General features: G+C 32.7%; 1 protein-coding gene and 1 long non-coding RNA gene across 9 annotated transcripts; one reads left to right on the top strand and one right to left on the bottom strand.

The window, feature by feature from the left end:
• Nucleotides 1-38,337: 38,337 nt before the first annotated feature.
• Nucleotides 38,338-43,890, top strand: LOC127257846 (uncharacterized). 8 transcript variants are annotated; one of them, XR_007840165.1, is made up of 11 exons: nucleotides 38,338-38,516; nucleotides 39,021-39,094; nucleotides 39,195-39,204; nucleotides 39,375-39,425; nucleotides 39,528-39,566; nucleotides 39,866-39,928; nucleotides 40,848-40,892; nucleotides 41,817-42,662; nucleotides 42,864-42,994; nucleotides 43,209-43,348; nucleotides 43,439-43,890. It is a non-coding gene; the product is annotated as an uncharacterized LOC127257846 (long non-coding RNA). The 8 variants fall into 8 exon arrangements; XR_007840162.1 differs by having other exon boundaries at nucleotides 39,512-39,566; XR_007840164.1 differs by having other exon boundaries at nucleotides 39,371-39,425; nucleotides 39,512-39,566.
• An 18,038-nt stretch (nucleotides 43,891-61,928) lies between these two features.
• LOC127258593 (eukaryotic translation initiation factor 3 subunit I-like) lies at nucleotides 61,929-65,358 on the bottom strand. Its single transcript, XM_051285500.1, has 8 exons — nucleotides 65,086-65,358; nucleotides 64,691-64,906; nucleotides 64,031-64,158; nucleotides 63,749-63,868; nucleotides 63,566-63,655; nucleotides 62,776-62,862; nucleotides 62,530-62,609; nucleotides 61,929-62,169 (listed from the first exon to the last, which is right to left on the bottom strand). Exons 1-8 carry the CDS (start codon nucleotides 65,267-65,269, stop codon nucleotides 62,094-62,096), a joined length of 981 nt encoding a protein of 326 aa, XP_051141457.1. The 5' UTR covers nucleotides 65,270-65,358; the 3' UTR covers nucleotides 61,929-62,093.
• Nucleotides 65,359-72,089: the final 6,731 nt, after the last annotated feature.

The raw sequence follows: 72,089 nt of genomic DNA, 5'->3' as shown, positions 1-72,089 counted from the left end.
AAAGATTGAACTTGTCTTTGATGTTCAAGCGTTGTCCGAGCTGCGTAAACTACAGCTTACGGTAATGGAATTTTCAAAATATGCACTAACATGGTGGGACCAACTGAGCCAATCTAGAAGACGAAATGGAGAGCCAACCATACACACATGGACTGAATTGAATAGGTTGATGCGCAAGCGATTTGTGCCATCATATTATCATCGAGATCTATTGTGTAGGCTTTAAAGCCTTACTTAAGGATCCCAAATTGTGGAAGATTATCACAAAGAGATGGAAATGCTCTTAATGCAGGCGGATGTGCAAGAAAATCCGGAGAGCACCATTAAGAGATTTCTCAATGGATTACACTGGGACATTGCTGATGAAGTTGATAGATATCCTTGTCTTGACTTGGAAGAAATGGTAAATTTGGCCATTAAGGTGGAGCGGCAACTACGGCGGAAAAAAAAATTGGGAGCTCTATCCACAAGAACTTCAACCCATCCACCTATCCGAAGAATGATGAAGATAAGACACCTCTTGCACCACGACATGACAAAGGCAAGGCGATCATGGGAGCTGACGTGGCCAAAGCGAGTGCTTCAAAATAACCCAAATCTCAAGGTAACCAAAGTCATGATATTTTTTGTTTTAAATGTCCAGGTCGAGGGTATTTCGCTAACCAATGTCCAAAAAAGCGAACAATGATTCTAAATGCAAGTGGGGAATAAGAATCCGATGCGAATAAGAATAATTAGGATGTTGGAAATGAATGTGAAGAAGAGGCCAACTATGATCATGAAGCTGGTTTAACCTTCGTCACATTGAGGGCGTTGAGTGTGTTGCCTAAGGAGATAAACAATGATGAACAGCGGGACAACATTTTCCATTGTAGATGAAATATAGCAACAAGGTTTGTAGTATGATCATAGATGGACGAAGTTGTGCTAACGTGGTAAGTGATCTTGTGGTTCGGAAATTAGGGCTGAAAACTGAAGCCCACCCAAAGCCATATAAGCTTCAATGGCTTAATAATTGTGGTGAGGTCAAGGTTACGAAACATGTATGTGTTGATTTCAACATCAAGGACTATAAGGACCAAGTATTGTGTGATGTGGTCCCTATGCAAGCATGCCATATCTTGCTTGGGAGACCATGACAATTTGACAAAAGGACAATGCATGATGGACACCTAAATTGGTATACATTTTTTCATGATGGCAAGAAGATTACACTCAAACCATTGAGTCCCAATGAAGTGAATGCCGACCAAAAGTACTTGTACAAACAATTTGTTAAGGAAATGAAAGAGAGAAAAGCGCGAGAGAAAAGTGAAGAAAGAGTTGTTGAAAAGAGTGAAAATACTTTGAGTGCTCAAAATTTGAGTGGAAAGATAAACCTACGGTTCCGAGAGGAGAGAAAAAGAGCGAAAAAGAAAAAAAAGAGAGCATACACCCCCAAAATTGTTCTTGAGATTGAGACAAGTTGAGCATTTGAACGACGGTGAGACTAACTTCTTTATTATAATATGTAAACCAAACTATCTATCTGTGCAGGATATGAGCAAGCTTCCCCTAAGCTTTGCTACCCTCCTTGAAGAATACCAAGATGTGTTCCCCGAGTATGTTCCTGGTGGTTTACCTCCAATTCGAGACATTGAGCATCAAATCGATTTCATTCATGGAGCTTCAATTTCAAACCATCCAGCTTATCATGTTAATCTGGTTTAGGTCAAGGAGATTAGAAAGCAAGTTGAAGAGTTGTTGAGCAAGGGGTAGGTTCGGGAGAGCCTTAGCTCATGTGCCGTTTTGGTTTTGCTTGTACCCAAGAAGGATGCATCATGGAGGATGTGTGTCGACTGCCGAGCTGTCAACGCCATTGTGGTAAAGTATCGACACCCTATACCTCGCTTGGATGATATGTTAGATGAATTAAATGATTCTACTATTTTTTAGCAAGATTGATTTAAAGAATGGATACCATCAAATTCGCATGAAAGAGTGAGATGAATGGAAAATGGCATTCAAGACCACTTTTGGTCTCTATGAATGGCTTGTTATCTCATTTGGTTTAACAAATGCCCTAAGTACATTTATGCGGCAGTGAACCTTGTGCTTCGAAATTTCATTGGCAAATTTATGGTAGTTTATTTTGATGATATTATAATTAATGGTAAATCATTTGATGAACATACTAAGCATGTGTAGGCTGTTTTGAGCGTGTTGCGTGATGAGAAATTGTATGCTAATCTGAAAAAATGCAACATTTGTGTCGACAAGTGCAATTTTTTTGGTTTCATTGTAGGCAAAGAAGGAGTGAGTGTGGATGAAGCAAAGATCAAAACCATCCAAGAATGGGCAACTCCTACTACTATTCGAGATGTATGAAGCTTCCATGGGCTTGCAAGTTTTTATAGGTGTTCCGTACGAGACTTCGGTACTATTGCAACACCTCTCACAACAATCACCAAGAAGAATGACAAGTTTGATTGGGGAGTAGAGCAACAACAAACTTTTGATTCACTGAAGCATAAACTTACACATGCGCCCGTACTTGCACTTCTTGATTTTTCTAAGGCTTTTGAAATTGATTGTGATGCGTCTAGTGTAAGGATTGGAGTTGTGTTTTCCTAAGAACGTCTAGTGGCCTATTTCAGCGAAAAGCTACACGGGGCTGCATTGAACTACTCAACGTACGACAAATAGTTGTACTTGGTTAAAACCTTTCAAACGTGGCAACACTATCTTCGGCCCTGATAATTTGTGGTGCATACCGACCACGAGTCACTAAAACACATTAAATCCCAAGCGAAGTTGAGTGCACGGCATGTATTCTGGATTGCCTTCATTGAAACCTTCCCATACATTGTCAAGTACAAAGAAAGTAAGGAGAATGTGGTCGGCGATGCTCTATCTCGAAGGTACGCACTTGTTACATTACATGAGTCCAAGTTGAAGGGTTATTATCATGTGAAAGATCTTTATGAATTTGATTCTGATTTTGGTGACATCTATACAACATGTGTTACGCATGGTCATGACAAGTATCATTTACATGATAGTTATTTGTTGTATGAGAATCGTTTATGCATTCCTAGATGCTCACTTGGGAATCTTCTTGTGCATAAACACATTCTGGAGGTTTGATGGATCATTTTGGTAGGTCTAAGCTTTGAACATATTGCAAGAAAATTTTTACTGGCCACACATGAAGTCTGATGTTGAACAATTTATAAATAAATGCATTGTGTGTAAAACAGCCAAGTCCACCATCCAACCTCATGGGTTGTATACTCCTCTATCTATACCCAAATTACCTTCGATTGACATTTCTATGGACTTTGTTTTGGGATTACCTAGGAGTTGGGGATGGAAATATTCAATATTGGTTATTGTTGATAGGTTTTTAAAAATGGCGCACTTCATTCCATGTACGAAAACCACTGATGCCACATATGTTTCTAACTTATTGTTTAGAGATGTTTTGAAATTGCATGGTGTACCGAGGACAATTGTTTCTGATCGGGACACAAGATTTTTAAGTCATTTTTGAAAAAATTTGGGCACTAAATTGTTATTCTCTACTTCACACCACCCTCAAACGGATGGTCAAACTGAATATGTGAATAGGACTTTAGGGATTTTACTGTGTACCTTAGTCCGTGAGAATGTAAAATCTTGGGAAGAATGTTTGCCTCACGCAAAATTTTCTTATAATTGAACTATTCATAGGCTACTACTTGTTCTCCTTTTGAAATTGTTTATGGATTTAATCCATCGACTTATTTAGATCTTTTTCCATTGACATGCAATGAGCACAAAAGTCTCGATGGTAGGAAAAGTGCTGAATTTGTGCAGCAATTACATAGCCGAGTGAAGGAAAATCTACAACGGGCTGCTCACACTTATGCGAATCATGCAAACAAAGGCCGGAAAAAGGTTATGTTCCAACCTGGCGATTGGGTTTGGTTACATTTGCGTAAGGAGAGATTTTCGGAACAAAGAAAGTCTAAGCTAACACCACAAGGAAATGGTCCATTTAAAATACTTGCGTGTATCAATGATAATGCTTACCGCATTGAGTTACCTGGTGAGTATCAAGTTCATGGAATATTCAATGTTGCTGATCTATCTCTTTTTGATACAAGAGACGAACATCTCAACACAGAGAACTCGAATCTTAAAGAGGGGGGAATGACGAGGCCGTCTCAAGCAAGACAATACAAATAGCTCAACTATCCCCGGGACCAACAACCCGGAGCAAAGTACGGAAATTTCAAGATCAAGTTTTAGCCTTGGCAAATCAATTGGACAAAGAAAATAAATTCAATACACAGGCATGGAGGCCTCTTTCGCCCATGCTGATATTAATCCAGCTGAGTCGAGATCAAGATGAACTTTCGAAAAGTGCATTTTTGTTGGCCTCACGAGAGGAGTTCAATCAATGATTTATTTAATGCTACTTGAATTTCCTATGTGACTAGTAGAAGTTTCAAGAAGAATTAAATATTGTTGAATTTTCAAAAAAACATAAATGGTTGTGGATTTCCAAGACGACAAAAATAAGGGTGTATTTTTCAAGGTGACATCAATGAGAAAGAATTCCCAAGATGAAATCTATGAGAGTGGATTTCCAATATGACATTAATGAGAGTGAAGTTCTAAGATGTGAATGCATTGAATCTAGCATGTTTCTTAGGTTGATTGCATTAAATTGTTTCATCTATTTCCTAAATAGAATGTAATAGTTTGCAACTTTTGTATTTATTTTCCCTTGTCTATAAAAGGGAAAATTAGATGTAATTTGAGATCATCTTTCTTTTGAATATATTTGATCATTAGTTTTTTCCTTAAACTAGGTGTTTGAGAGTGATTCCTTGCACTTTGATTTATCCATCAAATTGTAAAATGATTTTGTAAAATAAAAAAAAGACACAAAAATGGAGCCTGTATTGTAAAATGATTTTGTAAAATAAAAAAGTGCAAAAAACCGTGCCTACTATAAATTATTTTTTAAAATAAAAAAATAGGCATGGTAGTTAGCATCCGTATGTAACACCCCAAAAATTCTATAGGAATGTCACATGCCGACACCGAAATAACAACGCATATGGACGTACCGTGTTTCGATGCCAAGGCTAAATTATAATAAAAATAAGTATAAATATTTTTTTTTTACGGAAGTCATCAATATTTTTACCAACACCCACAATTACATTAAAATACCTAATTCTAGAAGGTCATGCATGCTTGATAATAGTCCATGCCTATGATGCATCAAGCCGATGAAGGTCTAAATTTGAACTCTGCATGGAAGAAAGTAGTAACATCAGGAAGAGCTGAGTAAGGAATTAAATATACAATGCATGAAATAAATTATCAACCAGTAGTGTTAGCTAAGCAACAACAACTATCCAAAATTCATGGCTCACTTATTGATCAACCAACTTGCCAAGTAACCGCTAATTCTAACTAAATCTACTGCTCACACAATTATTAATTAATTTGCCAAAATTGCTGAATCTAACTAAATCTATGGCTACACAATTTAACAATCGACTTGCCAATCAATAGCTAAGTCTAGCCAAATCTATGGCTTATACAATTTATTAATCGACTTGTCAATCAACGGCTAAGTCTAGCCAAATTCACGGCTTATACAATTTACCAATCGAATTCTAATCAATGGCTAAGTCAAGAGAAATTCATAGCTAATACCATTTACAATCGGCTAGCCAATCAACGACTAAGTCTAGCCAAATCCACGGCTTATACAATTTACCAATCGACTTGTCAATCAACAGCTAAGTCTAGCCAAATCTATGGCTTACAATCAATTGACTTGCTAACCAATGACTAAGTCTAGTAAAATCCATAGCTAATACAATTCACCAATCGACTTGCCAATCAACAGTTAGGCTTAGCCAAATCCATGACTACAATTTACCAATTGACTTGCCAATCAATGGTTAAGTATTGTCATATCCATGGCTTATAAAATTTACCAATCGACTTGCCAATCAACGACTAAGTCTAGAAAAATCTATGGCTAATATAATTTACCTATCGACTTGCCAACCAACGGCTAAGTCTTGCCCAATCCACGGCTAATTCAATTAACCAATCAACTTGCCAATCAACGACTAAGGCTAGCCATATCCACGGCTTATACAATTTACCAATCGACTTGCCAATCAATGTTTAAGTCTAGCCAAATCCAAGTCTTATACAATTTACCATCGACTTGCCAATCAACGACTTAATCTAGCCAAATCCACAGCTATTACAATTTACCAATTGACTTTCCAATCAATGACTAAGTCTAGCCAAATCTACGGCTTATACATTTTATCAATCGACTTGCCAATCAAAGTCTAAGTCTAGCCAAATATACTTCTTATATAATTTATCAATCGAATTGTCAATCAACAGCTAAATCTAGCCAAATTCATAGCTTATATTATTTACCAATCGACTTTCCAATCAACGGCTAAGTCTAGCCAAATCCATGACTTATACTATTTACCAATCGACTTGTCAATCAACGGCTAAATCTAGCTAAATGCACGACAAATACAATTTACCATCAACTTGGCAATCAATGGCTAAGTCAAGCTAATCTACTATTTATACAATTTATCAATTGACTTGCCAATCAACGGCTTAGTCTAGCCAAATCTATGGCTAATATAATTTACCAATAAATGTTTGGCCACAACAACATCAATAACCCAATGAACAATTTATCATATATACTATATACCACATCAACTTCATTTAGCAATTAGTATTATCATATCACAACAAGTTCATCACATATTATGAAGATATAATAATAACAATCTATTTATTTCAAACGTGCATAATTTAACACCTTACCTTAGTTTTATACTTATCTCGCTTAATGGAAATATGGCATAACCCTAAGCCGGCAGGGACCTTTGGACAAATCTAAACCACAATAAAGACACGAACATCAAACTACAATAATGCACAAAACTCGGTAACTCGAAAAAAAATACACACACGGCTCCTAAATGATCCCAACCCAATCCTAGAACTACCAAAATCATTCACAAGGCTTTAGAGTACCTTTATAAATTATTTTCAAGCCAGGGCACGGGTAAAACAATGTCGATTCTATAATTTAAATATCCTAATTTAGAAATCAATAAATCAATTATGGGAAAATTGCACTTAAGCTCAATTTCTCAAAATTGACATCAAATTCAATCGTTAAACAGAAAAAGAGGTTCAAATACATCATTTACTAATAAAAAACAAGACCAATTCGAAATGACCTCAAAACATCCATTTCCAAATTGAAATTACACCATTAAAAGAGGAACAAAGGTTAGATAATACTTTAGAAAGTAAAGAAGATCCAAAAATATAAATTAGTTGAAAGGTCTATCGTAAAAATTGACTTGGAATGGAATGGAGTGATTCAATACCTTCCATAAACCTTATCCACTATTGAAGGATAAAATGGAGAAGAAAAAAGGATTGGAGGGGTTTTTAATTCGTCAAAATATGCAAAACACGCTTTTTAAAATTTTATGACCGTACGGTCTGGATATTAAGACACTGTTTGGGTTGTAACTCACTCGTTCGACCTTCGATTGACCTCTCGTTTGCGGAAATGGATAGCTAACTGAAATTACTATCTATCAGTAAAATTTCAGATCAATTATAATTTCACACAATTTATGGTGAATTTTGGAATTTAACAGTTGTGGCGTAAACTCTTTTGTCCAATATTCAACCAACTCTCTGTCAGTGACATTAGAAAGATAACTTGAAGACATATCTAATGAGATCAAATTTATCTGCAACAAATACAAACTCAAAAATCTGTATCCGACCAAAATGAACATATTGACAAGGGTTGAAATAATTAAATTCATCAAATATCTAATGAGATGATTTTGTTACGAGTTGCATATTACACCGTAAGTATAAAATTGTTTTTTAAAATAAAAAATTATTTAAATATGTGATGAGTTTGTGCATAGTTCATTTCCAAATTCAGATTAGTATTGTAGCATCAACAAAATTATTTAAATTATTAAAATTGTTTTGAGACTAACAATCGTTCGTCAATTATAAAATTATTATTATTTGAAATAGAAAAAGAAGACGCAAATAACAGCGCATAAACTATAAATTTATTTTTAATATAAAAAAGGAGGCATGGTTATTGGGAGAAAATTAAAATAAGTATCCCGTACCTATGGTCAATTATCAATTTTGTCCTTTAATGGTCGTTCTGACAAAATATATCTCATACGTGCCACTTCTTTGAGATTTTTGTCCTCTAGGTGCGTGTCAAGTTCACGACAGATACAATCTCCCCCGCGCAAAGTGAGATTAAGCTATGGAGGACAAAAATTGGGAAAAATGATACTTGTGAGACGTATTTTGCCAGTGTGACAATTAAAAGGTAAGAATGATGATTGCTCGGACTTACACCAATTTTTAGATTTAGAATTACATGAAATTCACAGGGTTAATGATAGCTAGAAATCGCATGCGTTTTATGTTCATATCATATGCAATATTTGATTGATTTTGAGTGGATTCTACCTAATTTCTATGAGTATTGTTTATTTCCGACATGCATAAGAGAAAAAGCAAACTTGGAGAAAAATAAAAGAAAAAATCAGCATTGGACAATCAAGTTAGTCATGACCATGACTAACCACATCCTCCTGACATAGAAATTTAATTAAAAGCCCAAAAGCCCAGCTACAAAATAATTAAGGCAAAAATTAAATAAAAATAGAGAATCACACGCAGAAAGGAAGGAGAAGACGGCAAGAAGCATATACGCACAAGAGTATGAGACTGACAGACTCATAGATCGCAGAGGAACAAATCGACAGAGAAGATTTCCCCTTTCATTATGACTCTATCTTTCCGTTTTGTTCTTTTCTATTTAATTATGGAGTAGTTACTTTTCTGGTTTGAGGGATGATAATGTTTTGGTTCTTATATTTTGAAGATTCTTGACTTTCTTTATAAAAGTTCTTTTTAATTATCAACATTTGTCTAATTCTGAAAATAACATTTGTGATTGTTAGATTGATTGGATATTTTGGTACTTATATTTAAATTAGTATGATTATCTAAAGTCAATTCAGGTAGACTATCCGTAATTGTATTCGCATTTGAATATGTGACAACTGGGTTGAATAGTTCCTTCCCGGGGGGTTAGGCAATCAAACTTAATTGCTCCTCTTAGATAGTAATTGTTTTGAATTGGGTTTTTCTAGATTAGAATACAATTAGGCAATATTTCTTATGGGTGCACCTAGATTTATTAGCTTTATTAGGGATAGTTAACGGTCGTACCTTAATTACCTATCAATTGCATACTTCAACGAGAAGCTAGGTGGCGCAGCCTTGAACTACCCAACTTACGACAATGAATTATATGTCTTTGTTTGTGTACTTCAGGTATCGTAACATTATCTTTTGTTAAAGGAATTTGTTATCCACTCAGATCACGAGCCCCTTAAGCATATAAAAAGTCAGGCTAAATTAAATAAGAGGCTCGCTAGATGGATTTCTTTTGTTGATACATTCCCCTATGTGATAAAATATAAGAAGGGAAAGAATAATGTCGTAGCTGAGACACTCTCTAGGTGCACTAACATTCTTACTTTTTTTATTTCTCAATTGCTAGGGTTTTCACATGTAAAATCCTTGTATGAAAATGATAAAGATTTTTATGCATCTTCAGTAAGTGTGCCAACTCTGGTTTTAAAAGATTTCTATTTGCATGAAGGCTATTTGTATAAGGCTGACCGGTTGTGTCTTTTACAAGGTTCTATTCGAACTGTCAACTCACGAAATCCATGAAGCTGGACTCATGGGCATTTTGGAGCCACCAAAACTCTTAAACTTATGCAGAAAAAATTTTATTGGCCAAGCATGCGCGCGAATATGGAACAACACATTACACATTGCATTACTTGTAGACAAGCCAAATCCACACTACTCTCGCATGGTTTATATACGCCCCTGCGTACACCCGACATACCTTGGGTAGATTTGAGTATGGACTTTATTTCGGGGCTACCTCATACAAAGGGAGGTAAGGACTCTCTCATGGTTTTTTTTATATAGGTTTTCAAAAATTTCCCACTTTATTCCGTGAAATAAGACGAATAACGCAATGCATATTACTAATTTGTTTTTTTAAAGTACTTAGAATGCATGGAATTCACCTTGAAATTGTATCTGATAGGGAGGGACACTAAATTCTTGAGCTTTTTCTAGGAAAACGTTAAGGGAAAATTCGGGACGAAATTTCTTATTTCTACCCCATATCACCCACAAACGGATGGTCAGACTGAAGCAACAAATTGCACCCTAGGCACCCTCCTTAGTTATATTATCAAAAAGAATTTGTGTAGTTGGACAATTTTTCTTCCTCATATTCAGTTTGCATATAATCGTGTTATTTATAGTGCTACTAACATTTCCCGTTTTGAAGTAGTGTACCGCTTCAATCCTCTTTCCCTTATTGACGTATTGCCACTACCATGTAGTGAGCAAAAAAATGTTAATTTCAGGGATCGAGCACAAAAAAATCAAGAGTTTCATAAGACAGTAGAAAAAGAAATCGACACAACCAATGCACGGAATGCCAAAATTGTTAACCATCACCACAAGAAGGTTGTCTTCCAACCCGGTGATTAGGTGTGGCTCTACTTATGGAAAGATAGATTTTTGGCATAACGCAAGACTAAGTTGTCTCCATGAGGCGATGGTCCTTTTCAAGTTGTTGCATGCGTCAACGATAATGCCTACCAACTAGACCTCCCATGTGAATATAATGTCCATGCTACGTTTAATGTTGTTGATCTATCTATTTTTTATGTAGGTGACAAGAGGTTGATGGAAAAACCTTTTCAAGAGAGGGGGGATGATGTGACCATCATGACATAATCGGATCCAAACATAATTCTTCCTTGACCAAATACAAGGATTCAAGCCCATAAATTTCAAGTTTGCAATTACAAAACGTACCAAACTTCAAATGAATGACACTGCTGAATTCTACACCGATGATGAATACAAGTTATGCATTCTTTTAGAATTGGACCACAAGTCCCAAAGACCATTAGACCAGGAGCATTCTACAAGGCATTGGATTTCTCATAAATAACTACTCCTAATTGAAGAGATTTCATGAATCAATATCTCCTAATTGAAGGAATTTCATAGATTATAGGATTATCAAGAATCATGGGATTGCCAACAATTATGGGTCAATAATACTATAATAAGGTTGATTAGAGTCTATATGATTTATTTCCTTTAGGAGTACACTTTCTTATTTATTTTCCATGTGTCATCTATAAAATGTCTCATGATTATCATTATAAGGATTCATTCAACAAAGATATTTTATAAACTTATTTTTATTTTAAGAGTGATTCTTATGCATTTTTTTTAATTGTAATTTTGAATGATTTTGTTACATCTTCATATTCCCAAATCAAATTGTTTCGAGTGAATTGAAATAAGTCGTGGCCTATCAAATAGTACTGGAACTATTCTTGTCTTACCTTGTATAGTCAGTTTGTTTAAAGGATTGTGAGATCTTTCATGTTGCCTTCCTGACTACCCTCCAATTCAAGAGAGTCCAGGTCTTCATTAATATATATTATACATATGTACATCCATCCCTGTTGCTACCAAACTCTGGCCAATATTATTATTACTTTTTCCTATGAAATTCGATCCGAATTTTCATACTTGCAAGTTTGCATCAATATCATATCAATTCTTCGATATATTAATTTACCATAAATAGATATACCGTACCAAAAATTAATATACCAAAATTAACAGTATAATGTGAAATTACCGATTGAGAATACCAAACTATAAAAAAAATAATAATAATAACTAAAAGTACCAAAAATTATCAAAATTAAAAGAAAAAACATAAATACATTAATTCTTTTATTTTATTTGGTATACAGGTAAATATTTAATAGCGATATATACCACCCTTTTATATATATTAAGATGGTATATAGCCAATTTTGGTATACCAAAATTTTATGATACGAGTATTGTATCATATCTAAAATTTTGATATAATAATTTTCATATCGATATCGTATAATTTTTTGATTTATTAGTTTAAAAATATATTGTATCAAAAGTTAATATACTGAAATTAACAATTACTGTGAAATTACAAATATGTCAAAAATACCATAATATCATCAAAAAAATAACTCGAAATATAAAGAATTATCAAAATGAAACATAACAATATATAAATACATTAATTTTTTTATTTAATTATTTTCCTTTATTTGATATAGCAGTATATATTTAATACTAATATATACTAATATTCATATATGCCATTATTGTATTGTAATTTTATGGCACGGTAATATACTAAACTGGAAATAACAATATGTCGAATATTCAATGTTTTATGATACCATATTTTCGGTATATCTTTTTCATCCTAATTTCTACAGTTGCGATGTGTATTTCTATTTTTACTCCATATGTCATACAAAATTTGCCCTACTTTCTTTTTTAATCTTCACATGTGTTTTTTTTCTAACAAGAAATTATACTGCTTCTAACACTGTTTTAATACATTTTTTTATTAAAAATAAGAAAATATATATCATATTAAAATCAGTGTCAAAAGTAAATGAGTTTATTTTTCAATGTCGGAGTGAATACTATTTTCTAGTTTTCAGTTTAAATTTATTTTATTAAATATTTTTCCTGTCTCAACTTAATTACGCCGACACAGTTATTTAGGTGTGGATTAGATAATTAATTATTTTTAGTTTAGTTGATTTAATAGTTGTAATAGAGTGATTTATTTTTTATTTTTATCTATTTAATGAGTTAGGAGTGAATTAGATATTAATTAATTTTAGTTGCAAATCTGTTTGTATTTGAACAAATTATTAATATAATTTATTTCTAACAGTACAAAGGGTGTGTTTGTTTGTGAATTTGAATTTTTGGTTTTGATTTTTGAACGGTAAAAACTTAAATTTAAATAATTATTTGATATAATATAAATAAATATCGATATGATATTTTAAATTAATATAAAATAATTTTTAGAGTAATATAAAAAATAAAATTATTATGAGAAATCTACAAGAGAACACATAAAAATTTAAAAGATAAAAAATTAAATTTAAAATTAAAGATTTTTCTATTGGTTGGATTTTTCAAAATTTTTACCATCTACTAATTTTCTCCTAAAAAAATCAAATCAAATAAACGAGGACAAGAATTCAAACACATGTAAGAGTTTATTCACATTTTTTTTTTCTCCTTAACAATATCAAATCAAAATTCTATTTTATTTTATAATTATATTAAAAATCAATTACATATTTAAACACCATATCAATATATATTTATATTATCTTAAACAACTATTTAAATTAAAAATATTTATTATTCAAAACTTAAATTCAAACTCCAAACTCCAACAAAAAACACCATTAGTGTTTATTTTAATTTTTTAAAAATTCCAGCTAGGTCCGGCCTTAGTTTGGCCTTTTGTATCGAGTCCAAGTCTGATTTTCAAAATTTTTGACCTTGTTCATTTTTTTCGGTTCTAAAAACATATAATTAAAAATAAATTATTGAAATAATTATGCGTAAAATAACTAAAAAGATTAATTTGAATTAGTTAAGATTTAATTATTATTAAAATTTATTAATATTTGCCTTTTATAGAAAGTTTGTGACATATTTTGAAAAGACAACTAAAATATATGATATATTATGGTAGCATGGATGGAATAATTTTATTAAAAATAATGTTTTTTTTATTAATGTAAATAACTTGATTACTTTTTAATTATAATTATTAAATATGTTTTGAATGGATGTCACAGAAATTATTTTGCAACCAGAATTTATTTTTTATCTTCAACATATTTTAATAAAATAAAAATATATATGACTACTTTTATAAAAATTTCAATTATGTACTTATAAAATATATATATATATATATATTATGATATATTTTAAGATAGGTGTCATATATTTATTACACGTGTTTCTATTTGATGATGCCATGTTAAAATTGATGACTAATCATTTAACTTCTTACATATAAATAGGCATTTGTACTCAATTGGAGATGGAATAATGGTGGCTGGAATGATGTTGAGCATGCAATAAGTTCAACACCATGCTTAATTAATAAAAGTCGTTGGATCGATTTATTTTTCATCTTGCGGTTCATAATGATCAGAGTAATTTATGTATTGTATAAAAATTAATTTTATGACTTTCTAATTAAAAAAAAAAATCAATAACATATATTTTATATATTATATTTGGAAATAAGAATCAATCCAAAATATGAAAACTTAATATATTAAATTTTACCCGAAAAATTTACAACGAAAGCAATATGTATTGGTAACAAGAAAATATACTCCCAACAAGACAATAATATGAAATATTATTTAAAATTACATATAAATAAGGATTTTGAGGAATATCCAAAAATATTATATTATTAGTAACACAAGATGATGATATATTTTTTACCAATAAATTATTTAGAGTTTTTTATTTCTTAAAATAATATGACTGACTACAAAAATGAAGCCTCAATTTAATGATATATTTTTAGTAAAATAAATTACAATTATTTATGAAAATATATGTTATATAGCCCACCAAAAATAATATTTTTAACGTAATCTCCAAATTTTAAAATTTCCTTCAACAATTAAAATAATAAAACAAAATAAAAACAAATAAAAATAACCTAATTTAATTCTCCCCCCTCACCATCTACCCACAGCCCCAAATTCTCTCGCAAGTTTTTTGTCCGAAAACCCTTCTGACGCTCCGTCAGCAAGAAGTCGCCGGATTCGACCTCCCCTACGATGCGTCGTTGATTCAAACACTGCCGTCGTGACTACTTTTATTTCTGACCCGATTTGTCACTTATTTCTTCCATCTCTCTCATTGTTTCTAATCTCCGCAACATATCATCAATGGCGGAAAAAATGGTAGATCCTGAGGTGTCAAAATCCTTCTTAATTGTTGTCGGCAAGACATCTCTTGAATTGCCAGCCCCCACGCCATCAACTGTTGATTCGAACTGAGCCGATGTATACCATCCTATTTTCGATTCGATTCACCTCTCCATTTGAAGTCGAGCTTCAACTCCGCCATTCCTCTCATTATATTTAATCCGCGCAACAAAGCATCAATGGTGGAACCAAAGATAGGCGACTAAGCCAAAGGTCACGAAAGCAATTGCATCCAATTCTCATGTGTGCCGAAGAGGGTTGTTAGACATCAACCACGAGAAATATTTTAGTACTTCTTTGAGGTACTTTATGTGACAAACCTGTTTTAAAGTCTTTTTACATGTAAAATTCACGGCGATGGATGCAGAACCAATTCTAAACAACCAAGTGAGGTATCATGCAAGGTAGACATAGGAGGAGAGGAAAAGCTCGGTGATAGATATAACTCTTGGATTGTTGTTTCTTAGGTCTAGATCAATTATGTAATTAATATCTTTTAAACATAGATGGTTGTATTTGATTATATCGTGGTTAAAAAATATTTGAGACACTTTAATTTAAAAATATGATAAATTTATTATTATTATACTCGGCAATATATGTTGTGCACTTTAAATAGATATACTAATTGTCTTATACAGAAACTATGGAGGTAACATCTCTTTTTTTTTGAAAATGTAATAACTTTTTTGTTGTACTAGTCAACAATATATGCTACATGTATATATTAGATAGGCTAATTGCCGTATGCAAAGATGATGTCTGATTTTTTTTATTCTTTTTTGCAAAATATAATAGATGTATCAACCAACAATATATATTACACTTTAGATAGATATGAAAATTGTTCTACGCAAAAATGATGTTTGGAACATTTTTTTTATATAATTAGTTTTCTGTGAGTGTAAATTTGTATTCATCATTGGCGGCGTAAAAAGTTGCAGTCATTCAGTCATGATAGTCTATGATGGTAGATTTGTATGCATCGTCGAAACTCGAAAAAATTTTGATCGTCCAGTAGTCTACACGAGTAAATAAAGTGGATTATTACAAAAGATATTGTAGTCAACAATTTAATATGGTTTCTATAATATTGCAATATAATATATTTATTACTTTCTCCGTCATGCAAATGTGTGCTCATTTGACCGGGCACGGATTTTAATAAAAGTGAGTAATAATGGTTACTTTTTCCTTTTATAGTAAAAAAAAATTCAAAAATATAATAATTTTTTACTTAAAAAGAAAACGAGAATATTTTTCAATGACAACCAAAAAAGGAAAGTGAGCATAGATTTAAATGACGAAGGGAGTACATGATAACAATATTATTCGTCATGACTATGTTACAATTTATTAATTTTATTTCAAACTAATATTTCAGAAGAATAATATTATTCGATTTATTGGGCTTACTTTTTTGAAAATAAAAATTATATGTATAAATTAGTTTCATAATTAATGTCCTATAGTTTAGATGGATATATAAAATAGGGCGGCGGCTACCGTGTTGAATGTAAAATTCAGCACTGTGCTGGATAGCACACCGTGTGCTACAAGAAAACACACGTTGTTACCATAAATAACACATAATATACTTTAATATAATACAAATACAACCCATAACCTAACAGCACATGATATAGTCTCACACAACACTTGATTTCAGCACATAATATACTCTCATACAACACACACTATAATTATGAACTAATAGCACATGCTTTTATTACAAACAACACATGCTATATATAATAAAGACGTGTGTTGTTTCTATATTTTACGTGTGTTGATTTGGAGAATCAGTATGGTGCTGATTTTCCAAATTCAGCACCCTAATATTTCCCATAAAATAGATTACAAATGTAATCAATTATAGGTCAATTTTATGACATTATAATCAACAAATGTAATATTTGCTATAATATGAATATATTTTAATTTTATGTTAATTTATTTTATTAAGTTTGACTAAATTTTAAATTTATAAAACTACCAAAACAGATTTGTATATAACTTATGTAAATTCAATTTAGTGTGCAAAATTTATGAAAATTTAAAAAAGTATATAAAAAATATTTAAAAAAATAATTTCAATTATTATTTTTTTAAGATGATGTATGAGAATTAAAAAGTTTATAATATTAAAAAATAAAATATTACTACGTATATATTTCAAAAATAGTCATGACTAAAAATAATATATTTGTTCGTAAAAAAACACAAATGATGAAATGATGACCGTCTATTATATAAATGCTTTCTTACTCCTTCAATGTTGATGTTTATAGAATAAATATATGATGTGGTAAAGAAAAATATATAAGAACTTACTCTCGACATGAAAATTTACGATGATTCAAAATTAAATGAATGTAATCTTTATTCCAAATATTTTGAACTATATCAGTTTCTTTTTCAAATTGATCCATATCATTTCACAATTTTATTTCATTTTATATTTTGGACGATTTTATACTTTGAACAAGTGATATTGAAAAAATTATTAATTATTTTTCATATGAAAAGATCTTTCCGACCAAATAAAAAATAATTTATATAATTTTATGTTGTGACGGGTTAGGGTTAATGAGCAAATAACAAACATAAAATATAAAGAAGACACAAATTTACATGGTTCACCAACAACGTATTGGCTACGTCCACGGGCAGGAACGGAGAACATATTTATTCACAATGGCAAGGTTACAGATTATAGATTTCGTATATGTAAGTCTATTCAAATAAACTAAGAGAATGCATCAGACGTGCTCAGCCTAATACGAACTCAAACGCCCAAACTCAGCGAGACCCCCATGAAAATTGAACGAAGTGGCAAACTAGATTCAAGGCGTATCAACAAATCTCCACCTTGATTTGAATCCCACTTACAGATGCATCATTACAAGCCAGATGAACAGGCTCCTCTATTATGCCTTAGATTTGCCCCTCTTGGGAACCTACCAGCTTGTGATATTTAGCAAGTCCAAACAATATCGGAACCTGCTATGAGGGACCATTTTGGTGAACATATCAATAGGATTATTAGCAATCCCTACTTTCACACCTTGACTCTCTTCTCATTCCTCATAAAATGATACCTCACATCAATATGTTTGGTCCTCTCGTGATGGACCTGATCCTTGGCTAAATAGATTGCACTCAAGCTATTACAATACACAATAGCTTAATCATGATGTAGACCAAGATCACCAACTAGTCCTTTTAACCAGATTCCCTCCTTAGCAGCTTTTTTCAACGCCATATACTCTGCTTCAATAGTAGACAAAGTCACTGTAGCTTGCAAAGTTGTCTTCCAACTATCAACAGAACCACCAAGAGTGAAAACATAACTAGTCATAGATCTTCTACTGACGATATCTTCAGCATAATCAGAATCTGAATAACATGTAATAGAACAACAAGTATCACCTCCATAAATGAGACCAACATCATATGTACTACTAAGATACCAGAAAATCCTCTTCACAGCCTGCCAATGCTCCTTTCCAAGTTGTCCCATGAACCTGTTGACAATACTAACAGCATGTCCGAGATCTGATCTAGTACAGACCATAACATACATCAGACTCCCTACTGTATTAGAGTATGTAACTCGAGAGATGTACTCATGCTCAGCTACAGACTATGGTGCATAATTAGATGACAGATGAATATTTGCAGCGCTTGGAGTATTAATAGGCTTAGTTGTAGACATGACAAATCTAGACAAAGACTTCTAAATATAGCTCTTTTGTGACAAAAAAAAGCTTCTTCTGTTCTCTTTGCTTGTATGTCTCTATGCCCAAAATTTTCTTGGCAGCACCCAAATCCTTCATATCGAACTTAGAACTGAGAAGATCCTTTAGCTTATGAATATCAAATGTGGACTTCGCAGGTAAGAACATATCATCCATGTATAGAACAAGATAGATCCTGGAACCATCATCAACTTTGTTGTGATACAAACAACAATCATACGGACTTTTATTATAACCTAACTGGATCATGTAACTGTCAAACCTCTTCTACCATTGCCTTGGAGACTGCTATAGTCTATATAAGGAGTTCTTCAACTTGCAAACATAATCTTGCTTCCAAGGAACAACGAACTCCTCTGGTTGTTCCATAGATATCATCTTCTAATATTTCGTGTAGGAAAGCAGTCTTCACATCCAGTTGCTCAAGTTCTAAATTCTGATGTGCAACCATTGCTAGTAAAACTCTGATAGAAGTGTGTCTGACCACTTATGAGAAAATCTTATTATAGTCAACCCCCTCCTTCTATGAGAATCCTCTTGCAACTAGCCGAGCTTTGTATATGATACCCTCACTCGGTGTGGTTTCTTTTTTCTTCTTGAAGATCTATTTACAAGAATCAGTCTTTCTATCCTTAGGCCATTTGACCAGCTCCCAAGTCCCATTCTTGAGAAGTGATTCCATCTCTTCTCTTATTACAACGAGCTAGTGAGCGAACTTATTACATGAAACAACTTCTTTATATGTGGATAGTTGCTCTTCCACCTCACCAACAACTTCTAAGGCATAATTCACCATATCCTCAAAGCCATATCTCAAAGGACCCTTCATGCCTGTACTCCTTGCTCTATCATCAGCTATGCTCGTCTAACAAGTTCCCAGAACATCTAAACTAATTTTTTCAGACGTAGTATTTTCAGCAATAGGAGCATCTGGAACATCTGAACTAAGAGCATCCATAACATCTGAACTAGTGTTTTCAGATGTAGTATTTTCAGTAGTAGTATGTTGATCTTCTCCACTTTGGAGTTGTGATGCACTCTTCTTGAGAATGACTTCCAGCTCCGCATGTTCATCAATAATACTACAATTCTCTGCACTAATGGAATCGTAAGGTGTCTTGCAGTCAATGCTAGTGTGAGGTCCATGGTTGATCAGATAGCACACCGTATTTATAGCTTCTGCCCAGAACCTTCTAGCCAAAATAGCATGAGAGAGCATGCATCTCGCTCTCTAGTAATGTCTGATTTATGTGTTCTGCTACACCATTCTGCTGCGGTGAATCTCTAATGGTGTGATGTTAAGCAATCCCTTCATTTTTATAGAACTCATTGAACTCAAACGAACATAATTCCAGACCATTATCAGTTCGCAGCCTCTTGATCTTCTTCCCAATCTAATTTTCTACCAAGGCCTTCCACTGTTTGAACTTCTTGAATGCTTCACTTTCATGCTTCATCATAATTACCTAAGTCATCCTTGAGTAGTCATCAATCATAGACACAAAATATATGTGACCTCCAATAGACTCAACACGTGACGGACCCCAACAATCCATATGGATGTAGTCAAGAGTCCCCTTGGTCTAATGAATACCTATTTTGTGAACTTGCTATTGATTGAGCTTCCTAAAAATACAATGTTCGCAGAATTCAAGATTATACACTTTGTGCTTAGAAAGAAAATCCTGCTTTGACAAAATCTGAATCCCTCTTTCTCCCATATGGCCAAGCCTCATATGCCATAGTCTAGTCATATTCTTAGTCTACATCTCAGATGATGCAACACAAGTAGAACCTATAACGATAGAACCTCGCATAAAATACAAAGTACCACGTTTCAAGCATTTCAGAACCACCTTTGAACCTTGACAAACATACATAACTCCACCCTCACCTCCGAAACTGAAACCCTTGTTGTCAGAAGACTCAATGATATCAGAATCTTCATCATCTATGAAACATGTCTGACTTCATTCAAGGTGCAGAATACCCCATCATGTGTCCGTATCTTGATTGAGCCAATTCCAACCAACTTGCATACAACATTGTTGGCCATGCAAACATTGTCTCCATATATCTGCTCATAGGTCGAGAAAGACTCCTTGTTAGGAGAAATGTGGTATGATGCCCCGGAATAAAGAACCCACACATCATTACATTGTTATTGTTCATCAGCAACCAAGGCCAAATCTTCTTCAGAATTCGTATCAGTTTCTCCCACGGCTGCAGAACCACCGTTACATGTTTTCTTCTCCTGCTGCATTTTTTAGGATAATCATTCTTCCAGTGCCCCGATTCTTTACAGTAATTGCAGATGTCTCCGAGTTTAGGACCTTTTGAACCTTTATGGTTCGGCTTCTTCTTTCCAGATTTCTTATGCCCCTTACCCGTAATAGACAACCCTGATGCCTGATTTTCTATTGCCGAACCAGACGCCTGTTGACGATCTTCTCTGCTGTGGAGAGAAGATCGAACATCTTCCAGAGGCAAATTATCTTTCTCAGTAAGAAAGATTCAACAAAATTCTCATATAACTCAAGGCAATGATACTAACAGGATGAAAATAGCATCGTCATCATCTACTTTAATATCAATATTTCGCAAATCAAGTAGAATTTTTTTCAACTTATCCAAATGGTCCCAAAGATAGGTACCTTCCTGCATTCGTAGCCTGAGCAGACGTTACTTCAAAACCAACTTATTGGTTAGAAATTTTCATCATGTAAAAACTCTCAAACTTCTTCCAGAGGCCAACAGTAGTTTCCTAATCGGAAACTTCGATGATTACATCATCGGACAAACAACATGATTGTCGAGTGGGCCTTTTCCTCTATGGTATACCAGTCTTCATCATCTACTTCTTTACCTCTCGGTTTTTCCGATAGCGGCGCCCACAAACCCTGTTGATTCAGCAAAGATCGTATCTTGATTTGCCATAAGCTAAAACTATTTCTTCCAGTGAATTTGTCAACCTTTATGTTAAAATCAGGCATTGTTGATCGACTCACAAAACCCTAGCAGTGAGGAAATAAACAAAACCCTGATCAAAATGACCAGGCTCTGATATCAGTTTTTTGTGACGGATTACGGTTAATGATCGAATAACAAATAGAAAATTTAAAGAAGACACAAATTTACGTGGTTCACCAATAACGTGTTGGCTATGTCCACCAGCAGGAATGAAGAACATATTTATTCATGATGGAAAGGTTACATATTACATATTCAAGGCATATGGCATACATGATGAAAACTCAGCGAAGTGACAAACTAGATTCAAGGTATATCAACATTTTATATTTTCCATATTTGCAATGCTTAAATCAAGTTCATACACGATGAAATCAATACCATAATTAACAATTAACATTAATTAAAAATTTTATTTTTATACATTAAATTAATATGGACCGCTGATCAATTTTAAAATCTAGAGGATATGATTTATTTAGTATGGTGCTGAACCTATAATTCAACACCATACCCGGACGGGGTGATAATAATATACCACTATTACTTTCAAATTCCCTTTCTCTCTCTCTCTTCCTTCTTTCTCTCTCACTCTCTCTTACCCCACTACAAGAAAAAATCATTTTTGTAACAAAATTTTTTTGTCTTTAAATATACTTTTTCCGTTACTAATAACATTAGAGACGGAATTAGTAATAGAATTACGTTAACTACGTGAACTTTAGGGACGGAATTCCATTACAAATATATTTTTTTTGTAGTGCCCTTCCTTTCTTTAAAACATACAAACACATATACACGTTCCGTTTTATACATATATATATTTATATATTATACTTTGTATACTTCTATATTATTATATTGTATTATTATTATATCTATATTTTATAACACATTATTAGCACGAGATTTTTTCAAGGAAGTGCTAATATAAAGATAACGTATTTCTTTTTTGTGTTTTTTTAAAGTTATTTAAATATGTTGCAAAATTTTTGTTTGAAGAAAAATAAATTTCATCCCAAATTTCTACTCGAATATAACAAAGAAAATTTTCAAAACATTGCAAAAGCTCTATTGAAATTTCAAGATATTTATTTAATTATTTTCTTTCAATAAAATTATTACTAACATATAAATTTTCAAAATTTTCCACTAGATATGTAAAAGACACCTAAAATGCCAGTAAATAAATTTATCTAGAAAGAATTCTAGTGATTGTGATCATTTTATTATTAACACAGAATTATATGTATGATTTTTTTAATGTACCCAGAAGATACATATTTTAATAATCATGAAGATTTATATTTTAAGAACCCTGAAAGTTATTTTGAAAACCCCAATAATGTATACTGAGCACCCTGAAGAGGCATATTGTGAAACCCCCAATATTATATTGCATACTCTGAATGTACATATTTAAAATTCCCAATAATTTGTATATAATTATTTTTACTCTCGTATTTGATAATAATATGACAACTATGAATTTTGTTTAGATTTTTTATTTATTTATTTTGTGATATTTCTTCGAGAAGAAGAAAAAATATAAATGTTGAATGCGCTATAGTGAATAATATGAAAGATAATTTATGTCTCATTAATAGTGCATCAACGACACCATCCTAAAATATAAAAAATATTTTATCAACCTGAAGTTGAAAAAAAATTAAGGTGAATACAATAGTTGGTTGTGTGAAATTGATTGAAGGCTCTGAAAGAGCAATAATATTTCTCTCCTAATGAATAAAACTTGATATCGAACATGCACTATATTCTAAAAAATCTCAAAGAAATTTGCGAAGTTTTAATGATATTCACATAAAGTGAGTATGTTTATATTCTGTTTTGAAGTTTTGCAACCTCAAATTTTGTCATTTGTTGCGAACTTTGGCAACACGATCAACTATAGGTGATCGTATGTTTATTTAATTTATTCCACAAGTCAAGATGATTTTTGACAAAAAGATATTTTAATTTCAGTCTTTCATCAATATGATGTCGGAGGAATATCATTATCTTAATTTGGGTTTGATTGGTGGCATTATAGTCTTGTTTACTTTGCAAAATGTAGCGTGAGCGGAGAATCGCTCGTACTAATAACATGTTACAAATATTATATCGAAATAATAAATATATATATATATTAATTATCGCTGTGGTAGTCACTATTTTGTATATATATACAGATATAATATATATTGTGTGCAAAGTAGGTATATTAATATATATCTATAAATTTAATATATGAAGTATGGTGTATTATGTATACAATATATATATGTGTAAGATGTGTGCAATATTTTTTTTTATTATTTTTTTTTTTTGAGAATATGGGAATTGTTACTCGTCGAGTGCACTATGGGGAAAGGCCCGGCCGAACCTAATACCTTGCAATCTAAGTCCGACAAAATAGTCGCACTAAGCGAACTATGTGTGCAATGTTTATACATATAATATATAATATATGGGGGAGAGAGAAGGGAGTAAATGCAAAAGGCCATTCCAAAAAATGGAGTATTTGTAGCGGACATACCGTCCGTAAATATAAGTCTGTTACAAAAAGACGTTTTTGTGACGAAAATTGTTGAAACATTTGTCAACTTTTTTTTTATTTGTTTCAATAAAATATATGTAACAAACAACTACATATAGGACAAGATGTCGTTATATATATTTGTTATGAAATTCAAGTTGTAATAAAAAGATCAATATTATAATTTTAATAAATAAAATCTATACAATTTTTTTAAAAATAAATAAAATAAAATAAAAAACTTATTAGTTTCGGTACGTTATTCGTAACAACTACATAAAAGACAAGACTTTGTCCTCTATATATTTGTTATGCAATTCAAGTTGTAACAAAAGATCAATATTTTAATTTTAATAATAAATAAAATTATAAAATTTGTTTTAAAATTAAAAAAAAAATAATAGTTTCGATACTTTATTCGTAACAACTACATACAAGACAAGATGTTGTCCTCTATATATTTGTTACGCAATTCAAGCCGTAATAAAAAAATGCCAATATTAAATTTTCTTTAATAATTAAGAATCTGTATAATTTTATTTTACAATTAAAAAATATATATTTATTTCGATAATTTATCTCTAACAACTACATATATATCTACTTGTTACGTAATTCAAGTTATAAAAAATATATATTAATTATATAATTACAAATATAATACTAAAAATATTATATAAAATTATTTTAAAATTAAAAAGATAAAAAAACACATTTACGCTTCACGAATATACATATAGATTTTTCGAAACGGTTTAAACAATCGGTTATAGTTTGAAAAAGTCGGTTTCGGTTTTTCAAAAGATCGAATCGAAACCGAACCTTCCGAATCATTATTACAATTTCAGTTTGACTATTTCGATTACGGTTTCGAAACTGACGGTTCCGGTTTAAAAACGGTCAGTTTTGGTTTGAACGTTGACTTATATTTATTTATTTTTTATACTTTATATTTATATTTTTTGAAAATTTTAAGTTATTCAAATAAAATTTATTTCAATTTTGATTTTATTTAGATATATATATTACTTATATATTGTGTAAAAATTATATAAATACTAAATTATTAGATTTCTATATTATAATACATAATTTAAATAATAATAAGCTTAATTAATACACTGTTAATTTAAATATTGAATAAAAATAAATTATAAAAATATTGATGCATTAATAATAATAATTTAATTTAAATATATAAAAATTATAAAATTTAAAATACAAATTTAAAAATAGTAATTATTTATTTATATTAATGTTGATACTATTTTTATTTTTATAGAATAATATATAATATTTTTTATTATAAATATTGATTATTAAAAATATACCCTTTATCTCAAATTTTTACCCTAATTAAAACATATACATAGGGTGGCAAATGAATTAGGTCGGGTCAGGTTCGGGTTTGGGTCGAGTCAGGTATAAATGGGTTTAAAAATTACCAACCTGAACCTGACCCATTTAATTAAATGGGGTTAATGCGTTCAACCTAGAAGAGGATTGCTGATAGTGTAAATGTGATTACATATAATTACATTTACACTATTAGCATGGGTGCTGATTTTTTAGAATCAACACCCAATCCCTTCCCGTTCATATTAAAATCACAATTTTCACTAACAAAAATTTTCAAATGAATAATATATGATTAAATATATACTAAAAAAAATTATTCATACTATGAAACAGATTTTCGAAAATCTAATTAACAAACACCGAACAAAATACTAAAACTGGAAGTATTTATCTCATATTATAAAGTCATAAGGTAACAACAAACCAACAATACAAAATTTTCTACTGTCATCCCCACTACTAAAGAAAATGATTATTTCTAGCAGGTTTGAATTCGCTATAAATGCTCATTTTTCGTAATAAAAAACTATTTGTGACGATTTTGTTGCGGATTTTTTTCGGTATGTTTACTCGAGTAACAAAAAGTCTGTCTCGCAACAAATGTCGTAACAAAAAAATGATGGTCTACACGTGTGAGGAGACTTTTTGTTGCGGTTTTTTGTACGTGACAAAAAATAGAATTCTTTTTATAACGAAAAATAGGCGTAACAAATAATGTGGTGCAAATATTTTCTGACAATCACATTATCTTTTTGTAAAGATATTTTTTATGGTTTCTTGTTTGAGAAAAAAAAAATTCTATTTGTAACGAAACATAACCGTAAAAAATGATGCGGTGCAAATATTTTCTGACATTCACAATTTTTTTTTTATTGTAACGATATTTGTAACATCTTTCAGCAACAAAAAATATATTGCATGTTAGTTAAAATAATAATTTGTTACAACATCTATTTCATGATAATTAATATACAACTTATTTTTCTATATTCTCTTCGAAAATCATTATTAAACCTATAAGACGAGAATGATCCAACCACATTTGATGATATCTCATAATCAGTTACACTAACAATCGTGTCAACTACATATAGAACTACATAAAATGCAAACAAGGCAAAACTTACTTATACGCAAAATGATTAATCTAGTAAGCCCAAAAGACGTAGTATAGAAAATATGCAAGGCATCAATCCATGTCCAAACATATACTTCATGTGCGGATGCTTATGCAGCAATAAAAGTACGGGAGAGGAACTCGGGTATGGCGAACCAGCTGCAATTAATAAATAAGTTCTATAAGAATTTAATTATGAAATAAATATTACGAACATATAAACAAGAAAATCTTAGAAAGCAAGAATAAAATAAACACACAAATAAAGGGTAACGGAAAAAATCTAAATACAATAGATAAATATGTGTTATGCCCCACAATTATACAAACAACAATACACATTAAGCATTATGCACAAACTTAAAATTTCATGGCTATTACGTATTAAAATTGCAAATGAATCTAGGCTGGGACGAAAAGCATGATTCCTCACCAACATATTTTTTCAAGCCACGAGACCCAATCTACATAATAGTATTTGCAACTATTAACAACATTCTTATGGGCTAACAAAGCATAAGCAAAAGACAATGCTAATTTACAGAAATTTAGGTATTACTTTAAAACCCATCACATATTCATGTAAACTAATAATAAGTGGTTCATGGACCTTAGTCCTCCGCATCTCTAGCCTTCTTTCGGTGCGGTTAATTCCCTACAATGCATGGAAAAATTAATTTCATAAAGTACAGCAGCAGACAACATGACAATTAGAGTATAGATTAAACAGATAGCTAAGCTAGGCTAAGGATTAAAACTAAAGCTAAAATGATAAAGTTGAATCTTAATATACTAAGACAACAACAGGTAAGCTAATCTAAACTAAACTTATCTTTAACATTTACCATAGTAATCTAATCCCGTATTACAATGCTAGCGCTAGCAGGAATTCACATTACACTAAGAAAAGCAGCCCAGAAACAAATTAACTTAAATAGAATTAATGATGAAATCACAACAAACTTCCCTTTACATGTTTGTTCATCCTCGAACAACTTTGCCCAAGATCAAGGAGGAGCTACAATTAACCCAAACAACAAATCATTACTACATTTTAGTTCTTCCCGAAGAAAAACGCAACCAGCAACAGCCAAAATGCCATTTAACCGAAAGAGAGAAAAAATCAGCGCAAGATAGTAGCTAAAGCTAATTCCAACATCAACCTAAGTAAAGCACATCTCAATCGTTAGGCCTAGACAATCTACACTAATCGCAAATAAGAACGGGCTGACAACCAATATATTACACAAAAATTCAAAATGCATGTCAAAAATTTCAAAGACTCATTAGGATAATTGTTAAGAATACAAACCGACAAGATATCAAGTTAAGGAATCAAGCAATTCAAAATGGCGAACTTCCTTGGCTCCATAACAACGACCATATTGATAGCATCTTAGGCTCCTGAAAAATTCTCAAGTTAGCAACAAAATTTGGAATAGCAAAGATCTCTTCTGACACTTAGTAACAAATTAACAAAGCATATATACTATGAACATGCAATCAAATTGTATCAAAGTGCAACAACAGCTACAACAATTAAGCTTCTTTCATGTCAAGCAACCAAACAAGAGCAAATTTATAGATCAATCAAGACTTTACCAAGCAAGGAGTTGAAACCACAAGGTATTCTATCAAAGGCAAGCACTATACATAACTGGAATATAAGCCAAATGATCTAACTAGGCGCTGCTCACTACTTCGATAAAAGCTAAAGCAAAGCTGGCATCGTTAATCACTGGCTCGATCTCAGAGATTGCGGCACAACTTAGAAGAAAAAGGAGAAGGAAGACGGAAAGGATAAGAAGAAAATTAGAAAAGAAAGAAGAAGAAAAAAATGACATAAATTTTAAAAATAAAACCAAGATGTAGTAAGAAAAGGATATTCCTTCCAACATCCTTAATCACTGGCTTGATCTCGGAGATGGCTTAACTGCAAGTCTCTGATTCCAGCCACTACATAGTGCCATAGGAAAAAAAAAGACAATGAGATGAAAAAAATATTCATTGATTAATTTTGGTCCCAAGATGAAGGAGAAAAGTGAAAATTTAAATTACAAGATTGTAATATTTAATTATGACAGCATAATAGATCATGAAGATTACTTCAAAAGAGAAGTTACACAAAATTATCTTTAGATTTCTATTACAATCAAACCTTAAATAGGAGTAAAAAACCACGATGATATCTAATTACAATCATCCACAATATGACAAGAAACAACTTCCTGTGTTAGATGATTTTGAGGAGTAATCACAGTCAATATCTATATATAGTTGTTGTGTGCGAAAACAAATTAGTCATGTTATTCAGGCAATTCACTGCACTTCTCTATACATCATAATGAAACTCAGAGCTTCCATATTAGAGCAATGAAGAGTTTATCTTAAGTAATTACTAAGCTGACTTGTTCAACGATGTAACCATATGAAATGAGTTCACCATTGGAAAAAGTTAAAATTGCATACCACACTATACAACCAGCGGTGCCCGGGTGAACTATTAAAAGTTTATTCCAAGAATATGATTATGTAATCACCACTGCATAGATTTGGTAAACATGCACCAGTTACATATTGATTTGAAAACTACGCTCAAGTTTAATTAAGAAAATATAATTCTTGATTAACAATTTAGATTTGGTAGACATAAACTAGTTCACTGGACAATTTATATTCTTGGTTTACCATCAGACATCCTTAGTAATACAATTATCATAATTTAGATAAGAAAACTCGTCACACAAGCTTACATCATTTCAAACTTGAATAACATCCTCACTTACAACTAGAAGAGGCATATCATTGAACATACATTAGTTTTAAAACTTTAGCACAGTGATTGAAACAAAAAAATATGTGCTAATATGACAATGAGTAAAGTTCCCATCCAGCTACAACTATACTTAGACATTTGATACTATCGTCTTAATTGAAAGTGCAACATGTTGAACTAGAATCCCCAAAATATCTCTTACATATAAATCTAATTGTGGGTAGAATAACTAATTTTGCATCTTAAACATCCAACACATATAAATATATATATATAAACGCGAATCTATAAGGTGCTTGGAAAAGCAATTTCTAATGAATTTCAAATGACTATTATCATGTTAAAAAATATATGTTTCGAAGTAAGAGTCTTGCCCAGTTTTCCTACATTCCTATGAATAGTCATATTGATTTACTAAAGTAAAGTGTCACATAAAAAAAAAAAGTTGCTATCCTAAGTATGGTGCTCAACCATTATAATTGTCTCATGGTCATGAGCATCAATAAACCCCTTTAGAGGAAAAGATGAGGAATGCATCGCTTACCGTACTTATTAGTGAAAAACAGGCAAAGGTGAAGGTATGGTCCTCTCAAGTAAGTGATCTCAAAGATATTATGGGCCCCTATGCATCTTCAATAATAAATTTTGATTCCGCGGTGGACCATTCCTATAGGAAAATAGGAAAAATAGTGTGAATGCACGACCAAGTAAATATCTGCAAATCACAGTAAACTCATGAGCTATATTTCAAATAAAAAAAAAAACTCAAATCAACAAGCTCTAACTGATTGAGTAAATCGTGAGACAATTAGTTCAAACTTTTGTAGATTTTTCAACTGAATTATTTTGAATCAAATCTGAATGTTTTCCAGCATTCTCTCACACCTAGACATCCTAAGATTTTAATGAAGAATTCATTGTGAAAAAATAGTTAGTCTAAAAACCAAATGTTATTTTAGAATACAGCTACACTTTATGCTCACAATGTAAAGCTTTCAAGAACACATAGGAGATTTGAATCCACCCAAACATAATATCTAAGATCTTAGAAACTAGAATTTCAAAACCAAAAACAAATCCACCCAGGTATTGGTATTTTTTGTTTTCAAATACCAAACTAACATGAGAAATATGACCATAAGAAAATTAATAATTTTTCTTCTTGCTCACCGAATAGGTATAAAAATGATAGTAACAAAATCACCTAGGTCATGTAAAAATTTATTCTTTAAAACTTTTAAAAATGTTAAGAGACAAATAAGGAATACCAAAAGTAACACACAATATATATTCTTAAACGTCAATAACATACACAATAAAAGGAAAATCAAAATTATTATGAGATCTTCCTAATTAAATTTTTAGAATACAATCATCTTTACAAAACCTTATCTGCTCACCAACAAATTAAGCATATCTTGATAATAAGAAAATCATTTACCAAATTTCAATGAATATCATTCTTATTCTTATAATTGAATTAATTCCAATATTTATTAAAAAAAACTAATTTATGTATATAATTAGCTAAATCACCGCACATGCCTATCTTCATTTTAAGTAACAAAATTCAATGTAATATTCGAACATCAATTATACCTCTAGAAATTATTAAACTTTAATTAGTATATTTGAGGCTTTCTATAATGTTTGATCCTGTAGTCAGGTATTGGTACATACAAGAACCTTTTCCACTAAATTACAAGGTTCTTGTATGTACCAATACCTGACTACAGGATTAAACATTATAGAAAGCCTCAAATATAGATTGTGACTAGGTTCAAAGCACATAATCAAGCTCACTGGATTGATAAACATATGAAATAAAAATAGTTGTTAACTATAATCAAAATCATAAAATATAATACTCCAATGCCACTTTTAATGCTTCAAATTATTGGTACAAAGCTAAATCAAACGAACAACATGCACCAAAGTATATAATCCTTTAGTTGAAATGACATAAATTTACACTCCAAATGTTTGAAATAAATCCCAAGTTTCAATATTTCCAACCGTTAAAGACGTTTGCTCTCTTATTTAGTTGGTTCGATCATTCAATCAATTACAACTCAAATATACAATTTTAGAAAATAAATGAATTGTCAAAATATAGTAAAATACAAGATTTACAATCATTGTGTTGAGTCCATCAATTATTTATGTAATTTAACTATACCAGCACACCAAAATAACTAAATAAATAAATTAGTATTCCTAAATTGTAATGTCTCTTTTAAATCCTTTGGCAATCATTGAAATAGTAATTTGTAAATTCAAGTATCTAACAAATATCACTGCAATCTTACCTAGGCGGTTAAGATACATATATTTTTTCAGCACAAGAAACACATCCGACCACCAACCCCAACATTTCGAAGGGCGGCTCAATAAGCAAAAGTAAAAATAAAAATTTGGAATAGAAATAACTACAAATGAAAGCTCTCTGTACAGATTCAATAATTTGTTTCCACAACATCAAAATTAAAAACTATTAAGAAAACCAAAACAATTTTCATTGTCAGAGGCGGGGGCCACAGTTGAACCTAAATCCAAACAAAATTTCACAAATTAATTATTTTCTACTCCTATTGTCTTTTTCCCCCAACCAGGGCAAGAACACCAATTAAATATTAGGGAAAAAATTATTTTTGGTCCCAGTATAACCAAAATTCATCAATTTTGATCCCAATATAAAAATCTTATCAATTTTGGTCCCAATATAAACAAAAACTCATCATATTTTTGTCCCAATATAATCAAAACTCATCATTTTTGGTCCCAATATAAAATTATTTTCAATTTTTGTCCCAATATAACCAAAACTCGTCATTTTTTGTCCCAATATAATCAAACCTTATCTTTTTTTTGGTCCCACCGTCAACAAACCGACGGAAAATATTGATACCAGAAGAGGACAAAGTAGGAGCATTTCAGCGGATCATTTTCCTAGAGCTCCATACTTTGGTGAAAATTTTTCTTGTAGTAATGCATTCCGAATGATATTCAAAACTTTTCCGTACTCTGATACAGGAGATTCATACCAATGTTGGGAAGAGGCACATAATGAAAATAAAGAAACTTTGAAGGACAGATGCCAGGGAATTCATTGCATCTCAGCAGGAAAAATGATTTCTGAAGATTACACTGGAATTCCTTTTGTCAAAGTGCATGTAAATGGAGAAATACAGGATGTAGAATCTGCATCGTCTGGTTCCTCTCCAAATGAGAGCTGCATGTCATCTCCTTTTCCGTCGGTTTGTTGACGGTGGGACCAAAAAAGATAAAATTTTATTATATTGGGACCAAAAATGATGAGTTTTGGTTATATTGGAACTAAAATTGATTAAAAAAAAATATTGGGACAAAAAATGATTAGTTTTAGTCATATTGAGACCATTGATAAGATTTTTATATTGGGACCAAAATTGATAAATTTTGGTTATATTGGGACCAAAAATGATTTTTTCCCTAAATATTATATCTATATTCCAAACCCAGGCCTTGCAGAAGACAAAACTACAAGCAATGGTTCAAGGAAAGCTTCACGCAATTGGTCCAAACTCGTATACCCATTAAATATATAAAATAATGTGTTCCAAAAGATTATTCAAAAATCCAAAACACGAAAGAACTTAAAAATTGATTTTTATAGCTACGCAATAAAATTCCTAGTTTTTAAGTTACCGTTTGATAAAGCGATAAAGTGAGAACAACAGCGTGGCTAGGAAGATTCACATCACCAATAACTCAGACAACCACAAGTTTCAAACAGGCGACGGTAGAGCAGAGGACAGAGTAAAGTTTCAACGAGGTCATCCTCGTGGATTGTAAATCGATTTGGGAAAAATTAGAAAGTACAGTGAGCGATCAAATTTTTGTAAGTGTTGGGGCTATTTGTATATATATTATATTTATTGGGAAAGTGTTAACATTGGAAAAATGTTAAGACGCTTTTCAAGTTTGATTTTTTTAATTATTTTTTATTTCTTTAATTATTTTATATAATTTTTTAAAAAAATTTATTTATAATTATAATATTGACTTTTTGTTACGGTCTGATATATGTAACAAATATAAATAGGATAGCAACTCGATATATTTGTAGTTGTTACGGAATAACTATCGAAACAAATAAGAAAAAAGGTTGACCAATACAAATTTTTTTTGTTCCGACAAAAAGCGTAACAAAAACCACTTTTTGTAACATAGCTATTGTCACGGATTCAATTTCGCTAGAAAAAGACATTTTTTTTGTAGGGGCCCAATTAACAAACACAATTCAGATCCACCACTATCCACCTCAAATCACCATTACATCGTACCTTCATGAGCATCTTCGATATTTTTAGCATTGGAACTCATTAATTTTTTCACATAAATCATCCAATTGATGATTCATTTTTCCTATTAAACACATATAGATACAAACACAAATAATTAGACTTATATTGATAGAACAAAAAATATTTAATTAATTGGTAATATATAAATTTATTACCTTCTCCAAATGTCCAGTCTCTCAAGCAAATAATTGCCTTAACAGTAGACGGTTTCAACAAACTTCTAAAACAATCAAGGATCCTCCCACCAATGCTAAATGCCGATTCCGAAGCCATAGTTGATATTGGAATTGCTAATACATTCTTAGCCATTTGAGAAAGGATAGGATTGCATTAGAATTCCAATATTTCAAAATATCAACGTCATTTGTGCGAGGTACTAGTGGCTCTTCATAATAAAGTTCCAAATCAGATTTTCCATTTCCACCAATATGAGAATTTGAGAAGCTGTCAAAATCCTGAAAATATAATATTAAAATTAAAAAATAATTAAAAAATATTTCTTTCATATAAAAAATAATAGAAATATAATACAATAAAAAAAAATTATATATAATTTTACCGTCATAAACTCATCACATGATGTGTTAGAAGCACTTCTGTTTTGATTGCCCTCATTTTTTAGCCGTTCTTGTGATGCATATGACAATTGTAATGCATAAGAATCATACAACCGTTTCATTTTCTTTAAGATTAAAAAACTCAAAGCCATAGTCTTCACCAATCCTATAAATTTTTCTCAAACTCCATTAAACAAATTGCAACTTGAAACGAGGATACAAAATCACAGAAATAGCCATAATTGTGCTAAATTGAGACCAATATTTGTCAAATTTCTTTAATATTCTACTTGACATTGTCTTCATGAAAGTATCCAAGCTGTTCATTTCATCTTTAAAGAGTAATCGAATCCTCAAGATATTAGGAAAATACAAATTGGCAATAGAATATTTGTTTCCAAAAAAAGAGAGGGCGACTTCATAGAAATTTTTTAAATATTTGAATATTTTCTCTACTTTTACCCACTCTTCCGTTGTTGGGCAATGCACATAATTAGCATCAACCTTCTGAAAATGGATTAGAGTTTTTTGTAGTACAAGACATTTTCTAACATCAAATATGTCGAATTCCACCTAGTTGGAACATCTTGTTTTAATCCCCTAGAAGATTCAAGTCCAACATGTTCAACACAACTTAAAAATCGTTATTTTCAACTTTGAGAACCTTTACAATACTTCACACTTTCCCTAACCTTCAAAACAGCACCATCAATCTCTTTCAAACCATCTTGAACTATCAAATTCAATATATGGGCACAACATCGCACATGAAGAAATTCACCATCACAAACCAAGTCAAGTTCACCTCTAAGAACATCAACGAAAACATCATTTGACGATGCATTATCCAAGTAATAGAAAAAAAAATTCATTTAAATACCCCAATCCTTCAACATAGCACACACTTGATCACTTAAATGAACTCTTGTATGAGGTGGAGGCATAAAACAGAAGTTCAAATTCTTTTTCTGCAAACACCAATCTTTATCGACAAAGTGAGCGATTGGAGAGATATAGCCATCTGCAGTTATAGAAGTCCAACAATCAAATGTGAATGATACCCTACCATTAATCAAATGCAATTCCTTCTTTAGTCTCTGTTTCTCCATTATGAATATCTTAAGCACATCAGATTTAATTGTATTCCTTGAAACTGACTTTGATTCAGAATTCAAATAATAAAAAATTTGTCTAATTCATTCATATTCAACAAATTGAAATGGAAGACCGTGCTTAACAATGGCAATGGCTAATAGTTCACGAAAAACATCAATACTGAATTTTGACAACATGTTTTCTAAACTTGAAGAACATGTTGATAAAATCATTTATCCAACATCTTTATAGGTACTCTTCAGACAAACTTTAAGATGACGACTAAAGTTTTCTGTGTCCATTGTACTTGACCCATTAAAAAGTTTGCCACATTTCTTCCATTTACATACCAACTTTCCATTTTCATCAGGTTCACCAAGAAAATCGAAATGGGCCAAACTTCAGAAGTAGGTCTACTGTTTGATACCTGTGATTGTTCCTGACGTTTGTTACTGTTATCTCCTTCCTCTTCAGAAGAATCTAAGTGAAAAAAATCAGCACTCTCTTGATACGTTATTGTTGTTTATATACAATTTGAATAAAAATAAATTTGTTGCAAAAAAAAGTATAATAAATAAATCTGGAAAAATAATAATAATAAAATAAAAATCAACTCATTCGAAATACATTTAAAATTATCTTCAAAGTATAAATTTTATTATTTAATTTATGACTGCAAAACAATAGTGCACAGACTTAGCACACAAACATGCGATAAATTTTGTTTTTCAATCTATTGAAAGAAAAACAAAAATAAATAAATAGATTCAAAGACTTACTATTACCATTTTTAGGGATGATAGGATAAAACGATAGTGGCGGAGGAAAGGACTTGAATTGTGGAGAAGAGATGTTTGAAATTAGACCCTAATTTTGGGGTATTTGGGCTTAATTGTTATTATTTTTCTATAAAATGATCCATTAATAATTGAGAGTGTTAAGATTTAAAAAATATATTTAAATTTAAAGAAATATTCATTAACGGGTTAAACTGATTATTTTTGGGTTAAATATTTTAATCCAAACGTGACTCACTTAATTAAATAGGTTAAATAAATTTTTGATCCAATTATTAATTGACTCAACAATTTTAACCCAAACTCAAATATTTCAAGCTAGTTTCATATTAGACCATCTCCAACCGAAGAGATTTTCCTCTATTTTTGCGGGGTGGGGCGAAAAAAACTGCTCCAATCCACCTTGCAATTTTGCAGAATTCACCCGCTGGAATCAGCGGGTGCTACAGTATTCCGCTGGACCCAAAGGAATACTGTAGCACCCGCTGATTCCAGCGGGGTGCAATTTTCTTTTTATTTTAATATAATTATCTATTTATTTATATAATTATCTACTTTTTTTTATTTTGTTTATATTTTTATATTTTACTTATTTTATTCTTTTTAGGTACATTAATGTTACAGGTTTTTGGATAATCTTTTTCTTACCCAATTGAAACCATCCAACTCAAACAATCGGATGATATTCTAATACTCCAAATTTCTAAACTTCACCGTTGAGCCATATGTTCCCTGTGTCAGGGTTTTGTCAGATTTAGTGACAACTAACTGTTGCTTTTATATTTCTAATAGATTGATTTCAAACACATACAACAATATTGTAGCTCAAGAGCAGTTCACAAAGACAAGATCCCACCATGTTCAAGTTTCTCCTTATGTAACAATGATGCATGTTAATGAATTTAGAATTTTTTACCTACCTATCTCTATTACTCAAGTCACAATCACTACAGTTTACTAAGGTGCACTATCAACCTGATTTGGTCAGAATGAATAGTTACATTAGATGTTTCACATCCATTTTGTTTATGTGAGATAGCAGCCAACCTATATGATACATGTGGTCATCTTGTTGGACTGAAAAACAATGTAGTATTATGTGAAGCAATTTCTCTTTGCCACTTTACTTACATGCGTTACTTGTATATTTAATTATCTTTTATGAGTTTGTCATTCATTGGTTGATAATTACTGTCTTTAAAAAGCTATCGTTTAAAGTTTGTCGTTTAAGTTTGATGTATCATTAGATGCCCATGTATATTCTTGTTGTTTTGCATTTATGATGAGATTTATCACTTATTCTACACTACATTTGTAGAGCAACCTTATGAAAACATCCCTAATTTTAGTGATGCAGATGCACTGCGACTAACAGGAATTGGAAGAAATGAATTTATTGACATCATGAACAAATGCAAATCTAAGGTGGGGTCTAATACAATGCAGTCTGTTTGTCTACTGTCTTTACAACTCATGACAGCTCAAAGTGCACGTCTTTAAATATTTACTTGTCACTTTAACATCACAGGAGAAAATCTTATTTGATATATGAGTAACTAGAAAAATTATCTTTCTTAAATTACGTGTTCACCAATGAACATGAAGTACCATGATTTTAGCCTGATAGACAAGTGGAAGAATGATTTATTTCTGATGGGTTGCACTACCAAAAAAAGGTTCTTTCACCACGGCTCGACGGTTCGTTACAAAAACATCGTAACAAATAATGATTTTTGTTACGACAATTTCCGTGACCAAATATATATTTTCTTGGTCAACGTTTCAAGTTCTTTAATTACGCAAAATAATCCGTAACAAAAACAGAGTTGGTAGACTTTGTTCAAAATAACATTAGTTACGATTGTGCTTCGTAACAAATGGTGTTTACATTTATTTTTTAAATTTAAAAGATATTTTGGATTTAAAAAAAAAGGTAAAAACGCTATAGTGCTTTCGGAAAACTAAGAACGATTTCATACCCACACGCGCAGGCTTTCTTCTTCCCTTCCTCGGTGCCGAATAGATTTCACACTTAGCGAATTTCAGAAAGTTAGGGCACAACTCATTCTTCGACGCGATTTCTCAATCAGCAGACGCGACGTACTGGGCGAAGGTGGGATCGAGGAGGTTAATCGGCACCGGCGTCCAGGTAATGTTTTTAAGTTATCTCGAGTAGTATAAGGATCGATCCACAGATCTTCGTCGCGTCCTCTGTGAGGAGAAATCGATATAGGGCGTCGTAATATTCTTCTTCTTTCTCAGGTGGTATTGGGAATTGTATGGCTTGTGTGTGATAAACAGAACTTGATTAGTTGGTAGGATAACGTATTCTTGTGTTAGAGAACTAGTAGGCAGATTGTTTAAGTGCCCTGTGAAGTTTGATTTATTAATGGTGTAATTTTATCACATGATTATTTTGGTTCTGAAATTTTGGTTTTTGGTCTGCTGGTTTGAAAGGGAAGAATCTCAACCTGTACTTGTTCGACTCTACCCTGGGATCAGTATGGGTTGAGGTGTTTGTGTTTCTGTCTTGTTGTTTAAGATGGGTGATGAGAGTATAAAAATGATAAAATAATACATAGCTGGAGTATAAAATTATTTATAATGAGAGTATATTGTTTCGTGACTGACGAAGAAACTCTGGTATGAGTAGGGAAAGATAACAACACGCACAGCCGCGGGGCTGACAGCTGAGATGCACCCAGCCTGGCTCGCTGTCGTCTGCAGGTATTTCGTCACAATGCCAATCGGCTTCATTTTTGCATTACAATTATACTCATTGTTCCAGTTACAGTGAGTCGTCGTCTTTTATTTCAAATTTGTGCAGGAAAGGGAGGGTAAGAGGTGCTGATACTTTGCCTGGATCAGATCAGATCCTTTATTTGTTTATTTTAAATATTATAACATAGTTAGATTCAATTCATCGTATTCACTCTCAAATTGATTGAGGGTGAGATGGGAATTATTTTCACGAGGTTGTTTTCTTCACTCTTCGGGAACAAGGAAGGTTGGATTCTTGTGTTGGGCCTCGACAATGCCGGAAAGACCACCATTCTTTGTATGCCTCATTTTTCGCTTCATACGATTCACGTTGTTGTGGTTGCCTACTTGCCTTGGTGATGACTTTTAATTAATTCTCTTTAGCTATTGGTTTTCGCAGATCGACTTCAGATGGGAGAAGTAGTGTCTACTATTCCAAGTACTTACCTTGTTATCCTTACTTTAAGCAATTCTATACTGTTATTCTATGAACGTGGGTTGACTGACATTTAACGCGCTAATTTTTGGATATTTTGCATTGTTTCTAATTGTTTTATGTTATTCTCTTCTCTTGAGCTTGTTTTGGTTGCTTCCTTGAGTTCATTAATTTGCTGCATCTATTTCATAGGCATAATTTAATATGACAAATGGTGATATGCGAAATGTGTAGTCTGAAAATAGGATTAGGGAAACTTTGCTTTACTTGATTAATGAGTAGATGTCTTTTTCATTTTACAGCTATTGGGTTCAATGTGGAAACAGTGCAATATAACAACATAAAGTTCCAAGTTTGGGATTTAGGTGAGTTTATCATCCTTAATAGAATTGGGATTGTTTTCAAAGTTTTTTGGCTTTCAGGATCCTTGCTGTTTGACTTGGACTTATGAATTTGTTTATTTTCATATGGGGTTCATCATTTTAATTTGTAATTTTTGAGTTTGGTTGTTATTGACTGTGTCATGTGTCGCCCTTGGTGATTTATGTTGAAATTATGAAAAGAAGGAGCTGAGGACTTCTTGGCTTTAGGTTTTCACTCTCATTAGAGCTCCAGAGCATGAAAACAAATGATGTCCATGGATGAATTATTCACATTAATACACAATGGAATGAATTTGTAACAACTATCAGCTATTAAATGTTGCCACTGGCTGTGGTTTCAAATGCTGCCATATATTATAAAAGATAATTGTAGGTTTATCTTAACTGAATTAGAGAATGTAGACTACAAGTCAACAATATCCTTCTAGTTAGCCTAAGATTTTTTTATTTAAATATATATAATCACTTCACCAATGAGGGAGGAATATTGTTTTGTTTCGGCGTGTCTCATGAGCTAAATGATTGGAATGTAAATGTTTTAAATTTGCTTCCTTATTTTTTCTTTTTCATTCTTTCCATCAAGGAGCCGAGGATTCTATAAGCTATGATTTACTTTATAGACATACGATTTGCTTATGAGGGTGGGTCGTGATTCTAGAGTATAATTAGGCATCTAGGCCATTAAGCTTAATGCAACTACAAAACACAGTTATAACTTTAACCTGTGGAAGTCATAAAATAACATTCAAGAAAATAACCATGGGAATGCTCTTTGTTATCACAATTTCATTTATGCTTAGCGGTTTTGTGATTACTTAGTAGTTTCTCTTCCAACCATTTCTAAGAAGTCCATTTTGAAGTTTTTTATTCGTAACATTGGTGGTTCTCCTTGTTGTGGCAGGCGGGCGGCCAGTATCAAGTAACTAATTACTCAAAAAAGTTCCAAGTAATTACTTGTGATTTTTATTTCTATCGTCTATTTAGTTAATTTGTCCAATTTAATGGTTCTCTTTTCAATCACACAATACTGACATGTGTCTGTACCCTGTCTAATATTGCCTATTGGATTTGTGCAGTAATGACATTTCTTCGTTCTAAATCCATGTTAAAATCTCTCTCCAATGATTTTTTTTCATACTTTTCTACTTTTCAATAGAATGTTTTATTTTTTATTATGTATTTAAGAATTGATAGATTTAGTTAATTACTGCCATGGATAAATAGTTTACCCAGGTGAAATTGTCAAAATAATATTCTGTTTTCAAGTAGGAATTGCTTTTATTGTTATTATATTTTTAAAAAAAATCTAACTTTTTTCTTTTGTATATTTTTTAATACTTTATGTGGTGCTTGACAACATCAAGTTCACTTTAATTTTTCAATGGAAGTGGTAAAAATGTCTAGCAGCAGTTTTTTTTTTTTTGCTACTATTATTACACACATTGGTTGTTCACTAGGAGCTTTGGTTAACTATTGAATTTCAATGATTGTTTATCTTGAATGTGTTCATATATACATAGGTGGATAAGTCGAAATTTTGAATTAAGACAACACTTTGCCAAATCCTTCAAATCTGGATAGATTGCTGGTACATTTTTTTGTTAATAGCCAAAGTGCTACATATTTTTATTACTAGATGATGCTACAACGAGAATCCTTATTTCTATATAAAACATGAGTTGTGGTGAGTGAGTGCATCTTACAATAGACCTTACTCATCTTTGAACCAACCACATGATACACATATACTAAATGATAGTCTTATTTTCCGGTATCTTTTCCTTTTTATTTCTTATAAAACAAGCTCAGCTTTCTTTAGAACTTCCTAATCCCTTGAATCGATGCTAAGATGTTTTGCTTTGTTGTTTAGGCCATACTGGAGGTGCTACTTTCCCAATACTCAAGCGATAATATATGTTAGTGATTCAAGTGATACTGATAGACTAGTGGTTGCCAAGGAAGAATTCCATGCAATATTGGAGGTGATATTTCCATTTATGTATTATCAGAAGAAAGTTCATCACCTATATATTTCAAAGGGGATGTTCTTGTTCCGTTTTACACCAAGGTTAATGGAAGATCAAATAAGCTAAACTTTATGTTACTGGACAGATCTTAAGAATGTAATGAAAATATTTTTTTATTTCATATGTCACCATCACATATTCATGGTAAACAACTTGCTTGTGCTTGGCTTCAACAGGTATGTTGTCCCGATTATGGTACTTTTAGTTGTCAAAGGTTAACAATGTTCTCATTAATTGTGAAGCTTTAAATTTCAAGAACATAATCAGAATTAGAGTGATGATTTTTTAATAAACACTTTAGTAGTTTTTGTAAAATATTGAATGGCCACTGTTTGCATAATTTTGCTGCACATGATCCTTTGAAGTTCTCTGAGTGTTCTTACAGTAAGTTCCTACCTAGGTGGCCCTGGAACTTGAACCAGTACTTAACAGTTTGTTTACCTTTAGCTTTGGTTTTTTATATTTTAGGCCTTGGCAGTTTTGTTTTCAACTTAAATAGAAATGAAAAATGGTTCTTGTTTCTAGCTGTTTTAATTTTCCCTACATCAGTTAAACTGTTTGTTTAAACTCCTGATGATATTTGTTAATGATTGACTGTACTTTCCTCTTTCTTATATGGAATTACATTGGTCCCATGCCAAGAGGAAGAGCTAAAAGGCGCCGTTGCCCTCTTGTTTGCTAACAAGCAGGTGGAATTTTATACCATTCTTTCTGCTATATATATATATATATAAACATTAACATTGCACTTAATTTACATACGATAAGCAGAAATTTCTTGATGCATTTGCATACTTGTTAACTCTGTGTCTCGGTTGAAGTTGCTTGTTAATCCACTCACAAGTTAGATAAGTGTACTCTCTTATGGCTTAACATTATCTGACTTACAGGATCTTCCTGGAGCAATGGATGATGCTTCGATAATTGAGGCCTTAGAGTTGCACAAAATTAAGAATCGGTAATGGGCTATCTTCAAAACTTCCGCCATAAAGGGAGAGGGCCTCTTTGAGGGCCTAGACCGGTAATTCATGGATATATAATGTGCTTTGGTACTTAATTCATGGATATAATACCATGTATTGTACGACATATCTAAATATACATACTCGTATTGTTCTAGTTGCAAAGCTTTACACTTCTAATGTCTGTGTTATGGCATGTTATACATATAATTTGAACGTCTGTTGATATTTATGGCTCAATATACTCAAAAATTGCACTTGTGGATATTGTAGGTGGCACACTTTCCCTGGTCAAGGTCTTCGTGACATCCGCCTCAGTCCCGGACACACCCCTTATTTTGCCGACCATTGCTGGGGCGACTACCCTTTGCGATGTCGTTGGTGAAGATCCTATTGAGTGGAACTACAAGGATGTACGGATCTACTTTCATACCTTTCTTGTATTGTCTTGAAAAATTTATAAGAAATACGACTTAAACTAATCTTTGTGTTGGCCATTGCAGCTCATGCACCGCCCCTGAAGCGTATCTACCGATTCACCCATGTTAGTTGCCCCGTTTGTCTTATGGAATGTATGTCATACCTGTTTTCGGATGGATTGTGTTGAGGCTGTGTGAACGATATGTGGAATTGATGCATAGACCATTGGAGTTTTAATTCGTGTGGTGAAAGATGTGGTTATGGATTGATGGATATCCGTACTTGCTTATTGTTAGGTTTGGTGTTTGAACTGTTAAGCCCGTTTTGCGGAACAGGATGTTGATGTGTAGTGCTTGCTAGGCTTGTTTTATGGGTTGCTTTACTTCGTTGTTAGGTATGGAGATTGTCAAGTAAAATCTGTGGTGTCCATGGGCCTTAATGTTGGGATTCAGATTTTACTATGAATTAATGTTTGCATGTATTGCCAATGATGATATGTTTATAGCATTATGTGTATACGGAATTTCTTTCGGTATTGGGGAGATCACAGCAGGTCATTTTGTTCCACACATTTTTAATTGCAGTAACACCTATTTTTCATAGCATGATATTTCTGCGTAACAAAAGGATGAAATACCGTGACAAAAAGTGGTCATTGGATATTTGTTGTTTCAGGTTGTTCCGTGACTATAGGAAAGTATATTTTTTTTATTACGGGTTCAGTGTCGTTACAAATATTCGTAACAAAAACCAAATATGACAAGCGATCACAGGAACGTTTTTGTAACGCAACGACCTTTCGTAACAAATATCGTAACTAAAAGCTCTGACACACGCGCGGAAGGATCGACATTTGGTTACGAGAGGATATTTGTAACAAACAGCGTAACAAAAACCCTGCATTAGGGAGCGTTGACTGACAGTAATAGTTACGAAAAATGGCGTGGCAAAAAACATTTGTTACGCGAGTACACATTACGGAAAAAAGTCGTAACAAAGGCGTAGCAAATACACAAATTGCACGAAAAATGGCTTTTTGTTACGATTTTCCGGCCGTAGTAGAAAACCGTTTTTTTAGTAGTGTTGATTGTCTTTTCCGTTGTTACTTCTTATTTAATCATTTGAGAACAGCTGTTTGTTCCACTCTTTTTGGCTTGTATACAGCTGTGGCTTGTCAGGATGTCATATTGCATTTGTAGATACCAGAATAAGTTTTCGGAGAGCTGCTACCATTTATGAATATGTGGCCTTTTGTTAGTTAGTTCATAATAATTATATGATACTTTTTTTCGTTATGGTATGTTTTTTTCTCTTGTCTAAAGCAGAACCTTCTTTGTGTATTGCATGCACGGGGAGTTTGTTTGTAAATATTATAGTTGCATGTATGAGTGTGGCGGTAACCAATTTATTCGTTACAGGCCTAAATGCAAACTTGATAACATATTGCCCGAACCCCAAAATTTGATACAAGCATTATTCCTAATATTCTTTTGTGAACTTGAATGAATCAGAGTTCCACTTGATTTTCTTACTACTGAAAACTTTCGTCAAGCAGCTTAAAGTTACATTCAGCCATTTATAAGCAATGTAAATATTTATAGTTGTGTTGTTAGGTTAATGGTTTAAATACTTTTTCTAGTTGTAGTAATTTTGTGTTGTGCATCAAGGGTGCCCCATCATTATTTCCTGATCTTTCCCCATTATATGATCATGCTGGAAAGATATTTTGTTCCTATCTTGTGCTTATGGTAATTCCATGGTTATTATTAAGAATTTTAATTTCTTGTATGTTTTTAATATTTTGTACATTGTGTTGCTAACTATATCTTCTTGTGAAAGTAATTCTATAGTAATTTCATTTTCATGTACAGAATCAATTCTACCTTAATTCTTTCAATCTTTGGCCGCTGAAGTATCCAAATAAGCAATTGTTCATTTATTTGTGGTCATTCATATGAAAATCTGCCGAAAACCAGTAGGTTAGTCTCAATTGCTGTTGGTGGAGTATAAAATCTTGCATTTTGCTCTCCCGGAGACCGGAGAAACTGTAATACCCCGTAAAAATACTTGCTAGAAGTTTGCCGGACTTCAACGCCGGAGTCGGAAAATATTATTTTAGGCCTAATTTATTTTGAGCTTTTGGTGTAAGAAATTAAGGAATTGGCTGTAAATTAGGAATAAAATTGAGTTTGGGGTAAAATAAATAATAAACTAGATTTTGTTTATCCGTATCTCTTAATTTAGGTATCTTTATCCATAATTTGTTAAGATATATCATATCTAAGTGTAGATCTGATAAGATATAGCATATCCATAGTTCGTTAAGATATAGCATATCCAGGTTAGAGTGTCTATATATATATAAAGAGAGGATGAATCCAAATCTTTTATGTTTAAAATAAAATAATAATAAAAAAAAAAACAGAGGCAGCACAGCAGAACACACGCTGCCAGCCAACCTCCTTCTTCCTTAGAGTCCTTTTTCTCCAAAACTCTTCCTTTTGGTCTATTTTCTTAAAGTAAGTGGGATTAATCTTAGATAGATTGATATGTTCTAATCCCTAGACCCTTCTATTGTTATCTTTTTCAATATTCTTACCAAATGGGTTTGCCCTAAAAGTGTTAGGTTTTGCCAATTTCTTCTAGAAAGTTGATTATAATGTTTATGTGAAGATTATTATTGGATTCTAAATTGAAAATCGTGGAATTTATGGGATGGGTTTGAAACTCTAGTTTTGCCCTAACCTAGTTATGATTTTTGGAAAAAGATTTACGATTATATTTAAATATTATGATTTTTGGAATTAGACCATGCCTATTGTGATTGAAATAGTTTTTGAATGCTTATTTGGCGAAATAAAGTGAGATCATAACGAACTTGTTGGGTCTAATATCCTTCTTTTGGATGGTTAAATGTTGACAATTGAAATATTTCGAGTTTAAAACACTCTTTTGAAATTTGCCTAAGAGCATGTTGAGTATTTGGTCAAATTGGTGATTGAAACTACCCGTCGAGTCCGATCAACTCGTCGATTGTTTGGATGATAAGGCATAGTCTTCCACCTCTGTGCCTTGCAAACACGTGAGGGTATACCGGTATTTTAGGATAACTAGCTAACCTTGAACTAGATCCCGAACGGGCTAGGTCGAGGGATCGAGATGGTGGGTTCCCTTTTTGGGTGATTCCGAGGTGCCCGTCATTCACGATGAAAAGGTCTTTAGACCGTCATCCATAATGGAGGGATGGATTGCGTACAAACCCCTCTTGGTATGTTATATTGGAGACTAGAGGGTTGTAGGCCGTATGGCGCCCCTCGCAAACTAATAATAAATTGATTTACATGTACTTTGGATTTCGACCCTTTATGTACACATTGTGGAGTTTCCTTTGAGGGTTGTGACCCTATATTTGTTATGTGAAACTATGTGACGTGTCATACGAAGTAATAAGGTTGGAAAACCGGGTCGAGCCGGCCCTGATTAAGGCCTAGGGGAGTTTTCTTCGTGATGTGTTCATCACTCTTATTTGAGAATGAAAAGGAGATATAAGGGAGGCGCTAAAAGACTCGTGTGTGTGAGTTATCCTTATGTGATATGTATCGTCTTATTCAAGCTATCTTCTTCAAATGATTTTGTGGCATTATACCGTATTAACTTATCTTCGATTAATTGCGTTTATTCAACCGTTGTGTTGACCCTCTTCTTACAACCTTTTTGTAGGTGATCATGTTTCTGTTATACCTAAATGATGCATCCACGTCATATGATCCATCGGGGGGAACTATAACTACTTTATCTTCTAAAATATTTTTGAAATCCATTATTAGTGTTTAATAACTAATGCCTTTTGAATTATTTTCAACTTATGCTTTTGACTCGAACATTATTTATTTAAATGATAAACCGGTGCGCTTTAATTCTAAATCTCTAAATAGTTATTTTGTAATGGTTATTTTAGCCTTAGCGCCACAACGTAGAGCTAGTTGGTTGATGAACGAGCCTTACGATGTGGCATGGCGGTGACGCTCCGGTTTGAGCCGACCGGGGTGTTATAGAAACGGTCGGCGAATGAGTGATGCTAAGTCTCCCTACACTAGTTTCGTTTACATTTGATATGTTAGCCTTTCATTTTGTAGTTGTAGAGGGTGAAATGGACGCATAATGCGTGTTTCGGTTTTAAACATTGCTACATCCGTATTTAAAATAAGATCCATAGATCAAGCTGAAAGATAACTATCATTTTAATATGAAATTTCCATTGCCACAATTTTCTTAATATATTTATATATTTTATTATGTCATCCATGTTGTTTACAGGTGTAACACCCCAGCTGGCTCAAACCGGAGCATCACCGCCACGCCACACCGGAAGGCTCGTTCATCAACCAATGAGTCCTACGTTGTGGCGGTAAGGCTTAAATAATAAATACTAACAACTAATAGGAACTTAGAATTAAAGCGCACTGGCTTATCAATTAAGTAAATAAAGTTTGAATCAAAAACATAAATTGGAAATAGTTCAAAATGCATTAGTCTTTAAACACAATCAATGAATTTCAAAACATTTTAGAAGGTAAGGTAGTTCTCATTTCCCCCGATGGATCATATGACGTGAATGCATCACTTAGGCATAACGGAAGCATGATCACCTACAAAAAGAATCGTAAGAAGAGAGTCAACACAACGGTTGAGTAAGCGCAATTAATCGAAGATAAATTAATACGATATAATGCCACAAAATCATTTGAAGAAGATAGTTGAATAAAATGACACGTATCACATAAGGGGAACTCACACACACGAGTCTTTTAGCGCCTCCCTTATACCTCATTTTCATTCTCAAATAATAGCGATGAGCACATCACGAAGAAAACTCCACTAGGCCTTAATCAGGGCCGGCTCGACCCGGTTTTCCAACCTTATTACTTCGTATGACACATCACATAATATCACATAACAAACATAGGGTCATAACCCTCAAAGGAAACTCCACAATGTGTACATAAGGGTTCGAAATCCAAAGTACACAGTAAATCAATTTATTATTAGTTTGCGAGGGGCGCCATACGGCCCACAACCCTCTAGTCTCCAATATAACATACCAAGAGGGGATTGTACGCCATCCATCCCTCCACCACGGATGACGGTCTAAAGACCTTTTCATCGTGAATGACGGGCACCTCGGAATCACCCAAGAGGGAACCCGCTATCTCGATCCCTCGACCTAGCCCATTCGGGATCTAGTTCAAGGTTAGCTAGTTATCCTAAAATACCAGTATGCCCTCACGTGTTTGCAAGGCACAGAGGTGGAAGGCTATGCCTTATCATCCAAACAATCGACGAGTTGATCGGACTCGACGGGTAGTTTCAATTACCAATTTGACCAAATACTCAACATGCTCTTAGGCAAATTTCAAAAAGAGTGTTTTAAACTCAAAATATTCCAATTGTCAACATTTAACCATCCAAAAGTAGGATATTAGCCCCAACACTTTATTTCGCCAAATAAACATTCGAAAAATATTTCAATCACAATAGGCATGGTCTAATTCCAAAAATCATAATATTTAAATATAATCGTAAATCTTTTTCCAAAAACCATAACTAGGCTAGGGCAAAACTAGGGTTTCAAACTCATCCCATAAATTCCACGATTTTCAATTTAGAATCCAATAATAATCTTCACATAAACATTATAATCAACTTTCTAGAAGAAATTGGCAAAACTTAACACTTTTGGGACAAACCCATTTGACAAGAATATTGAAAAAGATATCAATAGAAGGGTCTAGGGATTAGAACATATCAATCTATCTAAGATTAATCCCACTTACCTCAAGAGAAGAGATCAAAAGGAAGAATTTTGGAGAAGAAGAACTCCAAGGGAGAGCAGGGGACTGGCGGCGGCGCTGGTGGGCGTGCTGGCTGCTGCTGCTCCTTCTTTTTTTTTTTATTCTTTTATTTAACATAACATATTTAGTCCTTTATTAATTATTTTATTCTACTTTGGCCCAAACTCAATTTTTACTTCTAATTTAAATCAAACTCTTTAATTTATTCCACTAAAAGACCTAAATAAATTATGCCCAAAATGAAATTTGTCCGACTCCGGCAAACTTCCGGCGATTATTTTACGGGGTATTACATCCTTCCCCCCTTAGGACATTTTGTCCTCGAAATTGATCTGCACGCCCGGAGCTACCCCAAACAACTCTGGATACTTTTCTCGCATTTCTTGCTCGGTTTCCCATGTCGCTTCTTCAACCCCATGCCGCGACCACACTACCTTCACCATCCTTATTTCACGGTTCCTCGTCGATCTAACTTTGAAAGCCACAATCTGAATAGGTTGCTCTGAGTACACCAAATCCTCATGAAGATCCAAGACTTCCGGCTGAAGTATATGAGATGGGTCAGCCACGTATCTCCTCAATTGAGAGAGATGAAAAACATCATGAACCCTTTTCAATGTCTCCGGCAAAGCCAACCTATAGGCCACCTCTCCAATCCTTTCTATGATCTCGTACGGCCCTACATACCTCGGGCTCAACTTTCCCTTAATACCAAATCTCCTCACACCCTTCGTCGGTGAGACCTTAAGTAATACATGATCACCCATCTTAAAATGCCCATCCCTCCGAGCAAGGTCGGCATAACTCTTATGGCGATCTTGGGCGGCTTTCATCTTAGCCTTGATGTCACGAATCTGATTCATCATCTCCTCAATCATTTCGGGCCCCAATACAACCCTTTCGCTTAGGTCACTCCAACACAACGGCGTTCTACACTTCCTCCCATACAAAGCCTCAAATGGCGCCATCCCAATGGTCGCTTGATGGCTATTATTGTAGGAGAACTCCACTAGAGCCAACTGATCCTCCCATCGGCCTTGAGAATCCAATGCACAAGCTCGCAACATATCTTCCAAAATTTGAATGGTGCGTTTAGTTTGCCCATCGGTCATCGGATGAAAGGCCGTACTCATCCTTAACCGAGTACCGAACTCTTTCTGAAGCTTTTGCCAAAAATGCGACTGAAAACGGAGGTCGCGGTCCGAGACAATCACCTCCGGAACTCCATACCTCTTCACCACGTGCTGGATATACAACCTTGCCAACTTCTGCATGCTCCAAGTCATGTTTATCGGGATAAAAACTACTGCCTTAGTCAATCGATCAACAACTACCCAAATGGCATCCGCGCTCGATCTCGACTTTGGTAATCCGGTCACAAAATCCATAGCAATCGAGTCCCACTTCCATTCCGGAACTTTCAACGGTCTCAACAAACCCATAGGTCTCTTATGCTCCGCCTTGACCTTTTGGCAATTCAAACACTTGGCGACATACTCTACAATGTCCCTTTTCATACCGCGCCACCAAAAATGTCCTTTCAAATCTTTATACATCTTATCGCAACCGAGATGCACTGAATATGGAGAACTATGAGCTTCTTTAAGTATCCTTTCCTTAATATCTACCCGATTCTTGGGTACACACCATCTATCTCGAAATCTTAGGCTTCCATCCCGACCAACATGGAGTTCGCTTATTTCACCTTGTTGCACCTTTATCGCTAAGTTGAGTAAATCATCGTCATCAACCTGAGCCTCCCGAATCTCCCTCAAAATCTCGGGCTCAACCAACAAGGCACCCATATATCCTTCAATCATCTTAGGACCCACTACCTCAATTTGTAGATTCTCGAACTCATGACACAACTCTACGGGTAATGTCATCGAACATACGTCATGACTTGACTTCCGACTCAAAGCATCAGCAACCACATTCGCCTTGCCTTCCTGATATAAAATATCCTCCGTTGTCTCAGATTCAACTCTCTTTGAGTGAATATGTATTTCAAACTCTTATGATCAGTGTAAATCTTGCAATGAACTCCGTAAAGGTAATGTCGCCATATCTTGAGAGCAAACACGACAGCCGCCATTTCCAAGTCGTGAGTTGGATAGTTCTCTTCATGCGATTTAAGCTGCCTCGAAGCATATGCTATCACCCTTCCATCTTGCATCAACATGCACCCCAATCCTCGTCTTGACGCATCACAATACACATCGAACTCTCGGCCATCTATCGGCAATGCCAATACCGGTGCAACTGTCAACCTCCGTTTCAACTCTTGAAAAGCTTGTTCACATGATTCGCTCCACACTACTTTGACATTTTTCTTCAACAACGATGCCAATGGACTTGCCAATCGTGCAAAGTCTTGCACAAACCTCCGATAATACCCGGCCAACCCCAAAAAGCTCCTAATCTCTGTCTGCGTCTTTGGTCGGGGCCAATTTTCAATAGCGCTCACTTTTGATGGGTCGACCAAAACACCATCCCTCGAAATAACATGCCCCAAAAATGCTACTTCCTTCAACCAAAATTCACACTTAGACAGTTTAGCACACAAGTGATGCTCTCTCAATACTTGTAGCACTAACCTGAGGTGATTCGCGTGATCCTCCTCGCTCGAAGAATACACCAATATATCATCAATGAAGACCACAACGAACTTATCCAAATATGGTCTGAAGACTCTATTCATCAAGTCCATGAAGGCAGCTGGAGCATTCGTCAACCCAAATGACATCACCGTAAACTCATAGTGCCCATAACGAGTTCGAAACGCTGTCTTCGAAATATCACCGTCTGAAATCCGAAGCTGATGATATCCCGACCTCAAATCTATCTTCGAGAGTACGCTTGCTCCCTTCAGTTGATCAAGAGGTCGTCAATCCTTGGGAGAGGATACTTATTCTTAACGGTAACTTGATTTAATCCTCGATAATCAATGCACAACCGAAGACTACCATCCTTCTTCTTAACAAATAGAACGGGCGCTCCCCAAGGAGAATTACTCGGCCGGATATACCCTTTATCCAACAACTCTTGAAGCTGCTCATTCATTTCGGCTAACTCCTTAGGTGCCATACGGTAGGGAGCCTTAGACACCGGTTCTGCTCCTGGAATTATATCAATCGTGAAATCTATCTCACGGTGAGGCGGCATACCCGGTATCTCATCAGGAAATACATCCACAAACTCTTTTACCACCAGCATGTTCAAAAGTTGACTCCCATCTCCCAAGACAACATGCACTTCGCATAGGAACAACGGGTGACCTTTACGAGTTAACTTATGTAGAGAGACAACAGACACTATCTTAATCGATGGGCGATAAGAAATCTTCTCATACACAACTTCTCCACCGCAAGGGCTCCGAAGAAAGATTTTTCTCCCACCACAATCTATTCGGGCCTGATAGGTAGCTAACCAATCCATACCCAAAATGATATCGAACACCGCCAATTTAAGCTTCAAAAGATTAGTAGGGAATTCTATGCCTCCGATCATTACAGACACTCCTACGAAAAGACAATTGCACGGCGCTAGCTTTCCTGAAGGTAACCTAATCTCCACTGAAACCTCTACTCGAGAATATAATTCTAACCTCTTAGTACATCTACTCGATATGAAAGAAAGGGATGCACCGGAATCAAAGAGAATAATTCACCAAGAACGTACCGGTCATGACGTCTCCCTGGTTCTCCACAAGTTGCCCTCTCGTCATGACATTAATGTGACCTTTCTGGCCACTCCTTCCCCCTCCTCTTGCACGCTGAGGTGCCAATGGCAGTGTACGACCTTGCTGTTGTGGAACCGGGGTCCTCTCAAATGCATTCGGAGCTCCAACTAACTTAGGGCAAAACATCTTAACATGTCCCGGCTCATGGCAGTAATAGCACGTGATGGGCTGGCCGTCACAACGAACTCCAGGATGAGATTTTCCATATCTGCTACAAATAGTCGGACCTCCACGGTTGTCACTCGAATTCCCCTTAGTGAATTTAGGGCGAGATGCATAGGGTGTACCCGAAAACCTCTCTGATTGATCCTTTCGCTTATAGTTCTTCAAACCCTCGCTCACCTTCCATTTTCCTCTATCTGCCATGCGGGCCCTAGCCCTCCGCTCATCATACGCTATTCGATTTGCTCGATAAATGTTAGCTGCTTTCTCGTACGCCTCTTGAAGGGTCGACACACTGAAGCCGGATAAGAACAGCTGAAGGTCTCTATTCAGCCCACCAAAAAATCTTGTCAGTTTGCACCGATCATTCGCTGCCAAATCCGGAGCGTAGGCAGCCAATTCATTAAAATGCGTGAAGTATTCTTCCACCGTCATATTGCCCTGCACCAAGGCACTAAACTCATCCTCTTTTGCTCTCTGAATGTGCGGAGGATAAAAGCACGCCCTTATCATCGTCTTGAATGCCTCCCACGATAATCCAACCAAATTGCTCCCGGAAGCTTTCTCATTATTCCACCACTTCTTGGCTAGTCCTTCTAAATAATATGCAGCTATCATTATCTTCTCTCCTTCCGGGCATTTCACCACCTCAAATATAGTCTCCAAACGATCCAACCATTCTCCCAAAATAGTCGGGGTCCGATTGACCCGTGAAAGTCGGAGGACTATGACGTAACACCGTATCCATAGCAGTCCGGGGCTGCCGAGTGAACTGTCCTATAAACTGACGAAAGATCTCCAATGTCGGCTCTGACGGTCAAACGGGATCCTGAACTGGAGGCTCGGGGTTTTGGGATTGCCTACTCTCAACCTCTTCATCGGAATCAGGTGCCACAGGTGGCTAACGAGCACGCCTAGGGGGCATCTTGCTAATTGAGACTAGACCTAATAAGCTCCAATTAGTCTGATAGCATGAACAATACACATAAACACATGGAATAAACATAAAATGCAATGCATGCCATAAATGCACCCAAACCCGACTAAGCCCATAATCTAATTGCTTTTAGAAATTTTTAAATCTTCAAGTTTTATTAACCAAGAAGCATAAGCCTTTAACCTAGCTCTGATACCAACTGTAACACCCCGGCCGGCTCAAACCGGAGCGTCATCGCCACGCCACACCGGAAGGCTCGTTCATCAACCAACGAGTTCTACGTTGTGGTGCTAAGGCTTAAATAATAAATACCAACAACTAATAGGGACTTAGAATTAAAGTGCACCGGTTTATCATTTAAAGAAATAAAGTTCGAATCAAAAACATAAATTGGAAATAGTTCAAAGGCATTAGTCTTTAAACGCAATCAATGAATTTCAAAATATTTTAGAAGGTAAAGTAGTTCTAATTCCCCCCGATAGATCGTATTGATGTGAATGCATCATATAGGCATAACAGAAACATGATCACCTACAAAAAGATCGTAAAAAGAGAGTCAACACAACGGTTGAGTAAGCGCAATTAATCGAAGATAAATTAATACGGTATAATGACACAAAATCAACTGAAAAAGATAATTGAATAAAATGACACGTATCACATAAGGGGAACTAACACACACGAGTCTTTTAGCGCCTCCCTTATGTCTCATTTTCATTCTCAAATAATAGTGATGAACACATCACGAAGAAAACTCCACTAGGCCTTAATCAGGGCCGGCTCGACCCGGTTTTCCAACCTTATTACTTCGTATGACACGTCACATAATTTCATATAACAAACATAGAGGGTCACAACCGTCAAAGGAAACTCCACAATGTGTACATAAGGGTTCGAAATCCAAAGTACACGTAAATCAATTTATTATTAGTTTGCGAGGGGCGTCATGCGGCCCACAACCCTCTAGTCTCCAATATAACATACCAAGAGGGGATTGTACGCAATCCATCCCTCCATCACGGATGACGGTCTAAAGACCTTTCCATCGTGAATGACAGACACCTCGGAATCACCCTTATCATCCAAACAATCGACGAGTTGATCGGACTCGACGGGTAGTTTCAATTACCAATTTGACCAAATACTCAACATGCTCTTAGGCAAATTTCAAAAAGAGTGTTTTAAACTCAAAATATTCCAATTGTCAACATTTAACCATGCAAAAGTAGGATATTAGACCCAACAAGTTCGTTATGATCTCACTTTATTTCGCCAAATAAACATTCGAAAAATATTTCAATCACAATAGGCATGGTCTAATTCCGAAAATCATAATATTTAAATATAATCGTAAATCTTTTTCCAAAAACCATAACTAGATTAGGGCAAAATTAGGGTTTCAAACTCATCCCATAAATTCCACGATTTTCAATTTAAAATCCAATAATAATTTTCACATAAGCATTATAATCAACTTTCTAGACGAAATTGGTTAAAAAACCTAACACTTTTAGGGCAAACCCGTTTGACAATAATTTTGAAAAAGGGTATCAATAGAAATGGTCTAGGGATTAGAACATATCAATCTATCTAAGATTAATCCCACTTACTTCGAGAGAAGAGACCAAAAGGAAGAGTTTTGAAGAAGAAGAACTCCAAGGGAGAACAGGGGGCTGGCGGCGGCGCTGGCGGGTGTGCTGGCTGCTGCTGCTGTTCCTTTTCTTTTCTTTTTTTTTAATTTTATTTTATTCTCTTATTAAACATAAAATAATTACTCCTTTATTAATTATTTTATCCTTCTTTGGCCTAAATTCAATCTTTACTTCTAATTTAAATCCAACTCTTTAATTTATTACACTAAACGATCAAAATTAATTATGCCCAAAATGAAATTTGCCCGACTCCGGCAAACTTCCGGCGATTATTTTACGGGGTATTACAAGTTTACCCTAATATTATACTGCAGTTTAATGCCAGATTTATCTATTTACATTTTACTTTTTTGATTTGGGGATCGTATGTGAGCAGGTTGTTAATTGGTTATTATGTTGGTGTACAATATGGTAATTTTTGGGATACTTTAATGCATATTATATATTTAGCATGACTATGAACATCGTTGGATTGATGTCAATTTGTAGGTATGAACAAGGATTTCAGATTAATCGTGATAAAATTATAGTTTATGTTATTTGTAACGCAAATCAATCCGTAACAAATACTCTAGACAATTGCTTTTTATTTGTGATGACAAAACTTTTATTTGACAAAGAGATGTCTTTTGTAGTATATTTTAAGTTACGGTTATTATCCGGTACAAATGTTTCACGGTCGTATGACTTTTGTAACAAATTTTTTGTTACGGACAATTTTTGTATCAAACAGTTCTTTGATAGGATACTACTTTTGTAACGAGGTTCTGTTGCAAACAAAATTTTTAACAAAACGTTTTCTAACAAAATTTTTCACATTTGTACCCAGGCCTATGTTGTAATAAATAATTCTCTGACATGATTCAACTTTTGTTTCGCATTATTTGTTACAGATAATGTCATTCCAAAAATATGATCGATTTTTTTGTTACGTACAAAATAAAGCTAACAAATACAATTAAATGTACTTGTTTTTAGGGTTGACCACCATTTATTTGTTATGGATTTCATCATAACAAAGACTTTTTATACCGCAATTTTTTGTAGCAATCAAAATCCGTAACAAAGTCGACACAAAAGACTATTTTGCACAAAAATTGAGTTTTTGTTACAAATTTTGGGCCTCTACGAAAACTCAATTTTTTGGTAGTGTGGGGGAAGTAATGTATGTTGTTTTTTTTTCACTCATTTACATTCGTTGTGCATATATGTACGAGGGTGACGTGTGCTAAACAGCACACAGATAGCTAGCAAATAACACATGGTAATGTTAGTGACAGCATATCATTTATATTCATATAATACAAACACAACACATGATATAGTCTCACACATCGCATGTAGCACTTTATTTCAGCATATAACATATACTTGTACAACACAGTGTAATTATAAACAAACAACACATGTCATTATTACAAACAGTACGTGTTGTTTTTAATACATACTTTTATTGTTTTTGTATTTTATGATTGTTGATTTAGAAAATCAGTACGATACTGATTTTTCCAAATCAGCATCATAACATTCCCCTGTACGAGACGTGTACATTTTATAACAAATTTTAATTAGAAAAAAAGTCCATACTTAGTAAACATAAATAAAATAAAAATAAAATAAAATCTAACAAGATTTATCTGTGAAGCAATCATTGATCGAAAGAATAGATGGATGATTCGCACGTTTTTGTTTGAAAAACTTGAGGATAAAAATAAGTTGTTATGATTTAGTTTTAATTGTTAAATAAAATATAAAATTGTATATCAGAATCTAGAGAAATAAAAAAAAAAATTATAGATACAAACTTGGAATTGGGGACAATTTGATAAATAAAAATTAGAACTTGGATATTGAAAGTGACAGAAAAGAATAGAAGAAAATAAATGAATCGAATTATAAGTGAAAATCGTAAAAGATGAAAAAAAAAATCAAATCAAAATATTGTTTTAAAATGAAATTGAGACTTGAGAGAAAGAATTGTCCGTTATTGAAGAAATCACAGTATCAAAACTTAAAAAAAATTGTTGGGTTGGAAAGATAAATGGTTGCAGTAAAAGATTAAAAGAAAATTAAGTGAAAAAAAAAACCATAAACTTACTTATGAGTGTGCGCCCACTTTCACTTATAATACAATTTTATATATGTATATATAATACATATTAAATTTAAGAAATGGGTATCCTTTTATTTTTGGCCATGAAGAAGGGCCCCTTTTCGCCTGGTCAAGGATTGGGTTTGCCTAACAAAAATTATTAAATCATAATTGAATTATAATTTAAAATTTTTAATAGTTATTTGATTTTTTGATAAATTAAAATCGCCAACTGTTTTGAGAAGTCTACGTAGTCCTCTCTTTCTTGTACCCTTTTTACATCCCTTGTGTGGCAAAATGCACAAAAAATTGAGGAACATGAGATCTCACCGGGTATTCTATAATTTGGTGGTCCGAAAAAAATCATCCGGCTGCTTAATGGAAAGCTTGCCAAAATTGATTTGTTTCAAAGAATTTTCGGTCTCCTAAAAAAAGATTTGTACTATCTCGCGATATTCGAATATTTTACGAATCAAGAAAATAAAAATAGCTTTGATATAATAAAGAAAAAAGAGGTTGAAAATTTGAATAAAGAAGTTGAAAAATTAAAATCAAATAAAGCTGGAAGCAGTAAAAAAAAAAAAAAGTGATGTTCTAGAAAGAAAAAATACAGAGAAAAATAAATTGCTGAGGAAAATTATAGAAGAAGGTGATGATCGTGTAGAATCTAATCTGCCTCTTGAATCTTGTTATATTTTTGAATTTTTTTGATAAAATTTTATCCATATTTTTTTTTCAACATTTTTTAACAATTTCTTGATCTTCCTGCCTTAGTTGGGTTGCTTCCAAGTCGAATTGGACCTCCCTGAACAATGAACCAAACGGATCAGCAAGTCATCTGTACTTTGGGTTGTATACCGGGCCGTGAATGTCCTTGAGCTGCGTTTACATTGGACCAGCCTCTCCACCAGCTTTAATCTTTTTTCAACATATTTTCTCCCACTAATTAACCTTCTGGAAGCTGCAGGTGCTAGGCCGACTTTGGGCTGTTGTCCATCACCAAATTTGGGCTGATTTTGAATTGTGGATTACAACTTTTATTATTTTTATTTACAATCAAAATTTTTATACTCAAAATATTTTCAGCATACACCAAACCAAAAACCAAGCACACATGTGTGCACATATATTACTTTATAATAATAAGATAAATTGTATAATACATTTTTTTTTAATTTTATAAATAAAGATAAATATATTAGTTTAGATTTATTTTATTTTTATCTAACATTATTTATTTTATTTGAGTTTTAACTTAAAAAGATACATAAATTGTTTTATAGTCCCTCCGTCTCTTAACAATCTATCCATTTTTCCATTTTACTCCGTCTCATAACAAAGTATTCATTTCATTTTTTTTTAGTAATTGTACTGTATACCTAACATTATAAATATCCTTCCAATTTCCAATATATTACACAAATGTCATTACATTTATATCATACAATACTAATAGAGTTAATTTAGTCTTTTTACCTTTATTTCTACTTTATCCCAATATAATACTAATATTTATAAAACTCCATCCAAAAAAAAATTGATATATAGATATGGGACAGAGAGAGTATTTATATTCTTGATTTAAAATTGATTTTTTTAAATTTTAAATTTTAATTTAAACAATATTTTAATATGATATTTTATATATAAAAAAATAATACTATCTTCGTCAGACTTTAAGGATCTCATTTACTTATTGCGTATTGATCTTTGAATATTACTTATTATATTAAAACGTAAGTATAAATTAAGAAAAAATTGTAAAAATACTTCTATTGGTATTTAATACTAATAAAATGACATTTTGTAAAAAAAAATTATACAAATATAAGAATATTTTTAATGTTAAGTACAATGACGTAATATGACCTTTAGAGGCGGACGAAGAGAGTATATTTTTATTAAAAATCTTATTATCACTATGGGTGTGTTAACTTGGAAGGTTTGGTTTTGAATTTGATTATGAATAAGTAAAATTTTGAATTGAAATAGTTGTTGGATTTGATATAAATATGTGTTGATGTGATATTTTAAATAAAAAATTAGATTTTAGTGTAATAAAATAAATAAGAATTGAATGTTTGATTTGATAGAGAAAAGAAAATTGAAAATAATTGGAAAGACAAGTAAAACACATTAGGCGAACCATGTGTGACAGATGATTTGAGACACGTATAATCCCCTGTTACACCGGTCTATCCCTTACCAAACTTTGGTTCATTTGCGATGGTTCTATTTTTAGCTTCCGTTAAAAGCGATGATGCGGTCGAGAGCAATAACTTAACAAGAGTTTCAAGCGCCGAGATGTTTGCATTGTATTTGTGTTCATCTATCTTTTCTTCTGTTTTTTTTTTTAGATATAACGATGATTTTCATTGCAGGCTTACCTCTCAGACGAAGAGTTCAATTCAGTATTCAGCATGGTAAAAGACGCCTTCTAGAAGCAGTGCAGTACAGGAAGAAAAAGAAATTTGATTTCTTCTAGAAACCCTACTGGCCTGGGTCACGCCATTTAATTTGTTTGTTGGTACGCCGGTCAAGCGTTGATTTTTACAATACAGCTCGTCTTGTGGCTGGTTGCTTCATTCCTTTTTGGAAATGAGCTTGTATTAAAATTCAGGTGTACTATCGGGTGTTTTCACTTTATATTATGGCGTCTTTGTTAATTAGCTGATAGCAGATACCTATTAGTTGATTCAACAATTAATTGATTTGACTAGTTGTTTATATTAAAATATTTGGTAAAACAATTATTCGATATTAGTTGTTTATACGTTGATGACATTTATATTTTATTTTTTTTAATATATTCAATTGTGTTCTTATGTTTAAAATTTTTTATTATTAATTATTGAAAATTGTAAAAGTGTTATAAATCCATCCAACTAGAAAGCATACATATTTCTATTTTTGGACATCTAATTACAAAGTAAACATTTCATTAAATACCTCATTTTTTTCACAAATATCTTTACTTTACATCACATCATTACTTTTACACTAAAAAACAAGGGCAAAAATGTCATTTTACCACTTTCAATTACCCACTATAATTAAAATACTATTATTTCTTAAACACCTCTTCTTAAACACCGCGCCAAAAATAAATGTTTACTTTGTGTGTGGACGGAGAGAGTATTTATTTTTATTATAATTAGATTTAAAAAATAATATATTTTTATCGACAAATATAAATAATTTTTTTTTATTGAAAATAATGTAAAATATAAAATAATAAATTTTCAGTGAATATATTTATTATGTTAATTATTGATTAGTTAATTATATTTATAATTTTCAATAAATTTAATTTATTTAATTTATTTTTAGTATAAAATTTATATAATGTAATTTTAATATAAAAATAAATTTTATTTTTATATTTTCTATTTTATGTTGAATTTAATAAATTTATATATTTTATAATTAAAATAATATATATATATAAATTAATTATTTTAAATTTATAAAAATAAAACTATAATATAATAAAATATTATAATATAATTAATAAATAATCAAAATATATTTATTTATGTAAAATACATAATAAATTTTCAAGGACGGACGCATACTTTACTTTCGACTCGTTTGCCAAACACTAAAAAGCTAAAAGTTCTTTAAAAAATTATTTGCCAAACACTCTTTAAAATGTTATTTTCGACCCATTTGTTTACTTTTGTATTGTTGTTAGTCTTTTAACACCAAAATTGATTTAAATGATCTATAAGAAAAATAAAATAAATCATTTCTTTTTTATTTATTTTAAAACTCGAATGTATTTTTTTCGAAAATTTGCATTTGTGGTTTTATATATAATAATAATAATAATAATAATAATATTAATATGTTTGTAAATTAAATAAAAATTTAAAAAATATACTCACTTTTATTGAAATAGAAAAAAAAAAAAAATCCTTTTGAATAATACAACAAAAATAGTAAAAAAAATACTTTAAATTGGGAAAAAAATTATATATAATTTTAACAGATTCTTTCCCATATTTATTTAATAATAATAATAATATTCTAGGTATTTTTAAGAAAAGCCAAGATTGATAATTTACCCCTAATAATATCATACTATGTACTAATAATACTCATCACCCCCCGCTTACCCTCCAGACAAACAAACAGGAACAAACTATAGCGTACTTACCCTCAGCAATCAAGATACAATAAAAACAGATCAGATCAGATCCGATCCAATAGAATAGAATAAATCAGAAGCTCACAAGCTACCAATAGCTGGACAGAAAGTTGTGTTACCAACACCAAGTGAGCAAACATAGGCTCCATGCTCAAATCCTGATGTTGAAGTAATCACTGTCAAAATGATGCAGCCTCACATATCCATCTTCACCTCCACTTGAGAAACTACAGACAATAAACGCATTTACAAAGACACATAAGTCGTTATGCCTTATAAAATGGACAAACTACATGCTCGTTTTTTATTTGTAAATGAATCGATCCTTTTGCAAACAGCCGCAAGGGCAAACTAGGATTTTTGTTGCAACTACAAGAGCACAATTTGTCACACAGCCCCATCATTGAGACAGATTAACTTGTGAGATATATTATTAGTGTGCACACCAGGACCCTTGCCTTGATCAATGAAAGAATTCAGGACACAAGTATGGCAGAAAAGAAAAGAAAGAAAGGACAATGGAAGCTAAAGCAAATGGCAATATCATTTGCATTACGATAGCTAAATAGATGTAAATTCAATCTCACCTTTTTCCATCAGGATTAAATGCCAAGGCATTTATTGGTCCAAAGTGTCCTTTCACACCTCCAATTTCCTCTGCAAGGATCTATACACAAGAAAGAGAAAAACAATCAACAAACCTAACATCAAAGAGAATGTTTTGTGTGGTTCATTGTGCTTTTGCATCATTTTTTCTCTATTTATCATTTTGTGGCCTAACAAAAGCTCTTTTTATATAACTTGTGCAGTGTGCACATCAGTTTAATTTTTGCCTTATCATAGAATTTAGCCTCAAACTTTCCAGCACGATGATCAGTTGTAGTAACAGCCGATGCATCCTGACCACCTCCAAGTACCACCTACAAATACAATAAATCTATCAAAAGTCAGTAATAAAGAGGTAACAGACTCCATCAAGGGACTTGAATTATGCACATAGAAACATCACTATATACCACATATTTATACATTTTAGTACATCAATCTACAAACTCGGTAGATTCAGCCCCTTTTATCCCCAAACCTTATTATCAAAAACCAATCAATGTGCATTTCTACATTACTATAACAAATACAAAATCTAATATCCTAGTTTGAAAGGTTGCATTCAACCAAGTAGTATGAAGCTGTCTTCGTTCAAATAAGAAGGATAACTCAAAAGCTACACAAAAGTTAAAATTATATGATCAAAAGTTAAAATTATTATAAAAAAAAAAAAAAAAAAAAACAATCAATGCATATTTCTGCATTACTATAACAAATACAAAATTTAATATCCTAGTTTGAAAGGTTACATTCAACCAAGTGGTATGAAGCTGTCTTCATTCAAATAGGAAGGACAACTCAAAAACTACACAAAAGTTAAAATTATATGGTCAAAAGTAAACATTATTATAAAAAAAAAACAATCAATGCACATTCCTACATTACTATAACAAATACAAAATCTAATATCCTAGTTTGACGGATAACTCAAAAATTACACAAAAGTTAAAATTATATGATCACTGACAAAAACAGCAAGAAAATCAGCCAACTTAATTGAATCTGTTTGGCACTTACGTGGTCAAGAAGTGGAGACATTGCAACTGCGTTTACAGGTCGTTCTGTCACATAAGTCTTGATAAGTTTTAGCGTTCTTATGTCCCAGAGCTGAATAGATCAAGCCAGGTCATTAGGAAAGTTATTATTCATAGCTACAACCACAGAGAAACAGCCAGATATTAGAAGGAATAGAAAAGCTACCTTTGCAGATTTGTCCAAAGAACCAGTAAGAAAATGAGAAGCATCTGAAGATTTTGCAAGTGATGTGATTGGCTTTTTATGGCCATCCTCCTTGTCAGATTCTCTCAGCAATTTCCCAGTCTATAATTCAAAAGAAGGATCAAATTTCAAGCATAGGTAAAATAGGTGATCATCAACACATGAAAGGCCATGTCAATTGCTATTGATATTTGTCAAAATCCTTCATTACAGCCCAAAAGAAAAATCTATTTATACAATTAGCATCACTTTAAGGGTACTAGCCTCAGAATCCCATATTCGAATTACTGAATCTTCACCAGCACTTATGACAGTCCTGTTCAGAGGCCCCCACACCGCTCTGTTAATCCTTCCTTGTGGCCCCTTGATAATTAGGACAGAGTCACCAGTCTCTGCAATTACCATAAAAAATAACTTAGCACTGGAAGTAAATTTGTGATCACAGGCAAAATCTAAAGCACAGCAATTTAGATGCACCAAACCAAAATGAGAAATATCAAAGCTTGCTTGCGACAATGACATCAGCCCATATATATGCATCAAAAGCATCTAGATGCCATAACTGGGGTCCCATGTACTCCATTCAATAGCCATAAGATCTTGTAAATCAAGATGCAGAACTGAGTTGAGCTCAACAGTAGAAACAACAAACTCAAATTATGATCACTTCAAATACGTTAAGAAAACCATTTGCTCTAGCCACAAAGCAAACATATTTCTGCAATTTAACCTTCAATGGAAAATTAATTCAAAAGGCACCAAGATCTGTCTCAATTGTAAATTTGCATCCAAACGCAATTTACTGAATCTATCTCATCATACAACACAATAATACTCAGACAAATAAAAGCAACTAGCTTCCATGCATATGGCTCACAAGAAAAGCAATCCATGCAAAAATATTGCATACGCAAAATCACTTACGGTCATCCACATCTCTGGCAATACGTTTGATGTGAATAGCAGATGACAAACCCATGAAAGGATCAGTGGTTATAACCACAAGCTTATCACCAACAGCAAAATCGACAGACCTTGCTGGCGAATCGAAATTAAATGTATACAATGGAGTTCCTGATTCGACATCCCATATCTTTGCAGTCTGGTCTGCGCTTCCTGTTATAAGCCTAGTGGAATCCCCTACAACAAACAAAAGACTATATATATGAATCGTCTTCTAAATCCAAAAGGCAGTTGCAAAGACGGCAACATGAGCTTATTCTACTATCCTTCGAATGGCATGCCACATATGAACACCTCCCAATTGAATTAAATTCCAACAAAAAGGTTAGCTAAACAGAGAGAAAAGGAAGCAATACTTGAGATATCGCAGGACCAAACAGCGCCATTATGGCCTCGGTATGTGCCAAGACGCTCTCCGTTGTCCGCGAACCAGACGGTTGGATTATGGTCTTTGGCGCAGGAGAAGAGCAGATCGCCATCTCGATTGTACTTGAGAAACGTAAGCGGCCTCTCGTGCCCTTTCATCAATATCGGCCTCATCTTTTCTAACCTCAGCAATGCAAAAATCACCGAGCTGCGACGAAAAATCTCCGGCGGCGGCGGCGGGGGCAGCAGGCAAAAACCCTTCTGACGAAACACGGATTAATATTTATACATTGGCCCAATAACTTTGGTTGCACCTAAACCGGACGGACACAAAATGTTCAATCGGGCCGGATGGGCCGGTCAGGGTCTAACTGACATTGAAGGTGGGATTGAATCCAAAACTATTGCGGGTTTTAAAAGTTTTAAGAGGATTGGCAAACAATTTTGGTAAAATTTCCAGTAAGGTTTTGAGACTCTAGCGTGTACTTTGAAAATTTCATACTCTATAACAATCGTTATAAAACTTTCTTTTACACCACAAAAAAATGTAAATTATGGGCAATTTTACCAACAATTTTTGCAAAAGTTTTTATTTAGTTTATTTGAATAATTTTTAACTGTTTTAGGTAATTTAAAGGGTATATTCATTCTTCATTTCGTAAGATTCTATTGGACTTTTAAATTTAAGTGTATTCGTACTTTTAAAAATTTTTTGAAATTTGGAAGTATTCAATCAAATTTTTAAGAGTCTATATATTCAATTCATACTTTTAAAAATCTTTTTAAATAGTGTTCAACAATCGTAAACTTTAAAAGCATGTAGATTTTACTAAATTTTAATGAAAAAATAATGAAAAGAAATTATATAGTATAAAATATTTACTGATCAGTAGAAATTTTTGATAAATTATTATTATTATTATTATTATTGTTATTATTATTAGCATTATTTTTATTATTAGAAGTGATAAATATTATGATAGTATTTATTAATATTATTGTAATGTTTTAATAAAATAATAATAATTCCAAAAATAAAATATACTTGAAAAATGATAATAATTTAAAAAAAAATAAAGTATAATAGCAAATTATATCAATTTTTTTGAATATATATATTTTTAATTGAAAATTTAATTGATTGAATGCAAAAATGTAATAAAACTATCATTAGAGAGAAAACTTATTTAGAAGATACCACATACATATCTGGAGAAGAAATTGTGGCAACATTCTTGATCATTGTAGGACACAACGATCGATATAATAATGTTCAACAAAGATTTAGTCGTTCAAATTTTGGTTCTAGTAGAAACTTCAACAAAAACTTTAAAGATGTTGAACACTATAGCACTGGAAATGATGGTTAAGCCATCTATAGGTCTTGCTAAAATTACAAGATTTAACCATTTTTTTTTAAAAGTATGAATCTTTTTAATAATATTATCTATAACCTAAATTTAATATTGTAATTTTTTTTTTATAAGTGTTCGCTATTTTAAAAGATTGCATCGAAGCTATCGATAGAATTCATATTCCGGCAATAGTAATGGGTCGTGAAGTAAGCAGTTATCGCAATCATCATGGTGTTTAATCACAAAATATTTTAGCCGCTTGCAACTTTGATTAGCAGTTTATATATGTGACCGAGAAGGTCAGCACATGACTCAGAACTTTTAAATGATGTATTATCAAGAAGAAATGGACTTCAAGTGTCTCAAGATAATATATTCTTTTATTATATTTATATTTCTTTTAAATAGTGACAAGCTAACTATTTTTTTAATATTGATTTTTAGGTAAATATTTTCTTGTGAATTGTGGATTTGCTAATCGGCGTTAATTTTTAGCTCAATTACGTGGTGTTCGATATCATTTAAAAGATTTTGTTGGTCAAGATAGTCATCCCAGAAATGCAAGTGAGCTATTCAATCTTCGTCCTGCATCATTAAGAAATATGATTGAGAGAAATTTTGATATTTTAAAATCGCCATTTGTAATTTTTAAAATGGCCCTCCATTCTCATTTCAAACACAAGCAGAGTTAGTGTTGGTTTGTGCTAGATTACATAATTTTCTTCGGAAAGAATACCGATCTGATGAATTTCCAGTCGGATATGAAGATCAATATTCTCTGCATCTTGACGTGGAAGATGAAAATTTAAATTGACTTTCTTAAAGTGAACTACAACAAAGAATGGAAGTTAATGTATGGAGAATGAGTATTGCTAATACTACGTGGGAAATGAGGTAGAGGTATAATGGTGATGAAAATCAAGATGACAAGAATAAAGATGAAAATAATGAATAATTTAATGTATTTTTTTACTATTGCATTTTTTGTATTTTTATTTCATTATTTGAAATTTTTTATTTACAAATGTGTTTTATATAAGTTTATACAAATTATATAAATTAATAAAAAAATTTTACAATCCTATGAAATCTATATAAATCCATAAATAATTCAATCAAATGTATAAAAATTAATTTAAATAAACAAATAAAATTCATCAGACTCTTGTAAATTTTCTAAATCTATATAAATCCATAAACTTTTTAAAATTCGATAAAATTCTATATAATCTCAAATGAATACACGCTAAGTGTTTGGTAACTTAGTTTTTTAAATAAACTTATTAGATGTAAAAAATTAATTTTTGAAAAGTTATGTAAGCCAACTATTCACAATAATTTTTTCACTTTAATTTGTTTTATTCTTTATATGCTTTTATTAAATTATCATTTATTGTACACACATATAAAATATTTTATATTTCAATATTTATTTGTACAATATATAAATTTATCTAAACTTGAAACAAAATAAAAAAATATATATATAAATCACTCTTGTTGCGTAGTCTTTAAAGACATTAATAATTTATATACTATATAATTTTATATTTAAAAATAATAGAGAATAAATTTATTAAAAATTATAAATATAATAAAATAATATATTAATTAATAATTAATATAATAAATATATATACAAATATTTTTTTATTTTATATTTTACAATATTCTCAATATAAAAAAAAAATTATTTATATTTTACAATAAAAATAATTTTTTCTCAAATCTAAAAATAATAAAAATAAATATTTGATAACACTTTTACAATTTAAAATAATTAATAACAAAAGTTCTTAAATTTTTTAAATTCGAAACAACATAATTGAATATTTTTTAAAAAAATTATAAATTCTTAATTGTCATTTTACATATAAACTACTAATATTAAACTCTTGTGTTACCAAATATTATAATACAAACACCTAATTGAATCAGCTAATTAAACTTGCTAATTGACTTAACTTACTGTTAATAACTAATTATTGAATCAACTATCAACTAATTGACAAACGCACCCTTAATCAATCCAAAGTAAATTGCGAGTTTGATCAAGAACTCTTTTGAACTTGATCTCGTTCTAAAATTTGTAATATTAATAAATTACAATATTATATACTTATAAAATTATTCATATTATATTTTTCAATAATAATCATAATAAAAAATCACATACTCAGGCCCAAAAACACGGTCCAATTAATTCCAAAAAAATCCAAATAGACTCAAATGATGAGATATATCCAAAATTTGGTTAAAAATTTATTAACTCATGGTCGAGGAAAATTAGGGGAGTGATGAAAGTGGAAAATGAAAAGTGTTTACAATTTAGGGATATAAATTGAGAAAAAAAAAAAAGAAAAAAAGATGAGGACAACATAGATTCAATCATAGTTATGCTATTTATTCTTTTTTTAATTTTTTTCTCTTATTTTTCATCATTTTTTGTTGCATTATTTTCTATTGCTATTGTCGATTTATGTTCTTATGTTTTCTAATTTGTTGAATTAAAATTTCAGATTTATTTGGCATAAATTTTCACTCATCCATTCCAGCTTGGATTGAGTTTTTATCGTACTAGCTTAGTTCCCTATCAATTTATCGCAATAATTTCCATCCAGATCTATTACATGTTGACTTTTTATTGTGACACCAAACCTGAATCGTTTCTTGAGGAGGTCGGGGAACTTGATTAATGTTGATTTCGACTTGTCTAAATTTGTTAGGGTGTCTGATAGATTTTTTGGCACATCTGGTGGGACTCCAACAAAATTGCAAATTACTTTCACCAAAAAATTCCACTATGTCAAAAAACTAATGGATCGTTGGAAAACATTAGCGCAATCTGCTGCTAAAAGGTCTAAGTGACAAATCATCTGCAACGCCCGACGAGAAGATAGAATGGTCATGCTGGTAGCGAGTGTCCTCTAGGATCAGATTTAGGCGAAGATTCAAGCCTCACTCCAAAAAACAGTGCTGCAGCTTTCCCAATATCTTACAACCATCCTGAAGCCCACTATCCGTAATACGATCACATGGATGAAGAAAGAGGAAGCTCGTAAGGGAAAATCGACAATGATCAGCCCCGAACATCTTCAATCCAACCTTTTGTTGAGGATTCCACGAGAGGCCATGGCATATTCGTTATCCATCCCGCTCCAATATGATCATGTGATCATATTAGGCAAGAAAATCGGACCTGGAACTTTCTTGGTTAACGCCACGAAGTCAGAAGAATCCAAGCCATCCTCAGGGCAGGTCCCTTTTAGGCCGCCCCCAAGCTCCGGAGTTGTAGGGAGCTTTGGATGTGCACCATCTTTGTCAAAATGGTATACGAACCCATTGTTCAGTGGAGTAGTTTCCCACATGTCAACTATCAAATTGCATACGCAAAGGAGTGTGACAACGGCGCAAAGAACTGATGCATGGAGGACTTGGCTATCAGCAGCTCACGGGCCATTCCTCATCCCACCAACTTTGGGGATGACCTAGAGATCAGCACTACCAGCTCCATGAATGATTTGGGGGACGGCTCCGATAGCTCTAGCAGTGACTAGGGGTGCATCTCCGCCAGCACCATCTCCAGCTATGGGGCAAAGGACCAATCATGAAAGAAGTTTTCCCACAGCTTCCGGGCAATATCAAGCTTACGGATCTCCAGCCCAAGTAGATCCAATATATTTTGGAAATTTCCATACATTGCCGGCACCATTGTTAAAGGGACCCAACAAAGGGAACCGAGTGTGATTTTTGCCACAAGGATCGGTTCACCAAACTTGTCCATAGTCCGCCCCGCGCCCTCAATTAGGTTCCAAACAACCAGGGGCAATTTGAGGTAGCCCCACAACCAGGTCCTTTTGTCTACCCTTAGGCAATTGAGAAGACTGTCCGGAAGTTGTACAGTGATCCTATCCGGTTGTCAGCAAGATCTCACTACAAAAGGCTATTTCCAGATAAGATTACCATAGATCATCCGCTTCCCCCAAAAGCCTAGATTTTGGAGTTCACACTTTTTCGGATGAGGACTCACGCTCAACCATTGACATATTACCCAGTTAACAACAACACAATATGGATACAAGTTCGGAAATAATAATTGGTACAAACTTCAGTTATTTTCACTGTATTTAACTGGACCAGCCTTCACATCATATGTCTCTTAACCTCAAAATTCGCTCCAAATATGGGTGGATATGGAAATAGTGCTTTGTTAATAGTTTTACAATCCATTGCCAAAGGTTACAGTGTCCGACCTCACCAATTTACGCCAAAAAAATGATGAATAAGTGGAACAGTTCCTCAAATATTTCCGGAGGGCCGAGGGCCGCTACAAAGTGCGAATGCCAGAGAGTCAAGTGGTTAACATAACAATCGAAAATATGAATCACCAGCTCCAGGAGAATCTAGCCCGTAAAGAATATCAAGACGTTTGACAGCTTACTTCCAACGCTGTCAAGGAGGAATAATTCCTCAAAAACGCTCAGGCAGCCGGAACCAAGGGTTGCATGATGAATCTTGATAACACTGAATTCTAGCATGTTCTTCTGATGATTTTTATAACCATTTATTATGATTTCTGATTATATGTATTTAATAAAGTCAAAATATCTTGGAAATTTCTTTTAATCCTTTTTTCTATCATTCGATGTCTTGGTATCTTAAGTATCTGAAAAGAGAAAAATGGCTTCGCGTGGATAGTATCTGGCAATGTGACGTGATCTTATGTCGCATTGTCAGATCACAAGTTTAATCGCGGTTTAAAGTTGAGATAGTGTTGAGATTAAGAATAGAAGAAAGAAAGAGTTCAAAGTGAGTATGAAGAATAGTATGATCCATATGAAAATGAATCTAGACACTTGAAATTAGCATCTGTTGGATTGGACGGCTGAGACGCGTTGTACCAGTTGGAAAAGTGTAATCGACATCCTTCTAAAAGCTCTACTCCATGCTTACAAATAGGGGTCAAGTCGAGCTCATTTGTAACAATTTATTCTAAGAAAACACAATCATTTTAGTAAGAGCTGTAGTTGTAAAGAGCTCTAGAAGTCTAGTTTGGGTGTTTAATTCATAATGTAAAATGAACTTCAAGTTCTAGTTAATGCAATATTATGTTTCTTCATATCATTAACATTCATGAATGACACTAGCATAAGAGTACGATATTGCGACGTACTGTAATGCCCTGATTTCAGAGTGTATAAGATAATATTATTATAGCAAATAAATATTTTTATAATATTTTGAGATCAAGAAATTAATATTTTGGATTAAATTTTATTCTTATTTTATATATTGATTATGATTGAAAAAGTTGTTAAAAGGATAAATATCGATAAAAATAAAAATAAATATAAATTATATTATATATCATATAATATAATAATAAGAAAGGAAATAAAAATGGTGATGATGATAATTGTTGATAATAATACAAATAATAATAACGTTTAATAATAATAATAATAATAATAATAATAATAATAATAATATAATATAAATATATATGTTAAGAAAAAACAAACAACCCATTTACAAAGGAAGACATAATAATAAGAAAGGAAATAAAAATGGTGATGATGATAATTGTTGATAATAATACAAATAATAATAACGTTTAATAATAATAATAATATAATATA

This window comes from Andrographis paniculata, unplaced genomic scaffold (genome assembly GCF_009805555.1).
Source record: "Andrographis paniculata isolate CXL003 unplaced genomic scaffold, ASM980555v1 Contig59END, whole genome shotgun sequence".
Classification (NCBI taxonomy): Eukaryota; Viridiplantae; Streptophyta; class Magnoliopsida; order Lamiales; family Acanthaceae; genus Andrographis; species Andrographis paniculata.
This window is presented reverse-complemented; position numbering and strand designations above follow the sequence as displayed.

Excerpts from the sequence above, each read along its gene's own strand:
- LOC127258593 (XM_051285500.1), bottom strand. The coding sequence starts at position 65,269 with ATGAGGCCGATATTGATGAAAGGGCACGAGAGGCCGCTTACGTTTCTC. Across the intron at positions 63,869-64,030 it reads TTCGAATATGGGATTCTGAG|ACTGGGAAATTGCTGAGAGA; the intron begins GCTAGTACCCTT and ends TTTGAATTATAG. Across the intron at positions 63,656-63,748 it reads CTTTGGACAAATCTGCAAAG|CTCTGGGACATAAGAACGCT; the intron begins GTAGCTTTTCTA and ends TGATCTATTCAG.